Here is a 72089-nt window from a genome sequence, read left to right as displayed (position 1 = left end):
CTGCACGGTGCCCGGGCCAAGGCTGGAAGTTGACCCTGGGGCGCTTCAAGGAACGAGCAAGGGGGCAGGTACGATTTCAATATTACGCTTCTCATGTGCCCCTTGCACAAACAGGACTCATTCCCTGAAGTGCAATGGGAGGACAGGAGAGCAGGCACCTGCCCTGTCGGCTCATGGCGGTGGCACGGAGCAGCAGAACTGGGATTAGGCTGGAGGACTTCCAGGTAAACTGATCCAGCCACTGCCCGGCACCATCAACACAAGTCCTTGCAGTGGCAACTTGGCTGGCAGGCCAGGACTGCTGCCGCCCACCTGCAAGATGGCAGTGCTCGCTGCGGCAAGCCATGGCATGAGGCCAGCTGAGCGCTTCGGGGCCACTGTCAGGGGCACTCACCAGCCACCACGTGCTCTTCTGCATCTTCAGCAGAGCTGGTGCGGCGCCTCCGGGTATTTCCGGCACACACGTGGTTTTCCATTGCTCTTGCACAATGGGTTGGTTGCACAAGCACAAATGTAACGTCCTTTGCCCTTTCCTCTTGAGCATAGCTCAGTATCCAGTTTCCAATCATACAATGTCATTTTCACTAACAGAATAAGGCAGTCGGATTCTGCCCTAAGAATTGATTTTTGATACAAAATACTCTTGGAAGTGCTTTCCACTTTTCTTAATTTCTGAAGAAGGTTACAATTGTGTCAGCTCTACTGCGGCTATTTGATTCTGTCTCCTGGTCTCCAAACCATTTTCCATTCTTTTTTAATATTCATTTTATGTCAGGGCAATATATATTGTCACCTTACTTATTGCGTTAGTAAAAATGTGCTTATGTGCTATGATTCTCTTATGATAGAAACATAAAATCTCGGAAGGATCAAAGTCCACTGAGGCCCGCCATTCTGCAACATCAGGAAATTGATTGTGAGAGAGATGCCCACCTAATGCTAAGGGATTGTTATTTATTATAGCACTAATATTGTGCTAGATGCATTAGAGACCGGCACGGAGGCAAGGTCTCTGTCCTGGAATGCGTACAGGCTAAGTGGTTGATCCTGAAAACACTTAAGTTGGTGAGGAAATTTATTCAGACATATAATGTGAGAGAGGTGGGGGGAAGAGGGAAAAGGAATTTATCCCCCCGATCATGCAACATTCACCTGAACCTGAGAGGAGCTGTGAGAAAGCAGAAGAGACCTGGCATTATTCACAGCCGGTAACCCTTAACAGAATGTGGAAATGGAGGAGCACAGAAACAGCCCTAGAATCCCACAGCCAAAACAGGAGATTCCAATTATATTTACTCCCTCCACCCTGTTCTCCTCAGCACACAAACATAATGGAACCACACCTCAGTTTGAATCTGAATCAGCCGTTGATCCCAGCTCAGAAGTCCAAGGCCTCAGTGTCAGGACTGAGCTATGCAATGCATGATGTAAATAATCAGAAGGAAGGATTGCCTTTTAGCATATGCAGAGGTCCAGTTCTTCATCAGCAAGGACTAGCCTCTTCTCCATTCCAGCAATGGGATTCTAGGTAAATTTCAGTCCAGCAGGCCTCTTTTAAAAAATTAAAGATTGATTCAGTCATCTCTCAGGTATGCTTCTTTGATGCAAAGAAGGCCCAATTATTCACAGCTTTCTTAGCAGTTTTTTTTAAAGGTTCTTAGGGTGCAGTCCTATGAAAGATTACAGAAAAAGCTCAAGGGCTCCCAGCATGCCACAACCAACATTTCTGTCTAAATTGCATAGGAGGCTTCCCTGTCCTTCCACACACTTTCTCCAGCTCCAGTATATCTTGTCTGAGGAGCTGCAACTGGACCTGGTGATATGATTCGCTTTTAGGGATTTATATAAATGCATCTTGCTTTTTGCTTCTTTCTCTCCACTGATTCTGCATCTACTGCCTAGATTCCCACTTTATTCCCCCTTTGATTGCTGCCATGGATTCCGCCTCCCATTCTTGCCCTGTCCCCATGGGCTTCCTGCCTCTTCGTCCTCCCACCACCATCACCACCATCAGTTCTGTCTCCTCTGGGTTCTCCTCTCCCTGCGCCACCACTCCTGCCGTCTCTTCTTTTACTGCCCCATCTAGCACATTTCCTTTTCTTCCTGCTGCCTCCATTGGGGCTGGGGGTGGAGTGGGGTGGAGTCCCACCCTCCTTCAAAAGGGATGTCTTAGGTCATTTTTGAATGGTCTCCAGCAAAGGAAGTTAGGTGGAAGGCTACAAGACGGCAGGGTGGTTTGGGGTCAAAACAGAGCTGCAGCTCACTTTGAGGATGCCCCCAGTAGCACCATCTTTTTCCATTTTTTAGGTGCAGAGCCTTCACTTGATACTGTGACACTAGTGGGTGTGATTTCACTCTTTCACCATACTATAGAGGCTTGAACCTGTCTGATTTCTCAGAAAAATAGCACTCCACAAAGCAGAGTGATCACTGTTTTGTCCCAGAAATTATAGGCAGATGGAATCAGGTGGTTTGACGTATAAGCCTAATGCAAGTACGGATTGGAGTTTTAGTGGTCAACTGAAAAGGGAACTCAATAGTTTCATGTTATAATGTGAGTATCAATTACCTGTTTGGGTTAGAGCATCTTTACCTGCTTTGCCTACAGAAAACAAAAGCAAAGCATTGGGAATAAAACAAATCATGGCATGCTAATTAAAAATGCACCAATAATGTGAGCAAAGCATTATAATGACAAAATACTATGAGAGAAATCAAAGATGTGCTCTTCAAATAAAATATTGCTTCATAATTAAAAGGGACTTCAATAGAAACAGAGGAAACACCATGTTTATCAAAAGTATTTGAATCATTTGAGTAAATCATATGAATAAAATACTCCATTAGGAGAAAAAATAAAAGGAAAAGGAAAAAATAGGACATTCTTAACACCTATATGACTGCAGTCAATTATAATTGATGGGAAGAATGTTTGTGTGTTTATGATACTGTTTTTTGTTCCAAGTTACTCGGTTGAGAAATAATTTGAGGATTGATCGTATATGAACTGCCTTAAACTGAGTCAGGCGATTGATTGATCTAGCTTGTTGCTGCTTCTCTTGCCAGCTTGCGGGGGGCGCACTGTGGAGACCTCCAAAGATGCCTGAGAAGCTGCTGAATTAGAGCCTGGCATTATTGCAGTCTCAGTTCTCTCATGTGCCTCCTCCCATATTGGGAGTATGAATGTCCCAGCAGGTACTGCTCCCCAAAGGTGTAGCAAGCACCTTGCAGCAGCAATTCCTAATCCTTCCCAATCTCCCACTACTTCCCTCCACTCAGACTTTCTTGAGGGAGAAGCTGTGGGGTGGGAATGAATGATATGTTGTTGAATCACCACTGCCTGAAGGCACTTTCCGAAGTTTTCCTAAGGGAAAGAGTGGGTAGGATGCCTAGAGCAGCATGGTCTGATGTCAGGAAATGGCGCCCAGTGCTCCTTGGGCGTGGCTTTGCGCTGATGGTTGCTGCTGCTCCATGGCAGCAGATGGAACGTTGGCGCAAGGACAAACCTGCCCCACACACCACAGCAACTTCATAGCATGGTGGAGAAGGGGCTGCATGCTCAGGAGGAATGGACTTGGGGCAAAAAGGCACCACACACTCATGAGGCAGGATGGGCAACATTGGGAGTAAAGGAGTATCAGGTCAGTAACCAGTAACACTTTGGTTAGCGGTTGGTGGCCATCCTGTCCTAGAACATACCTAGATGATCACATAACAGTGCTTTAATGATGCATCGGTATCACAATTAGGCCGCTGTCAATGAGTCTTGGCTGCATCCCAATTGTTCTTGCCCTACTTCCATTGCCCCACCCCATTTTGTAAACTGTGGACAAGGTGCCTGGGATCACAACAGCGAGTGTGCCACCACCTGCTTCAGAGAAACATGGCCACCACTAACAGAAAGGACGCCCTATCGCACCCTCTATTTGGCCCCCATTTTCCCCCTCCCTGAAAATAATCTAAATCCTCCCTCCATCCCACCTCCAAGCCAGGGGAGGCATCTCGGAAGAGCTTTACGAAGCTGGTCTTCCCAGCGCTATCACCTCTAGTGTGAGCACAATGCACAACCAAGGGTGAAGCTACGGGTTTCAAGGAGTTCTACAGAGTTCTTAATGACTGGAATTACTGATGGACAGAGAACAGCTTTCGCTCAAACCCCAAGTGCGTGCCTTGATTTTTTCTCTAGGTAAAGGAGGAGGTGACATATTCCTAGGGGAACAGTAAAGTTCCGCGTGGGAGCCGAAGGTACCAGCTTTGCCTGACACAGAAGGACGAGTGTCATTAACAGGGTACCATGTCTTCTTGTCAGGAGGGCAGCCAAGAGAGCTTTGGCCATCGGGCCATACAGAAATTAAAAAACAGACAGACAGACAGACAGACAGATGAGTCAACAACATCATCTAGGGCAGGGGTGGGCAATTAATTTTCCTATGGGGCCACATGAGAAACTTTGGCAGTTGTTAAGGGCTGGACCAATACACTTACAGATCTACTCAATATATATCTCTATAAAAGCAGTAAATGAAACATTACAATGATACAATGAAAATGTGGAGCAACACTATTTAATGAATATTCACAAAAACATTAACATTACATGAAAAGCAATAAATTCAATCCAATTTTACTTATATAGCGCAAATTTACAACATATGTAATCTCCCAGCGCTTAACATAGTAAGGTACAGACCTTACGGATTATAACAGAACAGAGAAACAGAAAACTCAACAATCTAAGTTACCTTTGGATTCCCTATAAATGCATCCAGCTTCGTTTGTCTGCATTACCTCAGTTCTTTTTTTGTTGTTGTTGTTTAGTGAGAGAAATCTAGTCTGTTTTGGGCTTGGATGACGACATATATTTGCATTGACTTTTAATTTGCCAGTGACCTCATGCGGGCCAGTCAGGGTCAGCCATCGGGCCGGATGTGGCCCGCGGGCCGTACAATGCCCAGGTCTGATCTAGGGTATTGCAGCCTCTTTGATATTATTTTTTGAGATTTAGGAATCATCTCTATCCAAAAAATTAAAACAAGAAGACACTTCTAGACATAAAGATCAATACTTGATTTTGCTTGGACACTAGTATTTTCATTTTTTTCTTCTGTTTTCATATTTTGAATAATCTTTTTCTTTTTGTCCACACAAAAATTTGTGTGAATTTTAATGCACATTTTTAAAATACTGTGTTCATTCCTAATATGTGCCCATTTTGAATGCATTTTTACATATGCACACATTGCTCAGAGCAATTCTTCAAAAAAGAATGCAGTTTTGTCCACATTTTTAAAAAGTACACATTCTTTTAAAAATGTACATTTGGGTATATATTTCAGGAACATGCATTATATCTAAACTTCAGAAATGGCAGACAGTGTTTCAGTCCGTATTTGTGTTCAAGAAGCATGGATTTGGGAAGATAACCTTGAAATACGAATGGAACTAATTCCTTAGGCATTCCTAAGCTTCATGCCACAGTCCTCAGCACTGAGGCTCCTATCTGACATCATTCACCAATGGCAAATGTCACACTGTGCCATGGTCTATGACTACCGCGAAGGCAACTTTGACTCATTTCAGACGTTTCCGTTCCTGCTATATCAGCCACTACCACAGGCAGACAACTCCAGAGCTGCCCGATGCGTGCCAGTTTACGCCAGACTGGCTATTTGTCACCTTTGCTTCACATATCGTGTCTTGGTTGTTCTCAGTTTGCTTTTACCTTAAAACTAATTTAGAAGATTAAAATGGAATTCCTTGCAAGGGCAAAGGTACACAGCATAGTCATTGCAAATAGCCCTGTGTGCTCCATCATGTAGTATATTAAGGTGAGACTTGGAGCTCTTGTTGCCTCAATCAATGTCATTGTCTCTGTAGAATTATGTGCTGATTTCTGAAGGTGATTTTGAAGCCAGCCTTACATAACAGTGTGAGACCACAATTTGTCTTTGTGTCAGGCTTGAGGTAAGGCAATAGGAATAGCTGAAGCGCATTTGCCTACAGTCCTACCTGAAGATATAGCCAGGCTCATATTGCAAGGAATTCAGCTGTATAAATACACCATGCCATCTGTATATGGCTGGGGAATTGAGCCGGTAGAAGCCCAAGACCTGTGTCAGTGTTCTCACAGAAGGACTGTTTATGAACAGATGTTATGTGGTGTTTTTCACAGAAAATGGACTCTGGAGAGAGAAAATGTCTATCAATTACGGAGGTATTATGTAGAACAGCAATTTTTAACCTTGAGAATGATACTTTAAAGTTCTGTGCTTACAAAAAAAATAAAAAAGCCTCAAAGACTGCGGCCACTTCCTTTGTGTAAAATAGGACATGGCCTTGTATATTATGTTAAACTTTTTAAATAGTTTTCGTTGTTACATCGAAAGTATTCTGCTTGACAGGACTTATAACATGCCACACAATCCATTAACCCCTCCAAAATGAAAAGAAGATATATATATATAGTCCAACATTATGTATGTATGTATGTATGTAGGGAGCAAGGGAGGGAGAACTATTCTCCACAACAAAGCTAAGAACTACTCTAGATTTAAGAGTTATGCACTTTAATAAATTAAAGGTCAAATGCCCAAAGGAGAAGCCTTAGAACAGTATAACAATACTTTCATAGTCAGCATTTATATAGTGCATTTGAGTATTCAGAGCCATCACACACATTATCTCAGTAAATCTTACAACACCCTCGTAATTCAGGCCAGATGAGACTCTAAGGCTAAGAAGTAGGCCCTTTCCATTGACATTTACCGAGGGATCCATGGAAGGGGAAGGAAGCTCATGCAAGAGCAGCACCTAGTCCCTGTCACCCAACATCCACCAGCCATGTTGGCATGTTTAGATTCAGCTGCAAGCAAGAAAAGATTTTTGGGGCTGGTGATTCTCAACTAATTTTATGCTGAACATGCTGAATTTCAGTATCCTCAGGTTTGTATTCTGTTCCAAGGAATTACAAAAAGTACATCCTGATTGTTCAATAGCAAATTAATTCAGGTTCTTATCTTTAAAAACAACAATAAAGATTTAGGTAAAAGTATGGTGAAGTCTTTTACTCTGAGTCACAAGTCTTTACTTTCAAGTCCAAGTGGAGTCTCAAGTCATTGCAAGAAATTTCCTAGTTGAGTCTTTTCTCAAGTTTCAAGAGCCAATTGTAACAGAAAACAGGGAGGTGTTGGTGGGGCATGCGTTGTGGCGGGGGAGTTGTAACCCCCCCCCCAATGTTCCTATCTGCACCTCTCCCAGTGATACACTGAAATCCTTTACTTCAACCACAATTTCTTTAAACAAATAAATGAAATTCCTATCCTGCCCCTATTATTTACTTATTTATTTATTTAGAGCATTTTTATGCCGCCCCCTTCGCAAAAAGCCTCGGGGCAGCTTACAAAACAAATAAACAAATGTACAATTAACCTTAAAAATCCGGATACATCTCGGCACAACTATAAAAACCAATAAATAAAGACAACAATTAACAGTTAAAATATCGTTTAAAATAGCCACCAAAAAGAAGAGTGGAAGTCTTGCCTTCCCCATATCACTACACCGCCTCCCTATCCTGCCTCCAGCTCTTGAAACTCCTTCCCTCCTTCCCCTCCACTGTGTTCATGCCCACCTTCAAGAAATCCTGACACACAGTAAGCTCTGGAGGGACCCAGTTGCAAAAAATGTAGAACTCTCAAGGCAGGTTGAGTCACTCGCTCATTGCTCCCCACTCGAGCCTGAGTCGAGTTGCTGACGCATCCTGCATCAGATTTGGGAGCGAGTCGCTTGTCTTGCATCACCGACACTGGTTTTAATCACCGTATAACATGGCTCAACTCCTTATTTATTTATTTTATTAAGACATTTATATGCTGCCCCATTCGCCGAAGCCTCGGGGTGGCTCACAATATGAAGAAAATTACAAAAGTAACAATATAAAAATAACAATATAAAATAAATAACAATATAAAATAAGTCGCTCCTTGAGTTCAAGCAGCATCTTTGTCTTCCGCCCATAGCATATCACCATTGGGATTTCAGACTTAAGCGAGGGAGGGCTGATGTGCAGTTGATCCTATACTGCACATTAGATACAATATGATGATCACCTCTGTCTAATAATTGCAAACCAACAGAATAAAGAACTACATCTCAATATGTTGAAAAAAATGGCTCGATTCCAAGAAATAGTCCAACGTGTTTTGAACATAAGTATGGGCCTTCTTCAAGGGTCAGTAGTAATATATATCAATACCTGCAGAGAACTTTGAAAAAGATAACTCTTGCAACTGTCACATCCATATATACTAAAAATGAGCCCTGAAGAAGGTCTAGGCTGAGAGCCAAAATGCACAGGGCTCCTTCTAAAACCACATATTTTTTCAACATCCTGAGACTTCATCTCTTTATTCCAGTGGCTCATAGTGGAAACTCTCCTGTTTCATTTTACTCTAATAACTAAGAACCACATATCATGTACTGGTGCCATATTGAATACGTGTGAGAACCAAACTGAGTCAATTTCTGCTCACATCAAAAACTTTCCTTGGTTTGCTTTGAAAAATATTCAAGATTTTACTGATGATTTGGGACATTCTTGAGGTTTTCTGCAATAAATGATAGGTTGTGGTTTATTTTGCCATATTTTACATTGCTTCTAGAGCTGAGCCAAAGTTTTCCTCAGCTTTCTTTCTCCCCCAGCCCCACCCTAAACCATCAAGGGAAGTAGTTGGGAGTAAAGGAGAAAACAGAACACATTTTGACAGGAAGGGCAAAAACATATTTTTGTTACCTGGGAGGCACCTACCATATTAACTAGTGATGATGATGATGTTCAGTGACAGGATGTGGGTCAGGCGCTCATTCCTTACAGACTGTTCAGGGGGATACATCACTGAACTGCAGGAGCAAGTGGGAAGCATAAACCTTTGAAGCCCCTTCAAGGTCTCTTCCTAAAGTTTCTGGCTAATTGTGAGAGCAGGCCTGTTTCAGAAGAGAGAGAAGGGTTTTCAGAAGGGGAAGGGGATCAGGTGTGGGACCCACTTCTTGATCCAGTAATGAGGTGTTGGGAGAGATGAGCTGCCCCATTGGAAGCCCTCCCTAGATCATGCCATCTGGTTCTCCACCAGCAAAAACCATCTTGAGGTTGGAGCTGCAGCATTACTCTAACAGAGGGTGGGAGAAAAAGTTGCCAGCTTGGGTTCAACTCCTTACATGAGCAGATTTATCCTTTCAGCTTGACAGAAGGTTACTTAAGAGTTACACTCTCTAGTTAGCTGTGAATTTCAATAAAAATCTGCATTAAGCACTGCCTCGCATTTTGGAGCCTGAGGGAAAGGCAGGAAGGAAGGGGCGAGACATGACAGCTGTATGGGCATGGCTGCACACCTTTTAAAGTTGTTCCTCCGCAGCATGGCAACCTGCCTCTCACTCTGCCCATGGCACTGGACATAGTGAAGAGGAGCAGCAGTAAGCGCCCCTGCCTCTGTGCTTACCGGCTTTCTTCCTGTTGACTCAGCAGCTGAGATGGGAAGGAGGTGGTGCTGTGTGTGCCCACTTGGGTGAGATGTCCAGGCGGCAGAGAGATCGAGGGCTCTGGTGGGAAAGAGGGCTTAGGCTCAGAGAGGGGGAGGTGAGGATCGTCCCAGTAATGGCCCAGAGTTCTCACTCGCATAGTCGAGTTGTTGAGACTAGTGAGGCCTCAGGTGGCCAACTCCTCCCGGACAGCCAGCCTAAAACAGTGCAGGATCAAAGCGCTTCAAGGACAATCGCCGAGCCCCCCCCCCCCCCATTCCTGATTGCAGGAAAGAAGCAGATGGAGAATAGGCTGGGGAGGGTTCCTTGGGAAATTTGGATGCTGGGGCCCGTTGAGGCATTCGTTGGCTTGGCCAATTGGAATTGGGAGGAGTGGTGGCGTGCCCGCGTCCATAGCCTCCCTCCCTCCAGAGACCGGCCTCAAAGGGTTCATAAGCAAAGTCTGGGGTGACTAGGGTCAGAGCGAGAGTTCAACTTTGTACCTTGAGTGTATATCGGAGCTTGTGAATACGTCATAGCCGTATGGAATAAAGGCTCTTTTAACAACTATTGAAGTGCTTGCCTTCTTGGGAAGGGATGCCTGGCTCACGGCAGATGAGGAGGAGGAGCTTGTGACACTGGTGGTAAATGGCTAGATGTACAGAGCAAGAGGGTCCATTGAGGGATGCCCACTGACCTGCAAAGACCTGGAGCGGGCACTGGTGGCTTTTCGGGGAGGAGCGCTTTCTTTACTGGCACTGTGCATGGTGCTTGCCACACCAGAGCAGCACAGGATGGCCTGCTGGGTTGCCGCACTTCTTTAGAATAGTTCTCTTTGAATGGCGCCATGTCCTGATCTGGAGCTACTGAAACCGGAATTGGGAAAGAGTGCAATGATCAGCCAAAGAAAGCTGCACGTAAGCCTATCCCAGGTGATTTGTCTGTCCCACATGAGTACTTTAGGATGCAGGCTGCAAAAATGAGGCAGCCTGCTGGACCCAACATGAAATGCACATCCAGTCTCTGCAGTTTGGATGGAATGCACCCGAGAACCACTATTGGTGGTGCATACGGCTTTCGGGGTAGGCAATTTCCCCACCTCAATTTATTCCATACAAATGTCTCTTCCACCAAAAATCACCAAAAAGTGTGCATTGCAATTTTCTCTTGACAGTGGATACAATCATTTCTTTTCAGCTTCCCTGGTCTGGCTGACCCAAGCTTGTTGTGACATAATTGCAACAATAAAGATAGTGATGTTGAAGTGTGATGGACAAATAAATCTGCTCGTTCGTGCTAAAGGTAAGTCAGCATAACCCAATGCGTGGGAATGCAAGAAAGAGCAGGGAGAAGAGATTAGAATGGAGAATAAGAGGGAAATGTATGACCTGAGACACATGCAAAGGTGGTATTAGCAATACTTGTTTGAACCAAAGAAAGCTATAGTAGAGATAAGTCCATTGATTGATGATCAGCCCGAGGAATGTAAAGGAAATTAGACTAGTAGCACAACCAAATACTAAGGGGAACAAATAGGGATGCTTTCAAAATTTCATTTCTGTGAATTCTGTTTCAGAACTAAGGATTCCATCCCAAGTCTTTGATCAGAACCATGAGGAACACCTGCTTTCCTTTTGCCCTTCTCCAGATGAAGCAATGGAGCTCAATCTCTTGCAAGAAAGAAAAAGACAGGTTAGTGCAAATGTGAAAAACTCCGCTGTTTCAATTTCTGCAGAAAACAGAGTTATCTGTTTGTTTTGTTTGTACCCCACCTGTCTGCGGAAAGCAAAGCAGCTTTCAAGGCAGCTTGTGAGGACATGCATAACAAAATGACATGATCTGTCCCATCCTTATCTCAACTGGACAAACCAGTTCAACAAGGAAGGGAATAATCCCACCATTCAGATCCGGGAACTTCAAGCAGAGTTTCAAATGCAAAGTAATGTTTCTTTGATGGGACAAAAAGCAAAGTCAAAGGGAAAGCTAACTGTCAAAGTCTGGGTCTCCTGAAAAAAGCCTTTGGCAGGTCAGTGTTTTGTTTTGTTCTGTTTCCTGAATATGTACCAGGCCAGAAAAAAAGTGCCCATCAGAGTCTCCTTTTTAAGGGACTCATAGTTTTGACTGCTGGGAGTCAAATCCTTTTCCTGAGAAAAGCAGACGGGTGCACTTTCACATTTTGCTAATCAGTTTCCGACTCAGGGAAATGGCAAAGTGTGCAGGACCCTGGGACCTTTTGGGGAAATGCGGTGAAGGGGGCACTGGTTGCACACACACCCCTTATGCAACTTAAGGGCACGTGTGCCTTTGCTTTCTCATGACAGCCGGCCTTCTGGCAAAGGGAAGAGACTCCTGCCTGAGGCCTCTTTGTTGGGCATTGGCCACTCCTCCCTCCAGCTCCCATATCGTCCTGAGGAACCTGCCAGCTTCTGCACTGGTGTGGCTGCACTCCTGCACAGTCGTGCAAGCATGGCTATGGGGGCTGGATGAGGAAAGCGCTTTGAGCAAGCATGGGGGGGGGGGAAGAATTAGGAGCACTGACAGCTCCTCCAATATGCCACTTGCGCACTTTGTAGAGACCACGACTGGCTGTCAAAACGGAGGTGGCAACAGCTGGCAGTCAGGCCCAAGTTCACAGTCAACAGCAAAGAAAACAAAGGTGGGAAAGGCAAACACGCCATGGCAAACCGAAAGTGGCTCTCAGTCGTGGGCACGGGTCAGCCAGCCAGCGACAGTTACCCCTCAAGTGCTGCGGTTGTAGAAGGGTCCCTTGCCTTTCTTGCCAAGAGCTTTTCTTGAGCCCATTTACTTCAGCTGGGTTTGTGTGACATTCCAACCCATCATGAGTGTACAACCGCCTACTAGAATCCATGGATTGTCGGGTGACTTGTTCATCCCAGACCAGTTGGCCTGTGGGAATTGCTCCAGATACACAGTCTTAAGAGGGGGGACCTGTTAGTGACATACATGTATGCGAGGGGGTGCCACACAGATGTGGGACATGACCTTTTTTTCCTCGGCAGTGGAGGGCAGGACACGTTCCAATGGAGCAAAGCTCAGGAACCAAGATTTAGGGTGGATGCCAGGAAGTACTTCCTCGACAGTTAGGTCCCCTAGGGTATGGAATGGGCTTCCACAGGAGAAGGCTGAAGCCTCAGTGGTGAGGGTGTTTAAGGTTAGGCTGGACATGCATATGGTAGACATGTCATGAGTGGGGCTGGCTGGAGCCAGGGGTCAGACTAGATGGCTCAGGAGACCCCTTCTCTTTCACTCTGTTTCTATGTTTCTAAGTCCAATCCAGCCAGCCCAGTGCAGCATTGTATAACACAGTCCAAACTTGCATTATACAATGAAAAAAGCCACACTACAACTCATGGAGAACAAAAGCAGTGGATGCCTTGGTTAAAAAGCTGGACTAGGACAGGGAAGACCATGGACCCCAGTCTCCACTTGGCCATGAAACCCACTGGGTGACTTTGGTCCAGTCATTGACTCTTAGCCTAACCTACCTTATAGGACTATAGTGAGAATAGTGAGATAGGGATGTAAAAAAAACCAAATAAATGTTTTGAGAGGAATTTAGTTTTGAAAAAATCACAGACTACCATCAGGAAGCACCCAGATGGAATCATGGGTCAACAAATGTAAAGAGGAAACAGAGCCAAAGGAGACCCATTCATCCATCCCTAATATACACTATACACTAGGATGATTGTGGTCAGTGCAGCACTTGAAAACTTCATCTGACCTCTCAGCAGACTTGACAGTCTGCATAACAACCAGAGCCGTATCTGAGTAGTGATTTCTTACCTGGCTACAGCAAAGGCCATGTCAGTGTGTGTGTGTGTGGGGGGGGAGCTTTCCTCCCTCTCTCCTCAGCCTGGTGGAGCGCTGCTCACAGATCTGCTTTGTTGATTTGATGGACATCTATACCTTCTCTTCTTTTCTGCGTTATGCTCTCTTATTATTTATTCAGTACATTCTTCTTCTTTTGCTTGCTGACAGCAGTTGTATGTATAAATGTTCTTCTCTTTATCAACTAAATGCTAATGTTTTATTTATGTGCACTGGAGAGAGAGAGAAAGAGAGACAGAGAGAAAATAACGGAATTGATGTTTACCTAACAAGCTGCAAAAAAGTGCAGTAACATAATAGTAGAGTTCATAAGTATCCCGGCTTGTAATTTTTGGTGTCAACATTGGAATTGCAGAAAGAGCTTATGCAGACATTGCACGCATACAAGTGCAGTTTAGATCTGCATCTATAAAAATAACATCTGTTTAAGCATACATTACATTTAAAAATAACTGTACAGTGATCAGCTGGTTAAGTACAGTTAACCAGATGTCGTTTTAAAGTGCCAGATGGAACAATGAAACTAAGATTGAAAATTAAAAAATACTGTGAAAGGTCAAATCAATTAAGCAACCTGTTTTGTTGGCATGTAACAGTTAAAAGTAAGTTTAAACTACTTAAGGAGTGAGCAGTAGGAAGATGAAGCAGTTAATTTTAACTTGTTATTTAGAAATGATAACGATAAAATGTGAGTTGTAATATTTATGATTGCTTGATGAGCCCCCATCCCAAGCTAGGAAACATAATTAAATATACATTTTAAATTTTTTATTTCTTAGAAAATGTAAATAAAATTGGCTATTGGGTTTGTTCTGATAGTGCATCTATGCAAAATGCACTGCTGTGTTCTTACTCGTGCTAATTAGAAATACCGACATATTTTTAACCAAGCTTTTTTTTAAAGCACACACATACAACCATGAGTAAAAACACAGACTGCTGAGGTCACACTTTTTCCTCTAAACTGTTTGAAGATAGGAATTTCTCCCAAGGAATCTAAGAGGTTCTCTAGTAAAAATACTGAGATTGCAATGGCACACATAGAAACAGTTGATCAGCCATCATAGGATCATTCCATTACCTTAGAGTGCTGAAATGCAAGCCTGGTACAGACCTCTTCCAAGGTAGCAGTCTGATCTAGCACTGGGAGCATGCAGGTGACCCTTCTTCCCTGCTCCCTGATGTGATGCAGATTCTATAGAAAAGAGTCCCCTGAATAGGCCTTCATACCGGGTTATACTGCTGCAACATGTTGCACAGAGAATTGCCTTTGGAGATGGTTCAGAAACTGGAGCTAGTTCAGCATACAGCTGCTAGTCCCTATAGTGGGACTGGGTATTATTGTTCTATCCCACGGCTGTTTCCCCAAATGCATGTGTGATCTCATCTGGGCCCAAAGTGCTGGTCTTGATGGCTTCGGCCTAACCATCTGAAGCACTGTCGCCTTGGCATAGGCCTGCTTGGGTTGCTTTCCTCAAAGAAGGTCTCCAGGAGGGAACTTCCAAATGGGCTGAGCCCACCATAATGACACATTGGCCAATGATTTATTTAAAAAATGTTTTTGAATGTCCTTCTTCTGGAGATAAAGGGCATAGTGTCCAAGGTATGCGAATGGTTCATTTAATTATTTTGAAACATTAAAGGTATATTGCAAGATGGATTTTGGTATACCAATATATTCACAAAGGCAATAAGGGCAAAGGAACTGACTTTCAAAGTACTTTATTTTGTGATCTTTAGCAAAAGCAAGATAAATAACTCTAAGCTCGTGGGAAAGTTTCATGGACATTTCTCTCCAGGCTTGGTTTCAGTGGCCATTTAAAGATGGACAAGGTTACCCACGATATGAACACTGTGAAATATCATGCAAAAAGAGACCCATTCTAAGCAATGTGGTACCCATTTTTGTGGTATGTTGACATGTCCCAGAGTCAAGAGCCTCCAGAATATTAGAAAATTTTGCTGAGCTACGAAGATAAAATAATCTCAGCTCCAAGGTGTTGCAGTTCTGTATTCTATGCAAGCTAATTCAATTGCATGTTTGACTGCTTTCTTTAACTGTTTCAAGCTATGTTTAATCTATGTTCATTATGCTGAAAAAACAGAATAAAAATAAAGTTGTAAAAAGTTTGGTAACCTTTTCAGGCAATGACTTCAACAACTCCATGGAGAGCTTTAGTAAGAAGGATAAAACCTTCCATGGAATCCTAGGGGCAGACTTGAGCATAGCGCATTATGGCATTTCTATAAAAGGCCCTTCTATCTCAGAGTTCCAACTGTGGTCTAGTTGGGGTGATAGTGGGAGGTGAAGTCCAACAGCATGTCACAGGTTGCCCAGCTCTAAAGTAGGGCACAGGAACTAGTAAGAAAAGCACCATGGGAAAGGTTAGTTCTGAGAAGGCATTTGAATGAAGATAGCTGGCATCATACAGATGTTCTGGGGTGCAATTCCAGCTATATAGATTTACACAAATATGTGGCCAAACACTGATTGTTATAAACCCAAATCAATATGAGGGGTTTTTTCCCATGGTGCTTCTCTTTCTGTGTATGCCATGCTAGAGTTCTTCACCATGCAGGTTGTAGTCTTCTTGACATTTTATTCTTCCAGGCTTGATAAGTTTAGTACTTTTAAAGTTCTTTTTAAGTTTTTTTTTCATTAGTTTGTACTTTTAAAGTTTTAAACTGTAGTGCTTTTAAAGTTCTTTGCAAGTCGTTTGGTTTCTGATGGTGATTTTATTATGACGGTGTTTTAAGATTTTCTGTCTATGTTTTGTCTATGTTTGCAATAATTCGTGGTTGCAGTTTTGGCAAACTGCCTAAATAACTGATGGAAACATTGTAAAGGGAGAAAGAATTGGTGACCAAAATGTTCCAGGCAGGTTGGGATATGTACTCACTTCTCTTCTGCCCAAATTCAGAGAACATCAAAAGGATGCAAATCCAAATTAAAGAAATGCAAGCAGACAATAAGATATGCAAAAAGGATTTCAAGAAACATATGATTCACAACATTAAGACCAAAAAGAAAAAAACATTTGCTTCAGTTTATTCTTCAATACAGTACCTCAAACTCAAAAAAGGCAATAAAGAATACCAATTTTCAACATACAAGGAAATGTGACTTAGGATAAAAGTAAAAAGGCACACTATTAACAGATTATTGCATACCAGAATTATTCAGAATGCAATCCAGTCGGGACACCCATAAGCCTCTAAACATGCATGGATTGCAGGTATCCGACACGGGTCGGGAGGAATGCAGAACTGATCCCACTCGTCCTGTCCTGCATGCTGGTTACACAGAGAGCTGGGCCACCAACTTGAGGCACTCTGGATGCAGAGAAGGCAAGAATTTCATCAGGATATGTCATTTGGGTGTCCCCAGTTTTCCCCCTCCTAACCCTGGAATACCCCCTTTACCACTTGCCATGAGTTCAGTCTTACAGCCTTACCGAAGCATCTGGGCAGTTTTTTCTGTCCTGGCTGTGAAGAAGGTGAAGCATTCAAATGCAGATCTCCAGATCCAAGACCAGAGCTCTTTTTCCAACTGTGGACCTACTAATCCAAAGGATCCTAAGTCTCCCTCCACATGGTCTACAGGCCATGGGATTGCTTTCTAAATAAATTAAGACAGGTTCATGTGCTCTGCTGTTATAAACAGTTTCCCTTCTCTGAAGTTAATTTAACAGATTTAACAGTGTCCTATGTCACAAAATAACCTTTTCCTAGACAACAGGAATACAATTTTGTTTAAGTAGGCGTTATCCCGAGCAGGAAAGAGGGCAAGACACTAGAGCCATAAATCCAAGAACAATGGTTATTCCATCCTCTACCTTCTGGCATCCAAATCCTCTATCTTCTGGCATCCAAATGTCCAATGTCTATCCACCCAATATTAGCAACGATAACTCGCCTAACTTTCATTAATTGCATGGTGCTGAATCTGCATTTAGTTACAAGCCATCAAAAACCAAATGGGTTGTTAAAAGACAAATATAGCAGCAGTTCCATTAGAGGAGTTGCAAAATCTTTATATAACATGGAATTACACTTGTTTACTACTATGATCTCCAAAAACCAGCATCAATTCAACTTGAGGCTTCCAGATGGATGGTGTTCTACATTCTTGCAATCAAGCACCCATGGAAAAATCAATTTTAGAGAAGATGTTGTGTATTTTGGTGACTTGTGGCTCTGTCCTATGCCTTCATATGCCATCAGGACAAAGGGAGAGGCCTCTTCAAAATTATCTTACACCATAAATAGATAGCCACCTTCTGAGCTAAACATTTTCATTGAATAACAGGCTGTGTCCCTTTGAACTTTTGCCTCAGAGGTCAACCTTGGCACACCCAGAACTTTAGGCAGACATTTCTGCCATTCCAGTTCAAGGGCTGCAATACAGACCCATATAAAAGCTGGGATAATGGTTTAATATTGTTCAAAGGATGTCACTATTGTTCCACCTGGTGGGGCTGACAAACAAAAGCTAGAATTAACAATTATGATTAATATATTTAAATACATCCGAAGCAAGAGCCAGCTATGAAGGCAGTTGGATCATTTGATGTCAGGGTAGTTAAAGGAGTACTGAAGGAAGGCAGAGTGGTTGCAAAGAAGTGGAATTAATTATTTGTGTCTGACATCACTGTGGAAGATGAATGTAGGACAATATCCATGTCTGAACAAAGGGAATCAGAGAAACTGAGGAAAACGCTGATGACAAGTGATAAAGTGTCAAAAACAAATAAGCAAGCCCAGATGGTACCCTTCTGATGGTTTCCCAGATGTGAAATTGCTGATCTTCCAACATAAATATGTTCCTAAGAGTTAATCTTACGTGTGCTAAAAGAAGTGGGGGGAATTCCCAGAATTCCCTCCATCCAGATGGAATCCCTCCATCTAAACATGCACAGGATTGTGACCTAAAATAAGTGTCTATAACAAAAGACTGGAAAGTGGCCAAACCCCGATCTTTTTTAAAGGGATCCGGCCAAAATCTTTTAATGTCAATCAGTTAAACTTATACAAAGCATAAAAGAAAAAATTATCAAGCCTATGGAAAGATAAGTCTTGTGAAGAAGAATGGCACAGCTTCTGCAAAGGTAGGTCCTGTCTCATGAATACTTGAGATTTCTGTCAGAGTGTCGATGAACATGTGGGAGGGGTGATTAGGTAGACTTTGAGCAGTATCATGTATTGCCCTCCTTCTAGTGGAACAGACCACAAGTGACATAGGAACTAGCTGTTCCTGAAAGTACCAGAAATGAGAGGGAGGGCAAGCCAGTGGTACCACTGTCCTGTCTCATTTGTCTCAATGATGGACTTATTTCAGGAATTGCTAGTTCAAGTTGCACTAGTGGCCCATCCCACTGGAGCAAGAGCACACAGCAGTGATATAAGATGCTGCCCACTGTTCACTTTCAAAGGCCTTTGACAAAGTCTGGGGACATAGGAGCATCTGGAGGGCTGATTAGGACAGTGAAGCATATTGTGTCAAAGTCCAACTTAGTCATACTCAGAATAGATCCACTGAAATTAATGAGACTTAAGTCCAGGTTATGCCTAATTTAAGTCCTATTGATTTCATTAGGTCTGTTCTGCTGCATCCAATCCCTTTTGTCCTTAGATTATTTTAAAAGATGGATTTTTGAGGCTAGTTTTCTGTCTGCGTATACCCCCACCTATTTTTTGGCAGCCCACTGATTGTGTTGAGCAAGCAGTGGTCCCCACTAATTTTGTTTCCTGAACAGGATCCAGGACTTCTGCGACGGTGATTTAATGCTTCTCAGAGGAAGTCCTGAAACAAATGAAAACACTCATTAGTTGGGGCAGGTTAGCAGAGATACCCGATGCAAAACCTGTCCCATCCCAGAGACCAACACTTTCTTTCATTTCCAGTTGCCCAAGAAGTGAACATTTTCCTTTCCTGAATGGTTGGGTTCACCTGCAGGTAGAAATTGGCCTGGCGCAAAAGCCCCTGTTTGATTCTGGCCAAGGGTTGCTCCCCCCACCCCCTTTCGCCAAAGGTCCTTTCTCTGAGCACCTTTCCTTTCTGGGATGAGCTTGAAGAAGCACCTGTCACCCAAAGTGGCAATGAGAGAATATCATCCCACTGCCCACTTTCCTCCACTGATTTATGAAGCATATTCTTCATTTTTTTTTTGTATTTTTTATGAGCTGCCCCGAGGCTTTGTTGTGATGGGGGCGGCATAGAAATGTTTTAAATAAATAAATACTCTCTCCTCCCCCTCCACCCATTCTCTAATATTTTTGCAGTGAAATCTTTTGATATAGCAGTATGTACATCATCTGGCATAGTGAGGGAACTGAAATGAGCCCACATTTCCTGCATGCCAGAGAAAGATGTAAACAAAAGGAGAGCAGCTGATGCAGGCCCTTTTGAGTTCATCTTGGAAGCTTACCAAGTGACCTGGAGGTTTTTGTCCATAAAGGGGGGAAAAAATCTCAGATGGAAGCTTCAGCTTAGCAGTTGGCTAAGAGATCTCTCTCTGTGTGTCCTCTTTCTCCTCCCCACTGCCTACATCTGATTATAAGTATACATATTTCAGTGATAATCTTTAGGCTGCCTTGCTCCTTTCTCCATTGCCTATCATTTTAATAAAGTTGCTTTGATTGATGGGAAGAGTCTTAGAGAAATTCCCTCTCCCAAGAAACAAACCTACCTACGTGTTGGAATTCCTTTCTCCCAGAAGCTGCAGGTAACAGAAGACAGGTGGAAGTGCTTAAGGAAGAAGACCACATGCAGAGTTCCCTGTCTTGCTGGTGGACCCTCTTTTCACGTATTGGAGGATAATTAATCGATGTATATACTGCTTATCATGCTTAAATATATATTTTAATATCTTTGTGTGTGGGGCAGGGAACCTGGAAAAACCAAAATCATGAAAATATGGGGTTGGTCCACTGATTTCTATACTACAAAGGACGAGGACCAGAACTCCCAGATATGTTCATTATATGGACTGGAAAGTAATGGAGTGGGCAGTGTATGGGAGCGTTCCACCTTGTAGGCCTGGGGTCGGAACCTTATTCAGCCTGAGAGATGAACTCAGGTTTGGATGCACTAGAGGCCATATTCCAGTGGCAGGTAAGAATGAAGGCAAAGATGGAAGGGTCAAAGGCAAAAGCAGTGGACCTGAAAATACCAAAAATGAACACATTTTATCTCCAAGCTCTGACTGCTGCCATTTTGGACAGCTGTCAGAGACTTCCCTGCTGAGCCAGCCTCCTGCCCAAACAATTTTCTTTGGGGCAGATCCAGGAGGTCAGCTGGGTGGCACTACCTGCATCTGGGCACCACTGCCTACTGTTTTCTTGCCCCTCCTGCTTACCCAGTAGAGGGGCTTCCCCAGGCATGCATGTGGGGGGGCAGCAGGCAGATCAGCTACGTGGTGCTGCATCTCTCCGCAGCACCTCCCGGCTGATTTCCCTCTTTTTCCTGAGCTCCCTGCTGCTCCAGATGCCCCTTCTGGGGCTGATGCCAGGGGTACCTGGGCAGCATCCTTGTCCTTTCAACAGTGCCGCAGAGCAGGAGCCTGTCTGAACAGCAGAGACTTCTTGACAGCTGCTGCAAACCTGGAGGAGGGTGGGAGGGAGGAGACTTACTGATAGAGCAAAGAATAAAGGGGAACCGTGGAAACCACACACAGCTGCTTGTTGTGACATGTGAACCCAGCCACTGTTTTGATTGGATATGCAAAGTGGATACGTTTAGAAAGTGAGTTTCTAAGATATATTGTCTCTGTAAACTTCCTTTGGTTCACTCAGAACAGCACTGCATGTGCATGATTTTTATCTTACATGTCAGGGTGTGATTTCAGTATCTTTTGGTTCCGCAATAATTGGCAAGAATTATTTTATTTCTCCTAAGAAAAAATATAGCTCACTCTGTGTGTGTGTGTGTGTGTGTGTGTGTGTGTGTGTGTGCATATGCATGTGTGTGCACGCTTGTATGGTTTATTAGTAGGGCTGTCATTTTTAATCTTCGTCTTTCAATCATTTTTTCTACAACATGAAACATTTCAGTCTAACACACTTGTAGAAGTGTTCCTAGTGAAATACTAGTAGCATTTGCAAAATCTAAAGCAGAAGAGTGCCATGAGAATAGAACAAAAGAAATTAAAACACTAGATATGCCACAGTTGTCTTCTGCAGCAGTTAGAAATTTAATTATTTTATCTCATAGAATAATGTGCCCTTCAGAAATCATTTTGGACTAGATGTTTCAAACCAATGATCTGTAGTTAATTATCTTTAATAACTGTTGCACATTATGGTTAGATCTATGTTTTTGCTAAACCAATTAATAATATCTTCATTAGTATAAAGACAAGGTAGCTGGATTCTTTCATTTTTCACATTGAAAGAGTAGATATTTTAAACAGTGTAATTTACTTTAGCCATACATTCCCGATGATATGACTAATTAATGAGACTTCAAAGACATATAACTTCCAAAAGCTACTTATTTTCAAGTCATTGTTGAACATTTAATGACATTATGTTGAGGCCTTCCCGAAACCCTAACTGCCTGAGTGTTGAATATGCTAAACCTTTTTAAATCGGCAAGCCAAATGAAGCTCTGAGTAATGCTTAATGGCAAATGGAACCAATATTTCTTCCTAAGAAACCTGTTGAATACAGAAGTAACTATGAAAAGTTGATCACATCCCTTTGCTCATGAGTTATGACTATCTGTTGAGCTAAGCTATTCATTTTTATGGAGGCAATGCTGGGATGAGGAAAAGAAAGCACATTCACAGCTGCTAATTCTTAAAGTCTGAGGCTTAGGTATGCTCAAAACTGTCAGTTACGGTTCCTATAAAGAAGACAAACAACACAATCATATTAGTTACTCAGAAGCATGTCTGTTGAGTACGATGAGATAAGAGTGCATAGGTTTCTAGCCAAAATATTTTACAGAAGACTCTTAGGCATCTTAAATCTTGGTAAGTTGAATGGGACTAATATCAACTTATTTCCAGGTAAGTGTGTATAGATGGGCAGCCTTAGAAGCTATTTGCTATTTGCACTCCTAAGATACAATTTCCCTGTAAGACATTCTTGCCTTAGACAAGTCTCTAGAACATGGTATAGTTTCTCACCGCTGCTCCATGTCAGTAGCTGCTCTTACTGATCCCAAAATGATAGCACAGGTAAGTACACCAGAAGAGGACAACCTGCCATTGGATTGCCCTCACTTGTGGAAGACAAAAGACCTAGCTTTCTCTCAGCCCTACAGCATCTTTCACAGGAGTCCCCTTTTCAGCAATTCGTGTGGAGAAGTGGGGACTTTAAAAAAAAAAAAGTCAATAATATGATATAGATCATGGAAAACATCCACTTCTAAATTCAGTTAACATCCCAAGAAATGTGAGTATATTAGGGTACAACCCTGTGCATTTTTAGAGAAGTCCCAGCTTCTCCATGCTGCCTGGAATTGTAGGTCTTTTTCGGCCTAACAAACATAGAATCATACCCTTCAGGTGTTTTAGCAAGTTCACCTGAATCAAAATAATTCCAAGCAGGTGGGAAATTTCTTTTCATTTGGCTCTCTTTCCTGAAGAGAACCACACCTCCCCCCCGCCATGCACACATGGTGTCAACATGATCCTTTGTATTTTTTTTCCCCATCTCCTAAAGCAGCTCCAGTTGTTGTTGGTACATGTCATCCTATGTGAAATATTCCTCCCAGCAGAATTAAGTGTGCTGTGGACATTTTAAGCCCAGACAGGAATTGTGAGAGAAAACAAACACCTTCCAACACTTTCACTCAGCTCAACCTTCCACAATTTCTTGGTGGGCCAGTGGATCACGCGCTCTCCCACTCACTGGTGCTGTCCCACTGATTTATCATCTTAAGAAGGTCTGCTCTTTTCAGCCTCAGTTCTGCATTAGTAAAATGGAAATAATTTTACTGCCCCATGATAAGTACCTTGTGCAGATATAAGACCTCCTCAGCCCAATTGGACTAGTTTGAGTTCTAAATAAGAAACATTTCATGTTCAGCTGCCCAGGATTACCCGTGCTTGCTTACCCAACCTGTGGTGGCCAGTGAACTGGGTCCTTAGTTTTTGAGGGGAAAGTGGATTTCCCAACCTTACCAGGAATTCCCTTCATTGAAAGGAATCAATGAAGGTCAGGAAACATATATACATATTACTGGTCGGGAAAAAAAATAAAGAAAAAATGCAACCAAAAACTTAAGCTATTTCTCCTGAGACTTTCTTTCAAGTACAGAATTTTAAAAATGAGAACACTTCGTGTTTAAGACTCTGTGGGAGTTTGAAATCTATAGTGACTTTCTTGAAAAATGACCAATTCAATCCAAGCTGTAGTGACTCAGCAGGAAGATCACGGAAAAAATCATTTTCTAATAGGAAACGCATCTTGAAGACTTATCAGCTTGGATAAGATTGGGAAACTGTGACATTTTTCTCAAATGCCAGCACTTTGGAAATTTTGTATTTTATTGCTACTGTACTGTGCATTGTGCCAAGGTATATTCAGGCTGTTTTCAGGAAGGCTCGCACAAGAATCAGAAATGTATTGGGACCCAAAGTGTATTAAATACATTTTTGTATTGGGTTCAGAAGGAAGGAAGGAAGGAAGGAAGGAAGGAAGGAAGGAAGGAAGGAAGGCGAAATAGAATTCAGGTGAAGCATTTTGCGCTGATCTTGGTTTGTCTTCATTGTGCTGTGATTGTGGTACTTAATAATTGTATATTTATTTATGCATATTTTAATTTGTTCTATTGCCCAGGCATCTAGAGTGGTAACAACACTGAAAATCAGCAGGTAACTGAACTGCATATAGCTAGCAGAGTACAAAGACCCCATGTCAATTTCTGACTTAAAAAACTGAACAGATCACATTGCTTCCTCTTCATTGGCCCTTGGGGAAAAGGTTATGCACCAGCAGCCCCCAGAACTCCTGCAAAGAGCGTATTGCAGTTACCAATTGTGCAATTTTACAGAATGCTCTTTAATATGCATACAACTGGTAGCAGAAATTTCATTATTCTGCTGTAGGATTAAAATACGGCTGTGGGAGAATTTTCAAGAATGTACCTTGAAAAAACTGAAACATAAAAACCTGTTTAAAAAATCTATTGCCTTAAGCTTATTCATAACTAACTTATTTATAGTCATAAGTTAACTAATGCAATATTTGCCTATAAACAAATATATATATATATTTCCCCAATCGATGCTTCGGGATGAAGCTTTTAATGTGCATGCGCCCTGCCTCATTCACAGAATTTTATAGGGCTCCAAATAGCATCATCATTGTCAGCATCATCGCTATTTGTATCCCACCTAGATCTTTTTTCTTACCATAGCAGATTCTTAAAGAAAAGATGAAATAGCTGCCAGTGTCTTCTGACAGAGCTAGGATCTCTCTGTCTGGAATCACTCCTGGAGCTTTAATATTACAAAAGCAGTAAAAGCAGAGCTAAACATCAGGAGACAGACAAGACAGTGTAACTCCATGTCTCCTCCCCTCTCTTCCTTGTAACGAGTAGCTCAAGCCACAGTAAGATGTGCAAGTGGGCTTGTCGTCTCCCCACTGCCCTCTCTCCTCATGAGCTCTCAGCACTGGCTGCCAGGCAGATGGGCAGCATCATGCAATGTGCCCGCAGTAGATGTGCTGCAGAAGAAGGACAGAGAAGACGAAAGCAAGTTCTGAAAAGAGAGACGAAGAAGTGAGGTCTGCCATGTTTAGAGAGCAACTGTGCTGTGCCCTAGAATGACTCCACCACAGTAAAATCTAATAGGCCATCACTTAGCACAGAGATCTAAGGAAATATGGCCTTCGTTTATGAAATATGCTTGTGGACTAATGCAGTAAATATGGGGCTGTATATTTCCTGCCTGAGCAATTTCCTTTCTGATTACATGGAAGAAGACAGCTCTAACAGAGGGCTGCAACACAGAGCCCATGGCCAAGCACGGCTTCCCCTTTTGCTTCCCCATCCAGCCCTGCCACTGCCCTTCTGCTGACTCACACCGAAAGCTTAAAAAATAGTATCCATAGTGGATTTGGAGTGCCTAAAGGAGTGAAATTTGCTTGTTTGCAAGCTGTTTTAAAAAAATTTTTAGCATTCTTTAGCCAGCATGGAGCACCAAATGGGTCAAAATAACCTTGCAAGTAATTAAATGTTGACCCTTTGGGGTCAAGTGACTACCTCAGGTGCCATATTTTAAATTCATGTTTACACCATTCCTGGGTGTGTGTACATATCTGCATTTGTCTGTACAGCCCATGGATGGATCAGAGAGGTCAAAAATAGGCCCCAGACCTTCTCTAGTTGCCCACTCCTGCTCTAATACATGCAAAACAAATGAGCAATTAATTATGAACAAGCATAAAGTTGATCTAAATTTCTGCACTCACTTAAATCCAGGTGAGCTGCTTAAAATGACTTATTACTGGGTAGTCTTGAGTAGAACTTATGCATTATTTGAGTTGTCCTTCCCAGTCTTGTGTCCACAAATGTTGTCCCATCTTCACAAGTTCCATGTTCCCCATCAAGCATCAGGTATCATGGGAGTTGTAGCCAAACAACTGGGGACCCAAGTGTGAGAAAGCCTGAGTCCCAGAATGCTACAGAGCAGCTGTAAACCTTCTTGCAGATTTTCAATGTGATCGAAAAGAAACAGAAAACTGGCCACGCTTGACCCACAAACTGTTTAGAACCAATTCAGACTGGAAGAAGGATACAATATCTAATTCAATTTGATATAAAATGTCATCAGCTTAATTTCATATGGCCTTCTGTACATAACTTCATCTGTACATTGGAGCACTGTTTATGTATGCTTACATCAATGACATACCCCAACATGGAAAACATACAGATAACAAGGAATTAATCAAGTTCCATTATACAGAGAGAGAGAGAGAGAGAGAGAGAGAGAGAGAGAGAGAGAGAGAGAGAGAGAGATAGAGATAGTAGTAGTGGTACACTTCAATTACTCTGGTTTCCTTGGTTTTATTTAAACAATGAGAAGAAACCATCTATATGACTGTCCTTGATTGAAAAGGACCAGCAATGATAAGGAACAGAACTTTCATTTGGAAATGTATCCTCAATTGCATTTGTTCAATAATGAAGCCAAAAATATTTTTAATAAGACATCTGATCTTTTTATGCTTAAACAAGCTCAGTAGTCTTCTTCCCTATTTTGCTTATTGCTATAGGAAAACAGACTATCATAAGAACCATAGCTGTGAATCCCCTTGTGGTTTACAGACCAGTACTTATCATCTGTTTGATCGGCTATTGCCTGGTTGTTGTCTGCCTTCTTCTAAAGCACAGTACGTACATAAATTAAGGAGTTCTCCCCAGTTCATCTCATTTGTATAGAGGAGTTTAGATGCATCATCTAAAAGGCTGTGCACCGCTGAACTTTGGAAAATAATCGTTAGCCCAACCTGAAAGCATTTTACAAGAATTCATAACTGTCCACAAGGCGGCAGTAAAACCCCTTGCATCCACACCATACCTTTAGCTAAGAGGCCTTCGTTTCCATAAACGATAGGAAAGTATGTTTACATGAATTTCATCAAGAAACTCTGCCTTTTCATGTTGCCTTACACATTGTGAGGTTAAGAAAACAGGTTCACAACCTTCGATAATATACTATATATCATATCTATGATGTATTCAGGAACCCACAACAGACTGATAATAGAATTCTTTGTTTATGTTGAGAAATTTTTTAAAAATGTTTCATTGTTTCCTTGGTTTTTGTGATTTGCAATATATGAATGCAGTTGCAGGCTCATACCTTTCCACACCATGTTTATTAGCTTATCTGTGTGTAAACAGCAGGATGTGGCTTAATTCACTTTTGGATATTAGGAATTTTATCTAGTTTATTCAATATATTAGGTGGCATTTTAGTCACAGATGAAACAATCATTTCTATTGTTCGTTCTGAGTTTCCAAACTTTGCCATTATTTGAAATGTGTGTCTAAACACACACACACACACACACAGAGAGAGAGAGAGAGAGAGAGAGAGAGAGAGAGGGAGGGAGGGAGGGAGAGAGGGAGAGAGAGAGAGAGAGGGAGAGAGAGAGATGTTTTTGCAACAATTACAGGTCCAGCACCAGACTCAACAGTATTAAAATACAGTACATCCGAGAAAACCAAGTACATTCAGCAGAGAGAAAAGAATACACAACAAGGATCCAATATGTTCACTGTCTACAACACTCATACATTCAACAGATAGCAGTGAGCAGCGTGCCAAATTTCCAGGCAAGCTGGCACCTTGTGGGAAGGCATTCCAGAGCCTGAATGACGGCAGAGAAGACCTGACACCACCTGCTGGACCTCCCCAGCGGTGTGACTACACAATGGCCCTCTCCACCAAATCAAAGGTGGCGGGTAAGGAAGTAATTGGGCATACCACTTAAGTGCCAGCTTGCTTTCTTACCATAGAACCATCAATGACTCCATCTGTGAGGAAATTCCATGTGCCAACAAGAAGTGCTCTGGAGGGCAAAGCAGGGAGACTTCCTGGGTTATTTAATTGGTTATTTAGCATCTAGGAAAGGGATAAAATGTAGTTCCTTGGGGTATGTGGTGCCATGCCTGTCCAGGACAGCAAGGCAATGCAACCCAAAGAGGATTGTTTTAGAGGAGGAGAGGAGAAAACGAGTTATATTTGATTCATCAGGAGGGCTCTTCATAAATGGGATGCTCCTTTCAGGGCTGATTTGCTCTGCCTGAACAAAACACAAGAAGTTTCTGAGCACAGATGAAAGCATTCACCCAGTTTGTCCCAGCATTGCCTTCACTAACTCTTAGTGGCTTTTTAGGGTCTCAAACACATCACCTCCTGCCTCAGATCCTTTTAATTAGGGTTCTTGGGATTGCACCTGGAGCCTTATGCATGCAAGACATGTGTCCTAGCATGCAGCTATGCATGGCAACTATCATGTGTTTTCTCCTTTTCACAGAGAAGACTCAACTGGGAGGTGAGGATGCCAGTAGTGATTCTTTCACATAGAGCACTGCAAACACAGAGGGGGAGGCACTTTGCCAAGTTGTGCAGCAAACCAACAATGCGCATAGCATGTCATTGTGCATCAGTGGACCAGAAGAAAGTACGGCTTGATAAGGCCGGGTTCCCTAAGGCACAGAGCTCTAAGTGAGGTTTAGTTTCCCTTTCAGAACTTACAGTAAACGGGGAAGGCGCAGGCATGAAGACCAGACTGCAGCATGCATCCGCATCTCCCTCTTTCACGCACATTTATTTATTTATTACATTTTGATGCCACCCAATAGCTTAAAACAACATTTTGGATGCCTGCATTGGGCTGCAGAGTCCTGTTTGTATGACCCAAATACAACTGGAACAGAGCTAGAGTGTTGCCTGGTAATATTTCAGTGGCCTGAAAAGATTTATGACATGCTGTCCTTTACTTTTAGCTGGGTGTGTGGGGGACGGTCAAATTCAGAGTCAAAAGAACCATGATTTAACCAATTTCACTAGTCAAAAAACACTGGAAACGAACAAGATGACAGTTGCAGTCCACAAAGCCTTGCAAAGTATTGGAGGAAGCATAACAATTTCCTAGCCTTCACTTATTTTTCATGGATATTATTAATAGTTCCAGCCTTGATTAGGTGGCAGGGTGGGGTTCCCTACTGCAAGATTTCCAGCTCTGGTATGGAGTTGTGGGCTCTGGATGACTCCCAGCTTGAGGCGGGGATGGAATCTTTTCCCTACCAGAGAATGCAGCAGCCTTGATTCTGCAACCAGTTTGCCTTTTGGAAAACAGCAAAGCTTCAGGTTGATGAATCCTCAATAATTTAGGCTTTTTAAATGGGACATCTCTTGTTCTATTTGTCCGTCTTTTCTTTATAACTTTCTAATGAAGGAGGCTTCGTAACTTCCCCCAAGCAGGAAGCTTATATTCTAGTGGGGGGAGGGCTTCTTATATATGCATTGATGAGACATAGTAATGTGTTGCTTCTTTACAAAGTACTTGAAGCATTCAAGTTAAAAGACATCAAACCACAACATCATTATCTAATATGCATCAGCTTAAAGATAGATCAGCAACCACATTAAAAAGAATCAACCAAAGCTAGAATCAAAACCAAAGATATTATTAAGCCAATTTACAAACAGATTTTAAACAGCAATTACACAAAATTCAAGCCGTGGCAACAGGAAATTACAAAAACTTAGCAGACATAAAGTCATCTTGTGCTTCTTTCTTCTTTGTTGGTAGCAAAATGAGGTAGAAATGTAGCTATCTCCTAGGAGGCCATTCCAAAGATTAGATGGCACTACTGAGAGGGTCCACCTGCTGTTTTACAAATTATCCTTGAGTGGACAAAGCAACTCAGAACAACCTGCTGATCAGAATGACCAATTTAAACAAATCCACCTTCTTCAATTTTGAATCCATTGCTTTGCACTCTCCCATAAGGGTGCAGTTCAATTGTCCCTGCTACAGATGCTTGGCAGCCTCCAAATTCTTCCACTATCATCCTCAGTTCCCTTCAGGTTATCGAGATGGCCTAGATTTAGGGTTGGCTAAGGCAAGGGAAGAACACGCAGCTCTCTGACCCCCACTGCCCCCCAGCAGACCTGCCTTTTCTCTCTTCAAGTTCCCGCTGTAGCCTGGAGTCGGGGGAGCTGCCCACACGGTTCTTTTGGCACCAGCTGCAAAGGGGGGCTCAGCCTTTGGAGTCTTCTGACCTCGGTGCTCAAACTCTGAAAGATCACATGGCCTCCCAGAAAATGCCAGGAGACCATAGGATTGTCCAATAAGGGATTAACTTTGCCTGTTGTTCTCTTTGATTTCTGATGTTCTTTTTTTAAAAAATGCATAAAGTTTCCACATCTCTTCCCTGTAAACTTTTCCATCAGCTTATTCTGACATGCATTCTCAACCTTTTGTTATTTCTATTGGTATTCCTGTTTCTTTGGAATTCCTATAGGGTTCTTTCTTTCCTTTCTTTTCTACTTTGTCAACATCATTCTTGAATTGTGATATGCAAAATTAAACACAAATCCTTAGATAAAAGATTACCATTCTGGGTGTACCCACATTATGGTTTTTATGCTTCGTTGTTGTTGCCAGTACATTTGTTTGTGTGTTTGTTTGTTGTTTGTGTTTAGGACTAAAATATACTTCATCTTTACCAAATCCTTTTCTTTACAACATAATGGTAAAAATAACAGGCCAACCAAAAAAGCAAAGAAAGGGAGCATGCATATCAGGAAGCACATCAGTGCATAGTCATCATGTGGAATATACTTCCATTGATAATACTCAGTAATGTTGAACTTTTGTGTGGCATTATCTGATTATTGATTCAGGTGAACTGGAGCAGTCAATTCATCTGTATTACTACGTACTGTGGCATTTATTTATTTATTTTGGCCACCAGCTCAGCTCTATTCTTCAGTTCACTGATACAATTTTTAATTGGACATTATTCTGGAACATATCTTTTGTACAGTAGTATTATCTGTTCAGTTAATAGTCCTCAGAAGTACTTACTGAAGATTGTTTATGGAAAACAACAGGTACAAAAGTGATGACCCATCTCCTCCAGGAACAGATGGGATATCCATAAGACTGTTGCCATGGGCAAACCCATCAGTTTAACTTTCTCCCATATTTCTTTTAAAATTTCATGTTCTTCCTGTTCAGAATATGGAGAACTTTTGTGAAGTTTGCTAAATGCTGATCGAAATGGAAATGAACTGAAATTCTTCTCCATTCCTAGTCTCACTGAAGCCCTCCCTTCTCCTTTGCTGTTGTTCATTTGCAAAGTTGTGCCCGACTCTCTGTGACCCCCTGCACAACATTCCTCCAGGTTCTCCTGTCCTCCACCATCTCCCGGAGTACCCGCAACCCTACACCTACCGCTCCAGTGAACCCATCCAGTCACCTCAACCTCTGCCGCCCCCTTCTCCCTTTGCCTTCAATCATTCCCAGCATCAGGGCCTTTTCCAATGAGTCCTTCCTTTTCATTAGGTGGCCAAAGTATTTGAGCGTCAGCTTTAGTACCTAACCTAAAGAACAGTCAGGGCTGATTTCCTTTAGGATTGACTGATACGTCCCATAAGTCAGTGCAGATAGTGGCACTCTGGCCATCATTTTCAACGGAAGTCCCCCCCCCCCTTGCCTCCTATCTGTGCCTCCAATTGTTTCTCTGCTCGCAGGCACATGAACAAGTGATGGACTCACAGGGAAGGATGGTGCCCTGAGGGGTGCTTTTTTCCTTAAGCACATCCAAGAACTGAAATGAAGGTGTAGATGTGTTTATTTACCACATTCACATGCCAACAATAACAAAGTTATCCGGGCAGCTTATTTTACCAACAATTATTTTTAAATAAAATAATCATCAACATAATGAATGCATTTTTAAGGTACTTTTCAAGAGACAGACTTGCGTTTCAAGTTTTCAGTATCTTTTCCCCATTGTTTTGGCTCTTTAGCTTTGGGACCAACAACAATTAAAGGGGGAGGGATAGTTGTAAAATTCTGTGAGGAACTGACCAGAGAAAGGCAGAAAATGTTAAAGCTTTCATACAGTCACTGTTAGGAGCAGGGCCTGGAATGGAGTAGGGAGAAGGAATCATGGAATGGTCTGGGCCAGTCCAAGATGTTCTGCTACCTGAGTCAAGGTATATAACAGCCAAGGCTCATTGAATATTGGAATCTGAGACAGAAGCTTGCCCCAGTATCTCTCCATCACCCTAACAGTGCCATCCCCATAACAACAACCCTGAAAAGTAGGTTGGGATGAGAGTCTGTGGCATGCCCAAAGTCACGCAGTTGGCTCCATGACTGAGCAGGGACTAGAACCCAGATCACCTGCTTCCTAGTCTTGTACTCTTAACTGGTTCACACTGGCTTTCAGTGTTCTTAATTAATTAACACATTACAGAACAATACTAAAAACTCTTTTTTTTTTGGCAAAGATGAGCTCCTCTGGAGGATTACAACATTTTTTAGGATCTTATACTTAATTGTTTAGCCAGTGTTATTCAACATGTGTTTGCTCCATTTGTTTCTTGAAACATACTACATGTTCTTCCAAAATATCTGGTGCTTCAAGAAGTGTTCTGTTGGCCAAGGGTTCAGTTGCCCTTGAAAATATTTAAGAAACCATGTGCTTTAAAACAAAAAAAGAAAGAGAACTGAACTGTTGAAGAATTGTTTTTCATCCAGTCTCATAAATAACAATACGCTTCTCATCAACTTCATTTTGTCTTATTTTAAGGATCAAATCTGAGTTATGAGTTTCTATCACTGTAGATGATAGAAACACATATTTTCTTGTTAATAATTAATTTTAAAAAACGCATCTGTAGCACTTAACTTTGACTTCTTCCTGAATCATTTTAGGAATAGACATTTTAGCAAACTGGCTTATTTTGAAGGCAGAAAACAAAGTAGCGTCTCATTAACTTACTGGCATGATGTTTGCACACACTGGACCATAACCAAAGACTGAGATGTGAATAATCCAGGGCCACAAGTCACAGCAAAATTTATACCATTAATATGTGCAGGATTGGGGCTTAGCCCCTGGAGATGTCACTGGCATACAGATAGGGTAAGCTAATGCAGACCAGAGATACTCATCTCTCTTCCTATGGCTTCCGCTTCCTTGACTGGCACCTTTTCCAAGTGTTCACCAAAGTCCTTCTTGACCAGATTTCCTTAGAGATTTTGGAGAAATCTGCAGTGGGCTAAAATGACTCCAGATTTCTTGGACTCAGCCCTGTGGCATCTACAGCTGACCAGCTTTTCCATCTTGGGCAGAATCCATGGGGCTGGCAGATCAACTTTTTAATTTTTCCTGTTTTTGCACAAATTTAACTGTAGAAAATATGGAGTACTACCTGGAGTACGACTGCCTGGCGACGGTGACACACACGCTGGTGACTTCCCACCTAGACTTCTGTAACGCGCTTTACGTGTGGCTTCCCCTGAAGACAGTCCGAACACTTCAATTGGTGCAAAATAGAGCTGCCAGGTTGCTGATGGGGACGGGGTGTTATGCTCACATGGCTCCAGTCCTCCGTCAGCTTCATTGGCTTCCCATTGAAGCCCGGGCCCAATTCAAGGTGTTGATTATGACCTATAAAGCCCTAAACGGCTTGGGTCCTGGCTACCTGAACGAGCGCTTACGTCCGTATATGCCCGACCGTCCTTTGAGATCTGCGGGAGAGTCCCTTCTCCGGGAACCCTCCATGAAAGAAATTAGGAGAGTAAGTACTTGGAGGAGGGCTTTCTCTGCGGTGGCGCCCAACCTATGGAATTCACTCCCCAAAGAGGTCCGCCTGGCACCGTCGTTACTGGTTTTTCGGCGCCAGGTAAAGACCTTTTTATTTAAACATCATTTCAATTGTTAAAACATATGATCTGGCCAGGGCAACTTCTTCTTCCTTCTCTTTTCTCCTCCTATATTTTTATTTACTTATTTTATACTGATAATTTTAATTTTATATTTGTAACTCAGTGTATTTTTTGTATTTTTTTATTTAATGGTAATTTATTATGTTCTATTGTATTTCAATGTATTTTATTGTGTTGTAAGCCACCCCGAGGTTCCGGCAAGGGGCGGCATAGAAATGTTATAATAATAATAATAATAATAATAATAATAATAATACGATAAATGGCTTCAATCTTTTTAACAATTATTATTATTTGTAAATGTGCACCATACGAATAATTTTGCATCTGCAAAAGTTATGTAAATTGATGTCACATTTGTTGGTAATGCTTCAGTGGCTATCCTAACATCCACCTACTTCACTTTATTCAACTTGCTGCAAAACCTCATTCCATATTCCATTTTCCTGGCAGTCAGTGGATTTTTTTGCACATGTGGGGACCACAGCTTATGTACGCACACGGATTTCAATAAAGAATCCAGGTGAAAGGCTATTGTTATTTCCTAGTGTAAAAATGAGGGCTGGGGAGAGATGTAGCTGCCAGATACACATTGAAAATAATGTCTGGTTTGGCCCTTAGAAGGTTCTGTGCATTGCCCTAACCAAAAGTCCTATTTGCCATAGGTGCTTGATTGTTTAACAAGGTAAAATGGGTGCCTTAGAGATAACAGTTGCAAATTTCAATCACCTGAAGGAATATATATACGATGGGTTCCATAGATGAACAACCCCAGTTTGAAGTTGTTTCTTTGGGAGAGCAAGCTCCAAATAAACAAACCTTTATTAAGTAACTTTGGACGATGTCCTCTGGATGTCTTAACCTTTAACTTCCATTAGCCTCAGCCAGTATGGCTAATGGTCAGGAATGCTGGGAGTTGTACTCTTGAAATATCTGGAGGGCACCAAAGAGGAAAAGCTGGCATGAGCAACATTTCACTAGTGTTCATGCAAGATATTCTCTCTTGCTCTCATGTGCTCTCTCTCTGTCTCTCTCTCCCACCCCACCACACGCGCGCACGCGCGCGGGTGTGTGTGTGTGTGTGTGTGTGTGTTTAAATGTACTTTCCACCTTTTGCCAAAAATTGCATCCAAGGCAGCTTTACTAGCCTGCAAAAGTCAGCATTCAATGACTCTAATGGGATTGCTGATCAAGGTCCTAAAATACAGAATGCCTTAGAAATGTTCATAGAACCCCTTTACTCCCTCTGCTTACTGAAAGTTTCATTTTTTAATATGTGCTCTACTTTTATTTAATTTTAAGGCATTCAGGAGTTTCAAAAGAAAAGAAAATAATCTGGCCATATGCAGCCTCTGTTAAATAGCTTTTTTCCAAGTGACAGCAAATTCATGGACAAACCATGAGTTCATAACAGAAGGCAGACTGGTAAAAATAGATTAATATGATGTTACTTCTTTGCAGAGGCAACTGACTGTGTTTTCTAAGACTTTGCAGGGAACTCCTGTAGAGAGCATCATGTTGGCATCAAAGCAATTTATTCTGGACAATGAAGAGTATGAAGGGATTTCCCCTATACATTACATCAGTGAGACGCTTTCTGGGGCCACATTCTCATCTGGTGTAAATCAGTGTCTGTGAAGAACTGGTAGCAATTTAGGGCTGCAGAAGTCTCATTGTGCGAGCTAGGAATTACAAAACTGATTTCAATCCAAAAGTGTTTCCTTGAAAGATTGAGGATGCACATTGGTTGATAATATCTTTCCACTACTGCCCCCCCCCCTTTAGATGCTCCCTCTCAGAAGACCACATGTGATGAGAGACGTGGATGAAGGGGCAGGAGGAAAAAGCCAGAATCGAGCAATGATGGGAGTCAGGTGACTGAGTCTGCCTTACATTCATTAGCCTTGAGCTGTTTGGAATGTTTATATTTAATTTTAGGTTTCACTACTTCAAAGTTCATGTTGGTCTAGTTAATAAATTTACTATACCTTATTATTTTCAGATGTTGGCAGGTAGACAAATTGTGAGTCACCTTGAACATGTGGCTAAATCAGTAAGGCTTGCTTGCAGGGTTGTTTTGAGGTTTGTCTTTCTCTTTTTACCATGGCTGCTTATCCTCTGCTGCCTTGTATTAGGAAAAAGCAGGACTTCTGCTTTTGAAGCCCCTCCCTTCCCCACTCATAATTTCAGCTTAGAATAGAATTAACCAGGAGGTCACAGGAAAGACATGGAGGTGGCATTTTTCTAGCTTTCCCTGCTGTTGCATCAAAAGCTTTAATTTCGATCCAGATGGCCAATCCTCTTCCCTGACCATACCCACTTTCCACTAGCCACCAATCACTGGCTGGTGGCCTGGCTTTTGTGCAGTTCCCCCAACCCCCTTCCTGGCCGCCACTCTAAAAGAATGAAAGGCTTAGTTAATGGCAGCAAGAGCTTCCAGCCAAAACATGCTGAAATGTTTGGTCTTGCATCTTTTGATTCAAGCCCTGCCCACCACTAGAATCTGGCCTCAGACTGAAAGAGGTTCAGCACCCTGATTTCTTGTGAACCCAGAAAAATAGCATCATTTTAAAAAGTGGCCGCATTACTGACTGCAATGACTGCCTGATCTTTGTGAGCACTAGATGGTCCCAGTGGGCCTTTCATCTGTCCATCCTTCTACCCTGCAGGAAGGGCTTCCAACTGCTTCTCACCTGACAGGTGTTCCTCCCACCTGGGAAACAAGAAGCAGCCTCTCCTATTCAGCTGGGAGGTGGACCTATTAAGTAAGAAGCCATGGTGGCCTTACATGCTGCTTCTAGTCTGGAGAGCAGGGCTCCCCACGAGAGCTTGCTTTGGCAGCTGCACTGGGCAATCCCAAAGCAGCATGCAAGATGCTCAGTTTTCCCGAAGCATTTCCTGACAGTTAGGACCCCGAGGGTGTGGAATGGGCTTCCACGAGAGGTCGTGGAGGCCCCATTGGTGTGGGTGTTCAAGGATAGGCTGGACGTGCACATGGTGGGCATGTTGTGACGGAGCTGGCTGGTGCCAGAGGTCAGACTAGATGGCCCGGGAGACCCCTTCTGACTCGCTCTGTTTCTATGTTTCTATCCTGGCGGAAGGTGGAGAGATAAATGGCATGGATACTGGGAATAGCATCTCTGAGCAGATCAGATCCGGCTCCCAACGCGAATCAGTTGACTAAGTTTAACCCTGTTGTTAAATTACATTCACTGATGCTAATGGGGAGTAACTAACATGCTTATATTATGTTGGTACTTTTCCATCTGCACCAGCTACCAGTCCATATCCAGGCCCAAATCAAAGACCGATATGGCTTGGGGCCAAGCTACCTGAAGGATAACTTTTTCCCATATATACCTTCCTGGCCCTAAGATCATTGAAGATCATTTTCGATGGTCCTTTTCTAGGAGATCCCACCTAATGAATTTATATATGTGACTGTAGAAGCAGGCCCTTTTCTGCTGTGGAATGAGCTTCCCAGACATGCTTGGCTGGCTCCTATATTGTGTTCCTTTTAGTCCAGGTGGAAATCTTTTTATTTTTCCTTGGATTTGGGCTCACTGTTTCTGTTGTTTTAAATCTATTTAAATCACTGTACTTAACATCTTTGCACTGTCACTAAGTTTTATTTGAGTACTATTTCTATTTTATACTGTAGTTTGAAACATTTATATCATGTATTTAATAGTTTTAATTTTTGTGAATGGCTCAGAGAACTTCAGTTATTGTGTATAGGGACACAATAATATATGGACAAAGATCAGAACTCGGATCTGGTGGAATTGAAAGTCCCATCTCTCTGTGCACTTTTGGGTAAACCTGGACTATTTGTTTCCTTACATCCCCCATATTTAAAGCGGGCATAACAGAAGAAGAACAAACTGAAAAAACACTTTGTGCTACTAAATCATGCCAGCTTATCATGGCCTCTTCATATGAGACTGCAGAACCTGCCTGGTATGCACCAGCTTCACCCAAAACTCTTCAGTTAAAACAGAATGCTAAATAAGGGGCTTTCTAAGTAGGACTGGTGTCACATTAGAGCTCTGTGCAGACAGTTCCCTCCACCTCCTTCATGCTGAACCAAAGCTGAAGGCCAGCAAGTTGAGTTCAGGAATGATGCAACACCGATGACTATCTGAGGAACATCAGAAGCTACTTTATAGTAAGCCGGAGGTGTTTCCATCTAGCCCAGGACATGTCCCTGCCCTAGCTGGAGATACCATGGCTCATATGCAGAAAGAACCTAAGCTCAGTAGTATGCCGCATGTTTTGCACGCACCAGGGTCCATGTTCAAGTTCTGACATCCCCAGTTACAAGGATCCTGGGTACTGGGAAAGACCTCAAGCCGGATCCTTGGCAAATTGATGCCAGTCTGAGTAGGTGGCAATAGGCAATAGGCAAGGTGGACCAAGGCAAGCTTTAGATTCATTGTTCTTTTGAGGTATATTATCTGTTCACACAAACAGTTCACACTAAATTTACCTGCTGCATACAGCAGGCTGGGTATATTGTGCAGGAATGTATGAACCAGTTTGTGTCAGTTTTGTACATTTGCATGCATAAGGCTGTTCTGCCCAGTTTCCACATCATGCTGCAAATACATGTTTTCAATGGCACAAAATACATTTCCCTAACAAGCTCATTGAGTGTGCATCTTTTTCTAACGTATGTATTTTAATGCAGCACAATTTTTGATCCAAAAGCTGCAGTGAAATTTGGAGAAGTCCTCAGATGCAAAGGATAGCTGCCTTCCAGTTTAGTCCCGAAAGTGCAGAAATGGAGACCAAATGCATTTATCTGCTGTCCCTAAAATGTTGTGCTAAATTAGCATGCATCAGAGATGCAGGACTGCTCTGCAGCGCAGTACGGATATGAGGTTTCTGTGGACTGAATGGATTATTGACCTGGATCATCACCCACTTAGTCACTCCCCGGTGGTCAAGTTTGTAATGGTGGTCAAGTTTGAAACTGTATGCCGAGCACTCGACCACTGCATACATATGGGTGAGGCTGCATGTATACCCCATCACTGGATCAAGGTATATATTCATACACTGAAGCCCAGAGAAGAGAAGCCCAGCCCACAGCAAAAGAAAGGGGAAAAGTGGAAAAAATGTCCCATTATATACTTAACTGAATATACAGACTGTAAAAGGCTGGAATTATTCCCACACATTTCTACATTTCAATTTCCAATAGTCTGCATTCACTATAATCACATGCACTCTAATCTTTTACCACCTAGTCACAGATTTTGAAGTCAAATTTCCTTCTTTTTGTCTGTATTTAAAAATAATAATAATCATTTTCCATCTATTACAAATAACAATACAGATCCACAGACAGAATGCTGAAGTTGTAATTCAATCTCTGGCTCTGACTGCCATTCACTGATACCTCGAGCTGTGCTCTCATTATTTATGACATCAGCAGAAGCTCTCGATTGAATTGCAGCCTTATATTTAATTAGGGACTATGTATTATTTTGTAGGCAATATCCAGAATTAAAAATAGCCCCTTTTCCAAGCATAATGGGCAAAAGCAGCAGCGTTTGAATATATATTCTAATTGATATTTCTTGTACTTATTCTAAAAGTAATCAAAACATATGCTAAAATATTAATTATAATATTTTACTGTATTGTGGTCCTTGATTTATTGCTGGCTCTTTTGGTTCACTTTTAATTATTACACATTGTATGAAAAACTAAGATTATTTTTTTAATTGAAGAGTTATTTGGCAGTGAAATTAATGTATGATTCAATACAGGTCTTCATAGTGAACTTTATATTAAACATAACAAAAGGTATATTTAGCACAGTTTGCAATTTCTAATTTTTTTAAAATAAAATATTTTCTTGGCTTTCACAACATGCCGCTCAACCAGTGACAAAGCTCATAAAGGAACAAAGGACCAAAGTCGTGGATGGTCCTTTTTTATATAAGCAGAGGTACCATTTCAAAGCCTGAAAAGAGAGAGAGCAAAATCAAAGAGCTCTTGAATGCAGAGATCATATTAAAGGAAATATTGAACTGTTTGCTTAAAAAATCTTACATTATTGCCAGCTTTTTAAACCTGACTCCTTTCTGAAGGAGAACACCAGTTAGGGACAAAGAGAATATTTTCATGCAAAAATCCGCACAGGTTCAGAAGCACAGCCAGAGACCATTTCAAGTGGGCACACAAATTTAATTCAAGTTATTCTTTCTTTTATTCCACATTTTAAAAAGTTGAAGGATTTATTGACCTCTCTAACACTTGCGTAGGCTTCAGTCACTAATGTTTGCCTTGGTGGCAAATAAATATTGGGCTGGATTTTTATGTCCACCTGAAATGGATTGTGAAGGAGGGAGCAAATCTGAGAAGCTAGAAAGCTTGCCTAGATTCACATTCAGGTTCTTGTCAGAGATGCTTGTGAGCTAATCAAACACGGGCATTAATTGGATAACTTAATTTTGTCTTATAGAATTCTACTGGGACAGTATGAACCTCACATTCTCAGTCTCCCTTCCTTCCTTCCTTCCTTCCTTCCTTCCTTCCTTCCTTCCTTCCTTCTAGGGGCAAGTGTGCTCTGAGCAACCCAGCATTACTTTCATCGAATACAAGTAGGACCAGCCCATAAAATCTTGTCCACCCCTAACCATCTTACATTGAACTTTTCATTCTCATCAGAGTCCTTGAAACAGGGATCTGTTCCTTGCAATTCTATTTGTAATAGGCACAGACACAAGCACACACAGGCAAACCCACCCTTCAGTTTTTCCTTTCTAAATCTGACCTAAACCCAGATTTTTTCTCCTTCTACTTGCACAATTGCCTTCTGCTGAGCTCAGTGGACTTAGCTCGCTCCTCTGGCAGCTGGGGAATTGGGCTGCTGGTGGTGTGCTATGAAGGGCTCACCCTCCACAGGACATTCCTGGGGTGATGGGCTGGGCCCAGCAGAGCAGGCAGGCAGGTGTTCTGCTACTCCTGTGTGACCTCTCTTCCCTTGCCTCCTCTTAATTGTCCTGACAGTGAGTGCCCACGGACGCCTCCCCTTCAGACCAAGCTTAGCAGGTGGCACTGCAGGCCACGGATAGAGCTTGCTGGCTTGAGGTTCCTGGGGAAACCTTGGTAACTCTGCAGTGGAGCTTGGTTCCTCTCTTGGCACCACAATTCTTCAGCACCCAAGTCCACATCCAGGACACTCTTGGATTCCTGACCAGCTCTGTGTAATATGATTTGTATGACATTTTAAAGCTTTCTTAAAATATTCCTTGTCTTTATGAGTTTAATTTTCACTATTCTGTTAAATAATGTGTGTTTCTCTTTAATTTTGATTTTTTTGTAGCTGAATTTTATTGATTTCACTATGTATTTTATTTTGAGGTTATGTACATCTCAGGGAGAGTCTCAGTGATTCATGACCTAAACTGATGAGCAAATCTGCCAGAACATGTGGCCAAACATTCCTCTGTGTACACCGCGACAACTGCTTTGCCAAGGAGCGATCTGCCCATGCGACAGTTGCCTGTATCCACCCTCATTCCAGACAACATGAAAGGATGTTTCAGAGGCTCTCCATCCTTCAAAGAGCTGATGATGCTCTTGTCCTGCCAATAGGCAGTCCCCATCAAAAATGAATATATTGTTCCCTGTGATATTTACAAATGCATTCTCATTAGCCTGAAAGCGACATGACCTGGTTTGCTGAAAGATGAAATTAAAAAAACATGTTTGTTTTTAAATGAATAACTGATTCCGTACTAAATCATCTAACACACTGTCTATTTATATTTCATAAGGACAAATGTTTCTGACAACTCTCATAATAGGTTTGTACAAGCATGCCATGTTCTTCCTAAGGAGGTTTGTTTGAGTGACATAAATTGCCATTAATGAAAATTTTAACAAATCAGGCTAAATAATTTTTAACTTTTAATGTGCAGAGATGCAACATAACAAGGCCAGCCTAGCAAGAAGCGACACTTGTTTTTGGAAATAGGGTTGAAGAATATATTTATCCAGTCAGACACACAGAGAGAAAGAGAGAGAGAGAGAGAGAGAGAGAGACAGACATATTAGAGCAAGCAATAGGCACAGTATATTTTGATAGTACTTGTTCGTTTTATTGATATATAGAAAAATTATATCAGGTATATATGATCTCTCCCAGCACCACTCACCACTGTGATTTTACAGAGCTTCAAGAATTTGCATATGTTCTCCAGCATCACAGGTTTTCTGTCTGATTATTCAAGGCTCGTCATTGCTATTGTCTTAGATTAGCTAGGGAGGAGACCTCATCTACCAGAATTTTTAAGGGATCATGTTACTTCTTCTGCAAACTGATACAAAGTATGTTAGTCCATCATTAATTCATACAAGTAAACCTAAGAATTAAAAGTTATGGGGGGAAATGGCAGCACATACCTGTTCGTGCTGGGTCTTCGTTCCCTAGGCAAATCTCTAATTTTGGTCTATTGCTGCATTCATAATAATCAGATGAGAATTTATTCTGAGATGCATGTGTGGTATCTAATTATGCCTGCAACTATGTAGCTTCCTCAGCTTGGAAAGCAACTGCTGGATTGGATTTCCAGGTAAATGTTATAGCCATTGCAATTTAGCAAGACAGAGAGAAACTGAAAAAGAGTCCAAGGTAGCATAGGAGCTTCAGAAAACACTGGGTGAAAGGCTGTGATGTGTGGCTAATTTCAAAAGATGGTAGCTAAGAGAGCAAGTTCCACCCATCTTAAAGTGTTGACTACCTTGATTCCAGAGTCTCAGCTGTGTTCATGAAAGAGCGAGTCTGTGCATGTACAATAGGACAGTCTAGGCTGCAAGCTTTCCTCTGTCGGCAAGACGGGTGTTTCCTATCCATTTCAATTGAAAAGCCTCAAAACTCACAAGTATCCCCACTGACTTGGCTCTGAAAATTCTCAAGCGACTCTACATGAGAAGCACTGAAAAGTACATTGGTGTCATGCACACATGTTCTGGAAAACCTCAGGAGAGCGCATGAGAGGCTGACCGGTTTGGTGGGACTGACAGCCCAGCATCTATGGATAAGATGTGTGCAGGGGAGGCTGCCTACCCTGGCGGGAGTGGCAGCTCAGGCCCTGACATCGAGATGATTGTTGAAACGGTTCCAGTTCCAGTTCCAGCTGCAGGCCAAGGCCCTGCTCATGTGCCTGCGCCTGCCATGGGGGGGATTAGTTCAAGGGCAGTCCAGGGGGCCAGTCAACTTGCCCATGGGAACAGGGAGGAGCAACAGCATCTGAAGGAAGGAGATTTAGAGACAAGGATGCTACCAGATGGGGAACTCCAGCCTTCTGAGAAGCTGGACCTGATGGTCCATCGTCACAGTGATAGGGTGGCCCAGTTGGGGTCTCTGAGTGGGGTGTGCAGTGCTGCTCCAGTGCCGCGTGGTTCTGCCCCCAAGGACAGATGTAGAAGGATTCATAAGGAAAGATTTGGGTGAAGAATGTCAGAGAGGATTTAACATTTCACTTTGTGTATGCTCAGAGAATTGGGTATAAAATAAAGAGATGGTGTCTGCAGGGAGGAAGAAGCATGACTCGCAGCAACCGGAAAACAATAACATGGAAACTCAACCATCCACTAAGCATCTGGGTGTAGACCCACAAAGCTTCCACCTTTTGGACAGCGTATTTAACATCCACAGTGAGAAAATCAAACCTCCAATTGTTGGCATCTCCTCTTCTTCAGCATCCTTTTGTATTTCTGAAAAAAGCCCTCCACAAAAACCAAGGTTTGAAGAATTAATTAATGAGAGCTTTTCCCCTTCCCTTTTTTGCTGCTACATTCTGGACCTTCTTGGAGGGTTCAGGCAGAATGTGGTTTTGGTTTCTGTTTTTCTGACTGTTCAGACACCTACCTGAGCCACCTCCAGCCAAGGTTTTAAGTACGTTTTGAGTGCTCTCTCCAAGCAGACCAGGCTCTTCACGCACGTGTCTGCCTTGTGGCCCCCCTTTACTTGGCATCCATCTTACTCTCCCTGGCATGCTGCTCTGTCTCACCTGGCCTGTGCCCCAAGTCCACCTCCATCTCGACCTAAACGCCATGGGTGCAGGGTGGCCGCTCCCAAAGCATTCATGTTCCAGAAGGCAAACTGGTGAGGCTACAGCAAAGACTAACTTGCCTGTGAACCGCCAGACAAGGCAGAGGCAAGTCTGAGCTCCAAAGCACAAGCACACACCTTGGAACACCAAAGTCGGTGGTGTTGGCAGGCAGCACAGGGCTTCACAGCTCTTTAGCTCTGTTTGAGTGTGTACTTAAAAAAGCTTAATAGACGTAAAATTCAGGTATGATGGGGAGGGTGCCAGGAGAGGTGTCTCTGGTCTCATGGGTGCTGTGGGCATGACGCTGGGGAAGCCATTCTGAGCCAGATAACTTGCTGTGCACTTTTTCTTGTCCATTTTTGTATAAAAATATAGCAACTGCATTTTGAGTACCCGACGCTCTGTTTGGTGATCTCTTGACTCCTTCCCCCTCTGGATGTTCTGACTCATGTCAGGGCACACCATGGTTTAGGTAAAAGGTCCCAAAAGATGCCATTTGTGCACATACATGTATTATCATACACATGTAGACAAGAACAAGGCAACACTTGGCACGTGAAATTATTGCTTAGTTGTATATCTCAGTTTGTAAAAGCTATTGGTCCTGAAAGTGCAAGCAACATCAATTTAGATCTCCTTCAGCATCTACTGGAAAGAAAATGCCCAATATGTTGACTTCAGTGAACCTCATGTTTGAACCAGTAAATATTGTTTAAATAACAAAGGTGAAAGGGCAACAATATTAACATGTTTCAAAGGTTCTCTTATGTTCTCCACTATGTGACAGCAACAGCAGTAAAGAAATAGAAATAGATCTGCAGTAACTAGCTTTTAGTCATGGTAAGTTTATTTGCATTGTTTTATGAGGCCCGTAAACCTTTTGCTAAATACTGGGATACCGACTTCTAAATATTATTGTTTAAATATTACAGTATTTTTTGTATGTATGTTCATTTATTTGTTAAAGTTTTTATACACTGCTCTGTAGTAGACACTCTCAGAAGTAGGTGCCACTATTTAAAAGCACATCACACATAAAATGATTAACATATCCACAATACCAGTAAAAATCCAGGAAAATGGACAACAATTAAACAATAAATAATAACAATAACAATATGCAACATAATAGCAACTGATCTACAGCAGCCAATTGTATGAATAAAAACCAGTATAAAATCATTAACTTTTACGCAGTAATTCGTGACTGAGAGACGATACCACAGTACAGTTGTTTAAAATACAGCAAAACATATTCTGTGGGAATAGCTGTGACAACACAGCTATAAATACAACATAAAAATGGGGAAATTGTCATGTTGCTCTTATCCATGCATGCAATTCAGTTCTTGGCCAATTTTTGCATCACCTGTGAAAATATGTTCAATTTTAGAAGATTGCAGCTCATATTGTAGTTCAGTGCAGGAAATGAGGCTGCCAGTAACCATCTGAATCCAGTGGGTTATGGGCAGCCTATGGAGGGCAGAAGGAACAGGGAGGCTAAGGTCTTCTCTGTGTTTCTCTTGTCCTGCAAAGCACTTAGCCCGTTTCCAAATGTTTTGGTCAAGAGCATGAGGTGAGGAGGCTGAGGTGCCACCAGGGCACTTCATATGCTGGTGGAACTGTTCTTTTCTCTCCCTCCCTCCAACTTCTCCATGTCCCCAAAAGACACTCTCCGAAGTTGTGGACTCTCCAAAGTTGTCTCCAAAAGACACTCTCACAGCCACTGGGCCCACACCAGCTGGGACTCTGAAAAAGCATCACTAATTCATGCCCCCACCTTAACTCGCTGGAACAACAGACTGGATGGTGGCTCAATACTACATTTATCTGACATTTCTCAACAACGCTTAGTACAAGACACTACAGAATTCAGTCAGCCTGAGAACTCCTGCATACTGTTTCCAGAATCTAACAATGAGCAGTACCCCAAAGAGTCTGCTCCACCCTTGCTGATTCAGTTGCGTTCACAAGGTAACAGGGTTTCGGCACAACTAAAGGTAACCCTAGAAAGCAGCACAAATATTCATTTCCAAATTGGGGTGGGTCATCGAAGCTGTCTTCTGCAAGTTCCACTGGTGGAATCCCAAAATGAGAGTTTCTCCTTATTTTTAAAAGCGCCAAACCCTCACCTCCAAACCAATACAGCAACGAAACTAACCAATGGAGCAAGTAATCATTTGAGAAAGTGGTTAATAAGATGCTATTTCTTTTGAAAAGTAACTAAATAAATAGGCAACTAAATAGAAATATCTTCTTTATATAGTCCATCATATCCTGAGGGCACATGTATTGGACAACTGATAATATTTTCTCTGTTCCAAAGACCCACCTAATCAGGCACATGAAATTCGACCTTGAGTGATGGAGCTCCATCTACCCATACAACAAACAAACAATACCACAACTGGCCAATTAATGCTGGCTCATTTGAGAAGAACAGAGTAGAAGCCCTCCTGCATGAATTCACTGTTTCTCAAAGCCTAGCTCATTTGGAGGCATGGGACTGTATCCAATTAGCACCTCCCACCAAAGGAGCAGTTTCTGCCAGTGGAACAAGGAAGATGACAATTTCCCCTCACACACAGCTTCTCCAAACCGCTCCATATGATACTATTGGATGCAACAGGCAATATCATATTTTGGAAAACATAGTTCGAACAGCACAGAGAATGTATCCTATGTCAGCACACTGTTGTCATCCTTCAGATTGTAAATTCTCTCTGTAAAAACCCATGGGCGAAATCCAAAATTGTGTGAGTAGACCATGGGACTTTATTTATTCTGATACCCCATCCCTACAGACCCATAAAATCTTCCCAAATATGTTCCAAATGTTTTCCAACCTGCCAGAACAGATTTTGAAGGCTTGCAGCAGGCTACAAAATTGTTCTGTCCATGGGAGGGGCTAATCAATACTGCAAAAAATGGCAAAACATGTGAAAAAATTAAACTGGCTCTAAGCCAGGGGTCTCAAACTCAACGTACCTGGGGGCCGCTGGAAGTAGAGTCTGGGTGAGGCTGGGCTGCATCAAGTATTCCACCACCGCGGTGGTGGTGGGCTGCTCATCCTGTGTCGCTCCCGGAGGCCGGCCCAGGCGCCGCCGGCACTTTGAAGGCCGCAGCCCCCCCCCCGTGCCCCACCCATCCCAGCGCGCAGCTTAGAGGGAACATTGCGCCCAGGGCAATGACTCACGCAGGTGCGTGTGAGAAAAACACGCGGGCCGCACTTTCACTAAACTTTGATATCAAGTGGGGGCCACAAAATATCATCCCATGGGCTGCAATTGGCCCGCGGGCTACGAGTTTGAGACCCCTGCTCTAAGTTTTAGGTTAGGATTGAAACTGTGTTCTGGTTCTGAGGAGAATGACGATGAATGCTTTCCAAGAGAAGAAAAACAGTGCTGATAAAAGCAAAAAGATGGAGGAGGGGTGAGGTCTAAGTAGGGACTTGGAATACAGAAGTATTCAAGGTCATCAAGGTCCTCTGACTGCCAACTTGGTGCTCAGGTCCCCAGGTGTGAGCAGCTTTTTTTACTTCTTTGTAAATGGAAAAAGTGTGCATTTTTAATTGTGAAAAATGTGCATTTTTAAAGTCAAGGTCCTAGCATGTACTTTTCCCACACCTGATTGAAGTAAGAAATCACACATTCCTTGCTAAATGCATTTTTCAAAAGGACACACGTTGCAAATGTGATTGGTAGAACAAGACTGTGCACACTCCCTCGCTCCCCTGCAATGTGATCACATTTGTGCTTGTGGATGGAACAAGTTCTGTTAGTTTTCAAATTCAAAAAAATTGTCCTACATCCCCAGGTAGAAGCACATTCCAGCTCCACTCATCTGGCCTTAAATCCCAAACTGCCAAAAGAATCCCTGCAGACAGGCATCCATTAGAGCTGCAAAATGTAAGATTGTAGGCATTTATATTGTTGCTTTTGTTTTGCATGTTCCCTCCAAATGGGCTTGTTAAATTATTTGTAGCCTCTCTTCTGCATGAATGTGAACAGGGAGCAAGGGAGGCATTGGCGAGGGGCGGTGGGGGAGCGTGAAGAGCCATCCAAGGCCTCTTTTACATCCTGTGTGAGGTAAGTTTTATTTTATGCTATTTATTCAAATCACTAGCCTGCCCCAGCCCAAACATCTGGGATTTGTAATGACACTTCAGTAACAAACTCACGTATAAAATATGTATTGAACCCAGGTAAAATCATAACAAACACTAAACAGTCCAAACAAATGGAATGGGCTTAGCCCTGAGCAACAAAGACCAATGCAGAGGATGGCTTGCATCGCTATCCCAGAGAAGCTTACTTGGCAAGGACCAGTCAGAAAGGAGTCCCTTGTTTCATGCAACTTGTTGTCTGTGCATAAAACATGGATAATCAAGGAGGCATTTGCACAAGAACCACGAAAGGGGAGCAGAGAGATGCTCATTGTTAGGAAAGGCTTGAGAACAAAGTCCCATCTCTTGAATACTATGCACTTGGCATAATGGCCAAGTTTCTCTTTTACACAGCAGACCTTTCTGTCATCTCTGAGGTGTCCACCACGTATCTTCATAAGCAGGGCATGAACAAAACTCTTTTCCTCTGCTGTTTGTCAGTGTCTCCCTGTCGGTCAAGCAAGCCAGAGGTAGCAAGTTTAGGAGCAAAGGCAGTTGGTGTCAATAGTGGTGAGAAGGTAGATACATTGATAGAAGTAGTTGAGGGTACTAAGAGTGCTGAAACCTGGATCCAGCAAGTGGTATTCAGAGATACAGAGCCTCTGAACAAGGAAGTTCCATCTAGATTTCATAGCTAATGAGTTTCTAGGTCATCATGGCCAGGCACACTTGAGCAGGACTACTGACATGAAACTCCTCCTCCTTTTCCCTGTGACCACCTGCTTGTTCACCTGCTTGTCATGTGCACACACAATAGGGGACTGAGAACGAGAAGCAAATGTCAGCATCTACCTGATGCCTGCCTGCCTCTCTCTCTCTCTCTCTCTCTCTCTCTCTCTCTCTCTCTCTCTCTCTCTCCCCCCCTGTCAGGATCTGGGCAGCTCTGGCACTCCATCTGGTGGCCAGAACCGAAGCATCCACCACAGTAATTGCCAGGTTGGGCCCAGGCCCTGCTGGAGCTCTCAGTCTCCTGATCAGCACCAGCTGGGAGACTTGAGGAAGAGCTATATAGGAGCAAGTCCGTCCCCCAGTAGCTGTCTCCACAAAGCAGGCTTCTTGCTACTGTGGTGTGGTTCAGTGACTGCATCCTCTCTTGCTGCATTGCCTCAGCAGAGCAGGTCCTCCTGCTTGCTGAAGGACATTGCAGCACCTATATCCTGCCCTGCCCTGCCAGGGTCTGAGCGGTGTTTGGGCTCTGCTCTCCTTGGGTTCTGTTGCCCTGGCCCCAGTGCCTCTGTCCTGACTTCGTCTGCCTTTCAACAGACTACCAAATATGGACTTGGAGCAGCTTGAGATTGCCATGTACTCTCCAATCTTAAGAACATAAGACAAGCCACCCTGGAGCAGATTAAGAGTTCTTTTAATCCAATGTTCTGCTCCAACAGTAGCCAGTGCACAGACAGGAGATGACTTGACCTCCAACTGCATCTATCATAAACACATGTACATGTTTCTGTAGTTTACTTTCCTTCACTCTCTATCATAAAGGGGGGATGGCATTCCTTGCTGAAACAATGAGGACTGGTTCCCTCAGATTACCTTATGCTTTGTTTATAGAAAGTACATCAATGGTGAAACTTCATTCTGGCTACATCAGCATTTGTGCAATATAATATAGAACTCTTTTCCTAAGGATTTATTTTCTCATATTACCTAATTACTGTTTCTTCTTGTCATTACTAATTTAAAAGCCCTTAAAAGATTGTCAAAGGAATGCAATGTCATTTGCAGTGCTCTGTGTGCCCAACAGGCCAATGTTATATCCTGACATGCCTAAGTGTAACACTAATGTGATGATGTATATTTTATAGGCCATAAACCAAACAACTTTAGAATCTCCAATGATGCTCACATATTATTTGTCCACCTTCATCATTCTAAACGCTTGCCCCACTGAAGTGTGTCCAATGAATTATGAGAGCAAACTGAGGTAAAATCAAAGAGTCTGTCAAGAAACACTTTTAGAAAATGAAGACACTCGGGCTTTCATGTGTCACCACAAAAAGTCTTGTGAAGTTTCCACAGCACAGAGATTTTTACTAGTTCCTCCAACAGTGAAGGAACTAGTAAAAGCTTCCATGCTTCACCACACATTCCAGCTACTCCATGAGCAAAACCTCCTTCCTTATGTTATAGCTCCATACAGACCTCAGCAGCCTCACCCCGACTGGTCCACTGAGGAACTGAGGTGGGCACTCCCTCTTCACACTCCTGAGTGTGCCTGCATCTCAGCAACATTTTCTGGCCTGGTCACCCCCAAAGGAATTTGTATTGAATCATAAAAAAACCATTTTTGCTGTAATTCATCCCATTCTCCCTCTGTGCAATTAGCAGTTTTCTCCCTGTTTCTGAAAGTAAACAGGTAGACGGGCACATCACTTGTCCAACAAGAATAAAACAGGTGTGGATAAGCTGTTGCTAGGGAGCTGAAGGTAGTACAAAATGGGTGGCCGGGTGGCCACTGTCCTGGCTGCTTTTGCCGCAGGACTCCTTGGTGATACTGACAGGGTAAAATGGTCCAGATGACCAAAGAAGCTGTGTTGAAGCATGGAAACCAGATTCACTCTGTGGTTTTGGTAAAAGTACCATGAAGGAGCATCATGGCTGGGTTCAGTCAGCACTACAGACCATTGAGGGTAAGAAATTACTATGACTTCGCACGATGTGTAAACCCAGTCTCAGTGCTAATCTGAATAGATGCTGTTTAATTAACACATCAGAGGCCAACACAGCTCACCATCTGCAGTTTGAACAGGTTTATGTCTTTATCAGTCCCTTTACTTGGTGCCAACCTCAATAGTAGCTGTATGAGAACTTTGCTTCAGTTCATTCTTGATCAGGGTTTTACTCAATTTGCACAGACTCAGACACATTTTGTGGACAAAGTCTGTACATTTCTGAGCTTGCAGTGTAATTTATGCACCAAAACAAAAATCATTTGACAAATGCATATTAAAAACTATTTACACAAATGACATACTTCTTGAAAATGGTATGAAAAATGTGTACTTTTCAGAAATGTACACAAAAATACTTGATGGGAGAAGAATGTACACATTTCAAACACATACAACTGATGTCTACATTTGGAAAAACATGCATCAGTTTTCACACCTATGGAAAAAAAACATTTGCAAACTGATAACAGACTTCATTTGGAACATGCTTCAAGATAGAATCCAGAGAACCGTCCCTTAATGGCCACATGCTACTACAATGCTTATATATTGCAAGGTTGAAATAGGCCATTAGTGCGTTCAGTTTTTATTCCTCCACGCAAGGACTAGAGTGTTAACACAAGAACTCGAAATCTAGTTTAAGGAAGCAAAGTACTTCAGACTATAAAAAACATCTGAAGTTGGCACCCTCTTCCTCCAATCACTTTACAGCTTTATTGTAGGGACACCGTTGTGTCCCTATATTAAGGGTGCCAGGTGAATCACATTCTGCCAACATAACCGGAAATTAGAGGCTCTACAGCTTACATTCAGCAAATGGCTAAGAGGATTGATTTGACATGTGGCAGTAAAAGAGAGGTTGGATTGAAAATGGCCCACATTCATTTTGAGGAAGAAAGAGTAGTTTATTTATAGGTGTTTAGACAGGATGAATGACCTCCAGCAGTTGGACAGGTACTGTCTATTTTATTTCCCATAGATTTCCCTGAAGTTAAATGTCATTTTCAATTCAATTTACATTTCTATCCCACCCCATGGCACATTTGGGCTCTCTGGTTGTTATACACATTCAATTTCTAAATATATGATAAAACAGTATACTAAAACCCAAGGTACATCATACTAGGAACCAAAATGAAAAATTTAACAATCTATTGAATAATAATATCAAGTATTAAACAATATAAAATATCAAAGTAAACCATACAGCAACATCAAATAACAATAAAAGAACAATAATAAACCCCCAGTAATTTTAAGGAGAAAAAAATTAAGCTGCTGCCTTGGCCTCAAGCCTCAGCTCCTCAGACACATACACTGTGGACCCAACCTGGATCAGTGTCCTTATACCTCACTTTGTGCGGGATGAAAGTGATCCACAAAGATTTCTGCTTCTTTCACGTCGAACAGGGTGGTTGGATGTCAGTAAGCATAACATGGATCAAGCTGACTAATACTTTCTTAGAAGGAGCTAATATTTCCATCTTGGTCCACTGTTATTGTTACTGCCATGCTTGCTTTTTCCACTTTTCCAGTCACAGGGTTCAACAGCAGGGTTACATAATAACTAGAAACGTAACTATAGAGTAGCTAAAATAGTTTGGCTTAACTAAATGGCTGGTTTCCTCAGCTCATATAATTAATTTTGCTATAGAAAACGGGAGACTCTATCATCCTCAAAATGGTATTAAATATTTCCCTCATAACATATTGTCAACAAAATGTCCAGTTAAATTAATGAACTGCGTGCCTGTTGGAAAGTGGAATTGGACTTGTCTAATTGTGGCATCAGTTGTCATAGTGACTATCAGCCAATCAAGGAATAAAAACCCCAACTTGGCAGTGTTTAGGTAAAAGAGGCTTTTGTGGAGTTGTCAGCCTAAGATTTATGATGGCAAAAATGGTCTTTGGCAGCCAAATCAATGTGTTGACCACTTTCTGCAAGATTCTACTCTGTTTAAAGTTAAACACAAGATATTCCACCTAAATAGTAAGAGACCATATGTCTCTGGAGCCTACTTTTTATTAATAGATAAGGTTTTATAAACTATGTGTGCGATGGCTTGCTATTTGTATACCTGTCCAATAAACATAACTATTGCTCTTTTATGTGTATGTAACTGGAAATGTCAGGACTTGCAAGTGAATGAGTACAGGGGATATTGTCTTACGCTTGCTATTAAAACATGTCGAGTGATCTAAAAATTACCCTGTGTAGATAAACAAGTGGATTAAAATTAGGTTCTCATATCCTTTCATCGCTGTAATATTAATCGTAGGAGTTTGGGCCTTTTAGCGTCAATATATACCTTTTAGCACTATATGACAATTTATATGAGATTGCAACTTGATTGACAGAGTTTAAAATGGGAATTTAAATTGTCGGGGTTTCAACTTTTTTTCATAAAGTCACAGCTCAGAAAGTCATAAGGTGCAATATTACTATTTATCAGCAGCTCTTAATGGTAAACATTCATAATTACAGAGAGGTTATTCCTTGGTCAACAATGAAGTTTAATGTTCTCTTGTTTATTTGGCTCAAGCCTAAATAACTACTTACCTTACATTGGTGCCTGTCAGAGTTATATTAACAATAGCACAATTGAAGTATAACTCATAAAACATTGGCCAAAGGAAAATTGCTCAGCTGCCTGCTCTTGCTTAAAACTAGTAAAAGGCTTTAATTTTATTTCTCTGCGAAGGCACAAGCACATGCAGAAGACTTGCTACCCAGCAGCCATCACCACAACTTCCTATCTCTTCCTGTCTTTGGAGAAGAGCCAAGTTCTATGCAGGCCGGTTTGCAGGGGATGGGGTATGAGGCGAGACTGAGGGAACTGGGTCTCTTCAGCCTGGAGAAGAGGAGACTCAGAGAGGATATGTTGGCCACATACAGGTATGTGAGGGGATGTCACATGGAGGTGGGTAGAGACCTGTTCTCCCCTGCAGAGGAAGGCAGAACGTGCTCCAACGGAGTAAAGCTCAGGGAGCCAAGGTTTCGTTTGGATGCCAGGAAGCACTTCTCTACAGTTAGGACCCCGAGGGTGTGGAATGGGTTCCACGAGAGGTCGTTGAGGCCCCATCGGTGTGGGTGTTCAAGGATAGGCTGGACATCCACATGGTGGGCATGTCGTGAGTGGAGCCGGCTGGTGCCAGAGGTCAGACTAGATGGCCCAGGAGGCCCCTTCTGACTCACTCTGTTTCTATGTTTCTACGTTTAAGAAACATGCAAAGTTACAAACAGAGGTAGGGACATGGAAAGGAAGCCCTGCATAGTAATATAATACTGGAGGTATGCATGGAATTTATTTATTTATTAGATGTATGGCCTGCCTTTTTTCTTTTTAAAAGACTTAAAGTAGGATACATCATTCTCCTCCTGCTTCTCTAATCTTATCCCCACAACAACCATCCTGTAAAGTAGGTTGGGCTGAGAGTCTGTGACTGGCTCAAAGCTACCCAGTTGGCTCCATGGCTGAGCAGGGACTAGAACCCAGATAGCCTGAGACCCAGTCCTGCACTTATTAATAGATAATATTAATAAAATTAATAGACCACACCATATTAATATTAGTAATATTAATAGACTACACCATGTGAGACGGGGAGACAGCCTGCATCTGTGGGAAGCCACTGTCAATCAGCAGAAACGATGCTAAGCTGGATGGCCGACGGTGTTGGAGCTACATCACTGCTACCATTCTGTCCACCCTTCCCCAAGCCTGGAGGAGCCTGCTTAGAAAACTCAGCCCCACAAGTCATTTCACTTCATGACACACAGCCCGGGTTTCCAGGGACAGACGCCTCCTCTGTGACTGCAAACTGCTTCTCAACAACATACATGACTTTCGCTCTCACCCCTCTTTTGTCTCAGGTGCTTATTCTTGGCTTTTTCCACTGCTGTCCATTTGGTCTCGTAGACTTTCTATAGTTCCTCTCTGTCTGCCAGCCAAGACTCTCCCCACCAGCTTTCTTCACCCCTCGCTCCCTCCCTTCACAACAATGCCAGGCTTCTCCCCACATTGCCTGGACAAGCTGCTCCCTTCTCTGCTCCCTGTTGCATTTACTATTTACTATTTATTTATTTAAAGTTTTTATATGCCGTCCCCTTGCTACATAGCCTCGGAACAGCTCACAGAAATAAATAAATAAATAAATAAAACAATTACAGTTACAATTAAAACCTGGAAATACACTGGCTGCACAATTAAAATATATAAATATTAAACATTATTAAAATACTGTTTGAATAAAAAGGTCTTGGCCTGGCACCGAAAAACAAATAACGACGGTGCCAGGCGGACCTCTCTGGGGAGTGCATTCCACAGATGGGGCGCCACTGCAGAGAAAGCCCTCCTCCGGGTACTTTGCTTCCTGATATCTCTCACGGAAGGCCCCCGGAGGAGAGCCTCTGCTGCCGATCTCAAGGGGTGGGAGGGCAAATATGGCCACAGGCATTCCTTTAGGTATCTGGGTCCTAAGCCGTTAAGGGCTTTATAAGTGATTACCAACACCTTGAATTGAGCCCAGACTTCGATGGGAAGCCAGTGAAGCTGGTAGAGGACTGGGGTTATATGAGAATAGCACCCAGTCCTCGTCAGCAACCTGGCTGCTCTATTTTGCACCATCTGAAGTATCCGGACTGTCTTCAAGGGCAGCCCCATGTAGAATGCGTTACAGAAATCCAACTGGGAAGTAACCAATGCATGCATCACTGTTGCTAGGCAGTCATCCTCCAGGTAGGGACGCAGCTGATGGATTAGCCAAAGCTGAAGGAAAGCGCTCCTCGCCACCGCTGACACTTGAGCTTCCAAAGTCAGCTCCGGGTCAAGGAGCACTCCCAAGCTGTGGACCCTGTCCTTTACAGGGAGTGCAACCCCATTCAGGACAAGATCCAAGTCACCTACCCAGGAGTTCTAACCACCCACCAGCCGGACCTCCATCTTGTCTGGATTGAGCTTCAGTTTATTATTACTAGGTCATTTAAGCTCCTTCTACAGCATGAATCAGTACAAGGCAACTTCTTGTGTTCTGTCCTGAACTGTATGCAGAACAAGATTGCCACTGACACAACACTAAACAGAGGAAATGTATCACCCGCAGGAGAAGACTGCAAGATATTTGGACAACATCTGCCTATGCTAATTTGTATGTATAGATGCAAACGTAAAAAAGATCAGTACAAGTAACATTCATCTGGCCATAGTGGAGAAGGCTGACTTGGGTGGCAGAGTCAGGTGCTGTCCGGATAGTAACTGTGGTTGGGCCACTTTGATGGTCCAGTTCTGCCATTTTAGGCCTCCTTTATCTTTACACTGGGCTAGGGCTGGGCCATCCAAACAGAGGACTGTACACTGTAATGTTCAACCCATGGCTAATGGGAAGCAAGAAATGGGGCTGTGATTCAAAGACTAATGCAGTGGTGCATCTGTAACCAAAGATTACTTAGCATGGTGAAGGGTCCATGTGTCTGAAAGTTAATGGTAGGGCAGTGATTTTCTCAGTTTACTGGTATCTGTTCTCACACCAGTGATCCAACCTATTCACGTGGGATGCCAAGCCCGGGGACCTGGTGCCTCAGCTATGTGGAATTGATTTTCAGCCACAATCATTCTTCTGTGTTAGCATTTGAATTGGTCCTGGGAAAGGATGTGGCAACTGTGGTTGAAGTGTTACAATGAAGAAGTCTGTCAGACAATTGTTAAAAGAGACAAAGCCTCAGCCAGGAAAAAGATGTCAACTCTACTGAACATTTATTTACTTACAATATCATTTCTATCCCACTTTTCTCCAGAAGCACTGATGAGGCTGCTAAAAGCAAAGCAAGACAAAACAATGTAATGGTGACAATTAATTAAAATAAAAGAGCAAGAAATTAGAAATATAAAAGCAGACAGAAGCAATGAAGCAAGCAGTCTTGAAAGCTTTAAAGAAAACATGCACCCAAGAGCAGACTGTGTTTGGTTGCTGACAAATGCAGGCAACTTAGGGGCCAAGCAACCCTCTCTGGTTAAGCCATTCCATAATCTGAGCACCACAACAGATCAGGTCTTGTTTGTTATCGCTACCAGCTGAAATTCTCTCCATTAAAGCTCTGCATGAAGAATTTCAGAAGCTGACCAAAGTTCCCAAACAGTTTCAAATATGCCCTGCAATGCCCATAATCTGAATTCCATTTCTACACCTGTTTGCCACTATGTGTTCTTTTACGATTGCATTGCCAATTGGAAAAGTAGCTTGAAGCTTCCTTCCGCAGACTGAGCCTACCAATGCAGTGGAACAAGAGTGTGGAACAGAAGACCAGTTCATATCTCCAAATGAAAGAGTATTGGATGCTGGCAGCAAAGCAATCATGCCTCACTGTGGTGAAGGCAGAGGGAATTTTGCCCACTTGTGTGATAGCGTGAAGTCCCCAAGACAAAACCAATGATAAGCAGAACACGGGAAAGCAGTCAAGAGACATAAAGATCCTGAAGCAGATGAGTAGGGTGCACAAGAAAATAGGAGTAAAAGCTGCATAATATGCTTTGATATTTTTGCCTCATCTGCAAATTCCAACATGATGACATTCCTTGAAGAAAAGGAAACATTGTCAGGGCATTTCCAGCAAACAATACTTTAGTTTATACATACCGAAGTAAGGCCAAAGCCCAACACAAGTTTCCCTCACTCCACCTCATCCTGAGCTTCTGCAAACGAAATCGTGATAGTAATAACCATGTAAACTGTCCACCATGGAAATAATAAAAGCTATAGTCTGCAATAAGCTTGTGGAGTTGCATTTTGAGTGTATGCTTTTAACTGTATCACCAGGAGCATGTACTTGGCTCAAACGTCTCCACTGGAGCAGAAACACCTTGGCCTATAGCCTCTGAGAGTTTATCAGTGCCATGGGAGATATTTACTGTGATGTAGATGCACCTGCACAATGAATGAACAGCTTGCAAATGTATATTAATCTACTTGATGACCTAGATCAAGAACAAGAAAAATAATGTTAATAATAAGTCACTTGCTTCTGTATGATGGTATATTCCTGGCTACCATTGGCATTTGGTGTTCCAATCAATTACCAAACCCATCCCAATTTGTTTAATTCTTTTACAAGCCAGATTGAGTAATCATAGAATAAAACATTAGCAGTTCAAACACTTACCTGTTCATCTATCAAATGAATCTGCAGCTAACAATTTCAGTCATGTCTGAATAAGGAAAAGGAACAATTTTTAGATGATGTGCAAATATATGACTGCCTAATATTGAGTCAGACTATTAGGTCCTATTATAGTTTATTCTGAATAGCTGGAGATTGCCATGGCCTCTAACTGAGGTCTTTCGCAGCGTTACCACCAGGTATAGTTTTAACCAAAGACACCAGATTGCATCTGAAACCTTTTGGATGTGTAACATTTTAACTAGAGATTAAGAAATCTGCCAATTTTGATATCTTACATTTTTTCAGTCTTAGGTTCAGCTCATATTGCTCACACAAAATTGTACACATTTTAATATATTGAAGAGCTTGATTGAAGAACTCCATTGCAAAATTTGGAGAAGTGTGGTTTTCAAAGGGTAATTGAGTGTTGGTTCATGTTTATGTTCAAAAGTGCAGAAGCAAAAATCTTAGCAGTAAAACAGCAAGTGAATACATTTTCCCTATCTTTAACTATAAGCAGTCTCTTAATTGTGCATGTGTAACTATAAAAAGCAGATAAATTGTTAAAACTAGTGAGTTGGGATGGAAGGACCTTTCTCACAGGGCTGCAGGTCCTACAGGCCACTGATACGTTCTCTGATTATGTTGCAAGCAGGGGGTTCTCTCTCCCTGTCACAATCAGGGAAAGCTGTGCACACAGACAGTTTCATTATGCATATAGCATTTTTCCTAATGCTAAAGTGCTCACATGAAGTTTCAGGTATACATTAGAGCCTCTGCGTGTGCAACAGAGCCAAGTGTTACTAATCCATTGCAAGACATTTCCCACAATGATGGCCATAACAACAGAACTATGTTCAGGTAAATACATAAGGCATATGTGTTAAAAAAAAGCTGCCACGGTTTGATGTACATTCTACCAAGTCAAAGACTGGGTCAGCTATCAGTCTTGTTCCTTTCCCGCTGCATGTTTTGGGCATATTACCTAACATTTCAGTTGCAAAATATGCTTTACCTATTTATAAATTCATCATTAAAAGAGAGAGAGAGAGAGAAGCATCTTATAAATGGCTGCAAAACGATTTGAAGCAGGGAGATGGAGAAGATGCTTCAGTGACATCACGGGAGCTAGCCAGTTGGCACTATTCATGGCTGGCTCTTGCTGCTGTCAGAAGAGTGTTTTTTCCAGTGCTCACTCCAGAAGGCAAAAGAAAATGTTTGTGTTGGAGCTCCAGTGTTCAGCACATGTCTTTCTTCTTCAGCTTTGTAAATGCACTGTGTGCAGCATTGCTGCATCCTGAGGTAGTCTTTATCAATTAACTGGAATAGATATGACAAAACTACTCCTAAGAAGTCATGAATGATAAGGCAGAGCCATATTCATCATTCTCTTCACTTCACATTTGCGTAGCTTTCTGTTATTTTGGGACTAGGCAGGAAGGAATATTCCTAGTAGCTCAAACCATCTGCTTCGGATGATGTTAGTGGCAGTTTGTTTTCCTGCAGCAGTTAAGTCAGGTTTTTTTTTTTCTTTTCTCTCTCTTTCTCTTTCTCTCTCACTTGATGGTGACAAATGTCCTTGTGGATTTTATGTGCCACCCTGAAAATATATTCTAGGATACCAATTATCAACCAGGATGGCTGATAACAGTTGTATGCAAACAAAGACATAATAATAGCAAGCAGTTTAGGATGGAGGGGTTACTCCAATTCACAAAATATGCAAAAACACCTGCATACATGGGACCCTACCAGTACTTCGGTAAGAATGCTTTTTCTTTTCACAGAAGAGCTGCTTAAGTGTCAAAAATGTCACTCAAATGTACCCAAATGTGGGAAGGCACCTTCTTCTACAATATGAATAACCACTTCTGCCAGGTAGATGCCTCAATTGCTTCACATACTGCAGAGCTAACGGGACAAAACAAGGAGGGGGGAAAGGTAGCTCTTACTTCTGTTCCCTCCCTTGTTATATTTCTGTCTGAAGTGCCATGCTGAAATTTAAACATGGGTCTTTCTCCTGTATTTACTGCTAGATGCATAGTATTATGGTTGCAGGATTGCCCAATCCAGAAAACAATGATAAGGAACTCTGAGCAACATTTCTTCTGCACAGCTGTAAAAGAGCTTGGAACTATAGAGAGCAACCACAAAGTGGACAGAGGAGAGTTTTGCATGCGTGTGGTGGGGCTGCTAATTTCTCAAGGGCCAATTCTATATAGAACAATTTTCTACCAAGTAGGTCGCCGCTCCAACTGGAATAAAAGCTAGGTGTTTTCTGCTTAACCATAATTCAGAAAATCTCCTTGTGAATGTTGTTGATAGCTATCTATTTATATAAACAGACACCGTATCTCTGCTTACCAAATATGGGAGCATGGAGATGTCCATGTGCCTTATGTTTGAGCTTGTCAAGGTGATATGCTGGCCATTGTTAGAGCGCTGGACTAGATGGACCATTGGTTTGATGGCCATTGCTTTGATGGACCATTGCTTTGATGACCTAAATGTTTATTTATTTCATGGTACTCAAAGTGGCTAGTGATACACATGGAGGACAGGATGCCACAGGGAAGGGAGAACTCCTCTGATTCCTGGCCAGGGGGCCTTGAACGGATGAAGATATTAAGAGCAAATAATTGGTGCATCACTGCATTTTTTAATCCTGCCAGGACATTTTACACCCAAAAGGAATATTTGTTTCCTAAAATTGGGTGAAATTATGTCCTGTCTGGACTAGTCTTGATCATATTGTAAGATACTTAAAGAACCCAGAAAAATGCAGAGAAGTAGATTTAGCAGAGTATGATTTAGCAATAGTAATATTAAATAAACCTGAGTTGCTCCCAATTGTGCTATAGTGGAGCTGCTACAGAAAAATAAGAGTTGACTTAATATTATACCCTGCTAATTCACACCACTGCATGTCTGACATACACACACACACACAGACATGCATGCACACATGCACTCACAATTATATGTAAGCCTCTGAACGCTAAAGAATATACAAAACTGATTCCTTCTGCTGGAACTGCTGCACAAAATGAAGAACATGGCAACATTGCTTCTTTAATTCACGCTTTACCAGATTTTACAAACAGAGCCGACTGCTCCGTGGTTCCCATCCTCCATGCTGATGGACGGGGCACCAGCAAAGGAGCCTGTGTGCTTTGCAGGAAGCACAGACTGAAATAATCTAACCACCTTCACCAATGCCAGCTTTATGCAGACACACCGAGTCCAGACAAGGAACAGTTTGCATTGATGTTTCAATGGATAAAGGTCCGTGGTTTCCTTTAACATCTGCCTGAGACTAAAGCAGTAATGGGTACAAAAGAAGAAACTTACTGCAAAGGAAAGGAAAGGAAAGGAAAGGAAAGGAAAGGAAAGGAAACATGATGAGGGGTCTATGCCCTCTGGAAGGCTTCCCTCTGCTTCTGCTACACAAAGAACAAAACATTAGTGTTGCTGCTACAGTACTTTTTGACTCTTTCACTCTGTAACTCTATATAATTTTGTTTCTGATGTTATGTGTTTTGGATTGATCACAGTGAACACATCCAACTATGACATTACACAGTGTGCGTCTGCTAGAGAAATGTAATCAACCATTCCAAATTCCAGAACTGGGTAACTGGGTGACTGGGAATTGGGTTCAAAGACCCTGTTGCCTTTCAACAGATGTTTGGCAACTCTCTGTAAAAACTGACTCTGGGTTTATTTCTGCTCTTTTTCCATTTCAGAAGTCTCATTTGGGCCAACTATGAATGGAAAGGCTAATTTGGAATTTGGATAAAATATTGTTCCTACTATATATTGTAACACACTAATAGAGTAATTCAAATAAGCCATGGATAGTGTTGCTAAGGGGATCCATTAGGTAATGTTTGCTGATATATATAGCTTTTCAGCTGTTAAAATTATGCATTCATGTGTTTTCCGTATATTTACTTGGCTTTTCCATTTTAGTCATTTTTAACCTTACACACAAATGCACTGCAGTAATGATTAAGCCCTGATCCACGTTACTTAGAAGTGGCAAATATTTGGCATTCATTAGCTCAACTGGTCATTTACTGTGAATGATGAGTTACTGCTATTTTTTTCTCCTAAAGCACAGAGAAAAGCAAATTTGGGATCTTCTGCTCAGGTGAAACATTAGCACAAATTCCAAATAAAAGAAACAAGGAAAAAAGAATGGAGAGGGGAGGAGAGGGGAGAGAAAATTCAATAAATTCAACAACATTTCTTAGGCACAGTCTGGGCATCTCATACTGCTATGTGCTGAAAAGTAGGATAATGGATGATTCTACAAACAAAACAGAAGAGTCACTTCCATTTTTGCCCAATATTTGTATTCCACAAGAGAAGTAATAATGATGCATCCAGCAATTTTGTTGAGAAGAGGGACACAGAGTGTTACCCTATCTCCAAACAAGCATCATAATTAGAAAAATGTTTGCCCAGAAGTAAGTCTACTGTTTTCAGTAGTACTTTCTAGTAGGCAGCTAAGAATTGTAACCCAAGGATGCAACTGTCTAGACACTTGTCTGGAAGTAAATCTCACTAAGATCATTGCCCTTTAGGACGGTCAGCCATACTGACCACAGGTTCAAGTTGCAAGGTTCTATCCTGAGCACAGCTATTCGAAAGCAAACTCTGTGGAACTAAAACCAAGGAAGCATGTGTAGGAACGGGATTCCGCATGAATATAATTTTGTCTATAGTTTCTTTGGTCAAATGTTTACAGTCTTAACTGCCATGCATAGAATAATAGGCTATCCAGCTAGATATAATTATTCCAGATTTGCATATTGGTCTTTGAGGTATCACTAATATAAGCCTGATCACTTCAGTGTTCAATCAAACCTTAAGTCTTTAATAAATGTCATCTGAGATACTACTGAGAAAGACCTTTTCTCTTTTTATTCGAGCTCCATCATAGGAAACCACAGTTGCTAAATGATACACTGCTATCTTTAGCAATTTTCACATAACCAGAATACATGTCTTTACATTTTTTTCCTGCCCCCTCCAAATTCCACTGAGGAAGTGGATCGGTTGTTTGTGAAGGCTCATGAAAGTTGACTGTAACTCGTGGCCCAAGTGTTTCTCAACCATGTTGTATTTTCACATGTCAACATATTGATAGATAAGCATGTGCTGGTCCCCAGTCCCACACAGTTGCTGGCAGGATGGGCTGTTGAATAAATCTCTCCTGGATATGGAGGGCATTAATCATCAAGAGACCAAGAGAGCTACATATTCTCTGTCTGTGAAAAGCTTCTCATTGCCAGGAGATCTTTGTCCTGTCCATGGGGGTTTGCAAAGCCTCACAGTCCCTGGCTTTAAATACTTCAGCTGGCCAGGAGGGTCTCCTGTCTTGGCTATAATGTTAAATTTGGATTGGCTCAGCTACAATATCTTCTGGAACTGGGTTGGAAATGGTTCCCAGCTGATGAGAGGCAAGTCATGGGTGGCTCACCCACCTCTAAACAAAGCCTGCATGCTTTGTAGACGATTTGATCTATGACCGATAAGGAGCCAGAAAGAAATCCTACATTTCCATTACATTAAGCAAAATTCTAATTAATTATTCAGACTTTGTAACACTTGTATCAATGGATTTATTCCTATTTGTCTCTAAAATATTACTGTGATCTTGGCAAGCTTTTCTGAAACTGTTCAGTCAGCTTACCAAAATGCTTTTGCAAGGCATGCACTCTGTGATCAAAGCTGAAAACTCATGAAAAAAGTTAGAAGGGAATACTTAGATATGGATATGTACTCAGCAGCAGTTGGGATGGTGGTATTTTTATGCCACATTCCACAGCCTAGATGCTGCTCTAAGCCCATTATATTCCTGTCACACTGACATTTTTCTCATTTCACATTCACAGAGCAATTATTTTATAATTTTTGACCCTTGTCACATTGCTGTCATAAAAATAGATCAATGCCATATAATTAAAAGTAATTTTAGAATAATATAATGATACCAAACCTTGAATAAAACACCTTAATTTTGGAAACTATTAAACTTGTCAGTTGGAAATCAGTCCCCCTTTGTCACGTATTGAGATCCTGTAATATACAAACCTGTGTCACTGTTCTCTTCTGGAGACACTGGATTCTGCTTTTCATACAAAGCACTGGTCCTTTGTTGATCTAATCATTCTTCATGACCTTCCCAATGGAACTTCTGGAGGTCAGGGGAGGATTACCTGTGTGTTCTACAATCTCTGATCTTGTTTTTCGGTGGAACTCTTATAATCCCAGTAGACTTGAAGCTCATACGTCTTTGGTGGTATGAAGTACCCTCCATCAACTAAGCCTGTGATCAGTTCTGGGAACCAGTAGTTTAGCCAGTTATCCATCCCCTAAGAACGTCTGTGCTGAATTGGTGAGATGGGTTTTTGTCGAGCTGCCACAGAAGACAAGTCAGATACTGTAGCTAGTGCCTAGCAGTGTGGTAAGTCTGCTAGCAGAAACTGGCCAGTCCACTGGTTCACGGTGAAGTGGCTGAGCTCATTTCAAAGAGTTGGTTTTAACCTTTAAAGTCTTACATTGTGTATGACCCAAATACCTGTTTGACTTCCTCCTCCAAAGGACAAGATGGTGCCCACGTCTGCCCTGATTCATGAACTGGGTCTGACTAGAATGGTAACCTACATTTCCAACACTGGAGATGGGACTACAGTTTACCCCACAGTTGCCTGGTTTTGTGGGCACAAAGCTGAAAAGAGTCCTCAAGGAACTTAATGGAACAGTGGGGTAGGGTGTCAGCTTTTATGCTATATTGTATAATTTAAGATTTTACTTTGATTGTTTCTTGCTCATTTGATAGACTCCCCGGAAGAATTTATATCCTGCCTTTTTCCTACAAAGGGCTCAAGGCAGCTTACACCATTCTCCTCCTCCATCTTATCCCCACAACAACAACCCTGTGAGGTAGGTTGGACTGAGAGCCTGTGACTGGCCCAAAGTCACCCAGTTGGCTCCATGGCCGAGCGGGAACTAGAACCCAGATCGCCTGAGTCCCAGTCCCATGCTCTTTACCACTACGCCACACTGGCTCTTTTGTTGTTGTTGTTGAAGCTGTACTTCTAAAGTATATAACTAGTCAAAATGCTTCCCACCTGTACTCTCTTTGTGTTGTTGTCTCAAATAGTCATAGACCTGGATGCAGTGACAAGCCCTAGAACTCTTTCAATTTTTGTTGGTATCTTAGCCTCCTTTAGGCCAACTAATGATTCCAGTTGCCACCACTTTGCCTTCCTGATGTTCCCTCCTCGGTTTTATCCCATTGTAAGGAAGCACTATCCACATCTGTGAGAGCCAAATCTGTCTCTGTGGGATCTCCATCAGCAAAGAAAGGAACACTCCTAGCCGTTGGTTGACTTACTTTGGTGCGGTCCTGGAATGCTACTGAGGTCAATAGAATTATGGTCTTGTACACAATCTGGTAATCTCTCCCATTGGCTGCAATCACCTGAAAGTAAATCACACTGAACTCAGTGGAACTTACTTCTCGGTAAATATGAATAGGTGTGCACTGCACATGTTGCACAGGTCCTGCTCTGTGGTTGATGGAAATCGTGGCTGCTGCCCAGAGACTTTGGGCGTGTGCACGTGCTTCCCAAATTGAACCCCATCTCTTTTTACATTTTAAGTGCAAAGGAAATCAGCATTTATTGGGGAAATAAAATATCCAACTTGGCCTCGCTTCTTGCAATTGTGCTTTTTTATATGACACTAGATTCCAATGTAAGAAGAGCAAACAGAGCCTCAAATAATCCAGCATGATACCATAAAAGTTTCTAAAAACACACAAACACGTATATAAGGAAATTAACACCACTATAGATTAACATAATCAAACAAAATATGGTTCACAGCAACTGTATATATTAGCATTAATTTCAAGGAATGTGGGTTGACGGAATAAGAATACATTTTCTGTACTTACAGAGAAAATACACATTAAAAGGATCTATTTCAATTTTAAAAGTATAATAACAAAAGCTGACATCTAGAAATCATTGAGTTTAATGTGACCCTGGAATATTTACTTGATTTAAATGTGATTTTTACTAAGACTGTTGTAAAATAAGTACACTTTCATGTGAACAAGCTAAGTCCATTTGGCCAAACCCAGACTCGTTCTTGGACCATATGTATTCAATCACATGGCAAACATATGTCAAGCTTGGAGATACTACTGTGTTTGTTCTGGATTTTGTCCATTCAAGTGCACAATAAGTAGCTCCTGGATACTAGAATTCCTTCCTTCACTGGGCATAAATGCATAAAGAAAGGCAGGAAGAAATGTGTACAATACAGCGATGTTAGAATATGGGGAAAAAAATTTTTCTTGCCAGAAAACCAAATTGGGAATAATGGCACAGCTTGAAACCTCACACAGAGAGCTTCCATCAAATGTATCTTAAAAGCATCTTCCTGTCAAAAGAATTAATTGTCTGTGTAATAAAATATGATTATTCCATCAATAGGTTTTTCCATATATAATTTATAAAGTGGGTTCAACAGTTTTCCCCCAAATGAAAAATGAAACCTACTGGAGCTTTCAGTTGGGTTGTGGAGGGACATCCGCCTATTACTTGCCTTGATCCTCTACAGATAGGATAACTTATAGATTGATTGTGGATGCGCTTGCATGTGTGTTTTATGTAAAGTCAAACTTCCTTCCAACAGAGTATTTCTTCACCTGCTAATTACCCACTCTGACAGCAAAGTGAATCCACATTAGCTTCTTGAAGTTTTTCCCACTTCACTCATATCCAGAAATATTATCCATAAAGCTTTCACAAGTTAGCAGTGGAAATTACTTACAGGGGCAGAGAAACCTACTGAGCAGAAAACTCTTCATAGTGGAAAACCCTGAGAAATTCAAGGAATATCACAGAAATGTGTAGAAATAAGTTGGCAACTAGACTGAATGTTTTAATAGATGAATTCAGTGGTGTTCCATTGCTCCATTCATACATGTTCACTGCCTAGGGAATCCTTTGGTCTTAATATTCTGTAGCTTGTTATTTCAGCCTTTATGGCCCAGAACCATTGAAAAATGGAAGCAGGAGGAGGGAATGCAATGCCAAATTCAACCAAATATTCTAAAACAAATCCTAACCAAAATTTGTTTTAGAATTTTGGCATTCTAGAATTTTCATGGCATATGGAAATTAGAAGGTCCCCCACCCGAGAACTAAATGTATTATTTATCCTTCTAGACTTTGTGGAGTAAGGTGTAAAAAAGTTTCCCTCAAATTTTGACTGGAACAGCATATATTCCAAATGTACAGATTGGCATTTAAAAATCTCACTTTCAACACACTCCAGGTAGCATGAATAAAGAGGAAACACCGGTCGATCCTACTGTAATTATCAGTACAGTGAATCAATAAATACCGCAAGTATTAGTTGTCAAAAGAATGTGACTTCAGTGTTAAGTGAGGCAGAGATATTTGATAATTCTCTTGCCTTTCATGTGGCTGAGTATGTGCTTTGCTTCTTCCTATGGTTTACCTATTTAAACCTAAAGGTAATGCTGCATTTTCCCCCCAATGCACATCATGGATTTCTGTCTGAAGTTTTATCTAGGGGTACCTGCTGATTTTTCCTGATAATTATTTTATGTTAAATCACCTCCCGCCCCTCCTCATACACACACAGAGAGAACAAGGGATAAAATATGCAAATGTTTCCAGCAAGATACACAGTTGTTTGCCATAAACACACACATGCACGTGCACACACAAACGCACATGCTGTTCTTTGGGCTGCTTTCCTAACAGCAACGGTAGCTCTTTTGTAGTGTATACCAAAGAGCATCAGAAAGTGGAGCATTAAAGGTGTGTTTTTGTTTTACCCTAGGCTATCCTTTGAGTGAATTAAGCCAATTTTGTAGACATGAATCACTTGCTGAACGTAACAGATGTACACATTTAAATGCCCCCCCCCCACATGTTTTCTCTTGTGCATTTGTCCCACTCTGCAGTTTGGAGCTCCCGAATGTGGCTCTTGCCATGGTGCCAAATCCAGAAGCGATGTGCTTTGCGTTACCACATACCGCTGCCCAATAACAACTAGCAAGAGAAAGGAAAGGAAAAGGAAGCACTTGAATGCCTCACACAGTACTTTGCTTTGAGGGAGTTTCCATTCTGCAACTTTATTTTAATAACTTTTGCTTCACCTTTAATTACGTGGAACGTTAACCCTAGAGCTATGATCGGCTTTTCTGAATGGAACGAAGCAGCAAGGTGAAACTTGCTTTCTTTGGTCCTTTGTTACTGACTAGCAGCTCAAGCTGGGCTCACCAGGGTCATGAACCTTTTTAGATGAACAGCGTTTCAGCAGGCCCAGGCCGAGTACACAACCACGCACGCTCCCTTGCTAAGTTTGAGTGGGATTTTCACAATCCCCATGTACAGTTATAGTCAGGTTTCCAATTGCATAAACAGTACAGATGATGATGATGATGATGATGATGATGATGATGATGATGATATTTCTTCTCACTATAAAAAGTTGTTCTGAAGAGTCCTGCACAAATACAGAAATCCATAATTAGAAACACAGAAACAGAGCAAGTCAGAAGGGGCCTCCTAGGCCATCTAATCTGACCCCTGGCTCCAGCTGGCTCTACTCATGAAATGCCTACCATGTGTATGTCCATCCTCACTGATGCGGCTTCAACCACCTCCCGTGGAAGTCCATTCCATACCCTTGGGGTCCTAACCATCAGGAAGTACTTTATTGTATCCAAACTGATCCTTTGTTCCCTGAGCTTTGCTCCATTAGAATGCATCCTTCCCTCCTCTGCAGGGAAAAACAGGACTCAAACCACCTCTACTTGACACCCTCCCCCCATGTTCCCATATGTCACCAACAGATCCCCTCAGAGTCTCCTATTCTCCAAGATGAACAGCCCGTTTTCTCATTCTCACTTCATATGGCTTCCCACACAATCTGGCCACCATCCTGATGGCCCTACACTGCACTGATTCTAACCTGGCTATATCTTTCCTGTAATGTGGAGCCCAGAACTGAACACAATACTCCAGTTTCAGGCACACCAGAATCGTATAGAGTGGCAGTAATACCTCTCTTGATCTAGAAGACATGCTTCCAGCTATGCATCCAAAGATGGCATTTGCCTTCTTAACTGCCTCGTCACAATGCTGGCTCGTGTTCAGTCTGCTGTCAACCAATACCCAAGATCCCTTTCACAAGTGCTGCTCTCCAGCCTCTTGTCCCCCAACTTATACCTGTGACACTTATTCCTGTGTCCCAAGTGCAAGACCTTGCACTTATCCTCATTGAACACCATCCTGTTGTTCTCTGCCCACTTCCATAGTCTGTCCAGATCCTTCTGGATCTGGAGTACCTGCTCCTCAATAGAGGCCACCTCCCCGTTTCAGTATTGTCTGCAATCAGCAGACTGGTCACCTTCCAGGTGACTTCCAGATCATTGATGAAAAGATTGAACAGGATCAGTCCCAGGACAGAACCATAAAGGACCCTGCTCATCACCGGCCACCATCCCAGTGATTCCCCACTAATAGTTACCCTTGGCTTCTGGTCTGTCAACCATGCCCTAATTCATCAGGCAGTGCCTCGGTCTATCTCAAAACTCCTCAATTTCTCAATTGAATTAATACAATAGACCAAAACCAAAATCAATAGAAACCATGCTCAGTACAACAAGGCAAATAAACCCATAACAAGCAGCACAATACTCATTACACAAAATTGCTCCCCTGCCCCACTGCATTACACATGCAGAAACACACACACAAACCTAGAAAACAACACAACCTCCCTCCCCCAACACATACACATACATACATACACCTTTGCTCCATGGATTCTTTGCTCTATGACACCAGAGGATGGCATATATATGGCCTGTCTCATATATAATAGGCAAGAAAGAAAGAAAGAAAGAAAGAAAGAAAGAAAGAAAGAAGGAAGGAAGGAAGGAAGGAAGGAAGGAAGGAAGGAAGGAAGGAAGGAAGGAAGGAAGGAAGGAAGGAAGGGTCCTTAAATTGTGGCACCTGCTATATATCTGATTTTTTCTAAAATAAAAAATAGTGCTGCATACTTCATTTTTGTTTTTGTATTTTCTTTAAAGGAAAACAAAACAAGCCACAATGGCAATCTCCAATCAAAATGCAGGTCAAGTGCAACCTACTTAAGCAGAGACAGAAGCGGAAGCTCTGAGTATAGGATAGTCTGAACAGAGGAGGCTGCCTCAGAAAGCTCCTAACCATTCCGTTGAAGGCCAGGCTCAGCTATACTGGTGATCGCTCCTAGGGCTGTGATAACAGAAGGTAAGAGTAACATAGCAAACAACTCACACAGGGCTTTGGAATAGAAACAGTGATTGCGGTAAAGAGAGGAGTTTGGATGTAGTGCAATTGACTATTAGGGAGTCCAAGGAGAAGGAGAGGCCAAAGGAATGAGTGGGGCAGATTCACCAAGGGTTTAGAGAAAGGGGGTGCTATGCAAGCTTGATGAGGAGAAATAAGGAGTGCTTAATTCCACGTATTGATTCAAAATAGTCACTCTGAACTGTGGTTGCAGGTATTTCGTCATATATACGTCATATATATACGTCATATATACGTCATATATACGTCAATATATACGTCATTGCCGATTGTTCTAACCTTGCTTCATTTTTCTATGTACAGGACAGTCCAAAAGAAAGTGCTGAACCTAATGCACCAGCCTCAATTCTGTGTTTTAACTGGAATGTCATGTTGCCTAAATCAGGCAGAGCTTACAAGCCCACCCTCAGAATCTGATCCATCAGCAGGAGTGAAAAGGCATGCAATAAACTGGTATAAGAGCTGTCAGAGCAATTCCACTGACAAGGCTCCCCCTTTCATGTTATATCATGCAAAGACAATTTCTTTCCCAAACAGTGATTCTACTTACTTAGAATAATGCTCTCCAGAGAAAATAAACACAAGCAATAACTCCCTTTCTTTCACCTAACAGATAACCTCTAATGAGAAATGCAAGAGGTACCATAAATAATATTGAGGCAACTGGTAGACACCTTTTCCCAAGCACATCATTTCTGTGCATTTGTAAGAGGCATATTTAAAATCACAGCTCAAAATGTAAAAATCTATCACTGTATTTTTAGGCAATATGTGTTGGGTGAACACATATGCATTTGCAAGCTGGCATGGGTGGGCAGAACATAAGAAGGCACGGGTTCATGCTATGTCTTAATGCCTTGTGCTCACTCAACAAAGTACCTTATGGGTACCAAACATATGAAGGTGCTTGTGGGAATGCATGGCATACCCTGGATGTCATGCACACCCCAGTCAGCTGTGGAGAGAGCCTTACGCTGCGGTATCTGTACATGCGTCAACCTCTTCAGAATGGTGGTGGTTCATATCATGTAGGTCAAACACACATGGACAGCACAGCACAGAGCCTAGGATGCAGGACTGACCCACATATTCTTGCTAGCCTATTCCATGTTCTAAACTCCTGGGCACCAAATGCCCAAATCCTTGGCATTCAGTCTCTGGCATGCCCAGGTAGAAACACTATGATATTAATCCATGTCCCGCAATAAAGTACAATTGACTTGCATATGCTACATTCATCCTAGTACTGAAATGCAAGGGACATTAGTGTTTAACATGCACTCCATGTTTCATCAGATGTGTCAAATGTGATGGGCCCAGGCTGATGAACACCTAGAGTACAATGTGTGTATTAAATTTTATAAGTGCCATCAGACTCCTTATGGAGAGGGCCATAGCTTGATCGGCATGCAACCACAAGTTCCTTAGTTCAATCCCTGGTGATACATTATATGTCTGAAGTCCTTGGAGAACTGTTCACGAGAAGCCATGGATCAGAAGTCCTCAGTGTGCTCCCTGCAGTGGTGGAAGGTGTCCCCAACATGGGGGCCATGGGCACCAGAAAAAAATGTCATATTTCTTTTCTTTTTTTATTAGACATACATAGATTTGCATGAAATGCATAAAGCTTTCTAGTAATTATGCATAATCCTCAATGAAAACAGTCCAAATAGCCTAATAACTATACATTTGAAGCTGGTATGTATATGCCACCCATTCAAATGTTGAAAGCATTGTTAGGTCTTTAATCCATTGTATTATAGGAATTGAGTGTTTATCCTTCCAAATTTATAATAT

Source organism: Varanus komodoensis, unplaced genomic scaffold, assembly GCF_004798865.1.
Source record: "Varanus komodoensis strain SLA01 unplaced genomic scaffold, ASM479886v1 scaffold6_4, whole genome shotgun sequence".
Lineage (NCBI taxonomy): Eukaryota > Metazoa > Chordata > Lepidosauria > Squamata > Varanidae > Varanus > Varanus komodoensis.
Note: the sequence above shows the minus strand (reverse complement) of the source record.